This window comes from Zootoca vivipara, chromosome 10, assembly GCF_965207765.1.
Source record: "Zootoca vivipara chromosome 10, rZooViv2.hap1.1, whole genome shotgun sequence".
Lineage (NCBI taxonomy): Eukaryota > Metazoa > Chordata > Lepidosauria > Squamata > Lacertidae > Zootoca > Zootoca vivipara.
In genome coordinates this window covers 56,423,718-56,495,806 of record NC_142593.1, presented here as the reverse complement: position 1 = coordinate 56,495,806, position 72,089 = coordinate 56,423,718, and positions in this window count along the sequence as shown.

Here is a 72,089-nt window from a genome sequence, read left to right as displayed (position 1 = left end):
TCTTCTTCTTCTTCTCCTCATACCAATGACAAACGTATGACAAACTTAGTTGGTCTCTAAGGTGCTACTGGAAGGAATTTTTATTTTATTTTGTTACCTCACATAGTTGTTGCAAGGATAAAATGGGGAGGAAGAGAACCACACATGACACCTTGAGCTTCTTGTCAGGAAATGCAGAATATGAAAGCAATATTATTGAACTAGATGGAACGAATGCTCTGACTTGGTACAAATCATTTTCCTAATTAGCTAGCTGCTGATCTTTTTGTTAATTGTATAAAATTGAGCCTCCCTTTTCCTTCAGTGCCTCTCCATCTATGCCCAATGCAAACACATATGCCGCTCGCTTTCTCTCCAAATCCACATTGTCAAGCCTTCAGCAGCTTGCGTATTCAGCTTTCCCTCCACCCCCCCCCCAATACTTGGCATGTGTTCAGTTTTTTCTCTTCCACGGAACAAACAAACTTAGGCAGTCAAGGAAAAGACCCAGTGGAGTGTCAAATGCAACTTGAAAATGCTACAATGCTAGCTTTAAATTTACATGGGGCTAGCTTTGCCCGAACAAGATCAAAAGTAATCATTTATTTATATTGTTATTTTTTCCTGATTTAACCTTTATTTTACAAGGAAGCCTTCTGAAATATTAATTGCCTCCACCCCCTCCTCCTTTTCGCAGAAACCTAACAAAGGTAAGCAATTTTTTTTAATAAAAAAATCAACAACAACAACAACTCCTATCTGCAGGAAATTTTATGGGTTGCAGATAGGGGGGGTGGAGAGAAAATGAACGCTTTGCTTGGAAATGCCGAAGGATTGGATAAATCAGCAGGAAAACGCAGGGTCCCCCCCACCCCAAATATAAAACCATACATGTGTAATAAAGCCTTATAAATGTTATCTACTGACTTAGCTTGGTAGTTTATGTTCACTACTGAAAGTGTTCCCCAGGCCATGTCATATTTATTAGAGCTTCATAACTTGCTTTATTTACGTCAGGGGGAGTGAAGCTTTGTCAGCCTGAGGACCACATCCCCTACAGGACAACCAGGGGCGGAGCTACCTGCCCTGGCACCCGGAGTGGTGCGGGGGCAGGACTAGCCAGCCTGCAGGGATAGGGCTAGCTGTCTGCCCAGTGAGCGTGGGGGTGCCACTTTCTGCCCGCACAGCAAGCGTCCTGTCAGGGGTTGTTGCGACTACTCCAGAGTAACGACGCTCCACATGTTTGTCTTTCAACAATATTTTATTGGTGCACTCTATTTTCAGTGAGACAGGTGTGGAAAACATGTCTGCTCATTCCGATGCAGAATCCGGCACTGCTCCTCCGCGTGACTTCCTCCAACATAAGAGTCTCGGGACAGTGAACCTCCTTCCCCTTTTTCTCCTGCGTAATTCCGGAACCAGAGGAAAGGGCCTACACTCCATGCTTTACTTCTCCCCCCCCCTTTCCCCCTCTATCTCCTCCATCCTGTGTAGCCGGAGCTCTCCCATGCTGCCAGAGCCCTGGCCCTCTCTCTCCACTTCCTGACTGGTTTCCTCAGCATCCTCACTTCCCTCACTGCTTGGGGATGAGCTACTTCTGATGCACGGGGGAGGTTCTCTATACTGTCTCCCCCTTACACGTCCCTAGCCACCTCCCCCCCATGCAGTGTGTGTCCAGGGGCACCACCCACACAGTGAGTGTGGGGTGGGGTTGGGGTGGTGCGGCGATGTCACCCGCCCTCACGGCTGACACCCGGCACGCACTGCACCCCCCACACCCGGCTTCCTCCACCAGTGGGGACAAGCTTCTGGTTGGAATTTGGGGGAAGAGGCCAAAATGGGGGAATAAACCAATGCACTGGCAGGATCTGGGCTTGAGCCAAGTTGGGTCAGTACAGCCCTAGATCTCCCACAGTTGGGCCAGTTCACCTGGGATGATCTGGGCTTGACAACAGATGAGGCATTGGATGGGGCAAGCTGCAGCGGCTGCAGTCTGCTTTGCTGGTGTCCCCCCCCCCTCAAGGAAAGAGCTTGCAAAGCAGCACCCAGCAGGATTGAACCTCCTGCTCTTGATCAATCTGGCAGAGGGGGGAGCAATAAATTCAAAGTCTCCTCCCATTGCGTGTTTAATTAGGATTATAGGCATTAGCCCCATTTCTGAATTGATTTGGGGTCTGATCTGGTGTTCCTCTGCTCAGCTCAGGTGAGATTGAGGGCAATCTGGGGGTCCAGGTCCAGAGAGGAGGATATGCAAAGCCCTTATATTTCTATTTACAAATAAAAGGGGGCGGGGACTAGACTAGATGGCTCCCTTCTCTGGTTGATGCTATGTCATTCTATAATGTAAGTTTTAGGGAGGAAAATGGCAGGTATCAATAGTGGTTGCCATTTCTTCCATCCCATGAAACTGTGATCTACCTTCCCCAACTTGCTGCCACCCAAATGTCATTGGATTCCAACTCATTGGTTTCCTGGCCAGGTGCTCGGGTGAACATCTTCTCTAGGTCCCATCAACATTAGAGGTACAGTTGGTGGTGATACAGGAGGGAGAGAGAAAGAGAAACTGTGGCTGCTGCCAGTTTGTGGAATTCCCTCCCCAAAGAGATTAGACTGGCCTGGTTATCCTTCCACTGACAGTCTAATACCTTCCTGTCCAGACAGGCCTTTGAAAACTAAGTTGCAGATGATACTGACCAGTGAGTTTGCTGCCATGGCAAAGCGTATTTTAATTGCTGGTTTGAAATGTGTTTTGATACATTTTAATTGTTGTTTTTAAGTACAGTGGTACCTCTACTTACGAATGACTCGACTTACGAATGGAGCTCCGTCCGCCATCTTGGATGCTGCTTAGATAGGATTTTTTCTACTTACGAATTTTTAGATAGGGTTGCTTCGACTTACGAATTTTTTCTCCCAATGCATTCCTATGGGAATTGACTTACAATTTTTTCGACTTACGAATGTGTGTTCGGAACGCATTAAATTCGTAAGTAGAGGTACCACTGTAGTTTGTTTTTATTACTCTATATTTTATAATAATGTTTTCAAAATGTTGGAAGCTGCCTTGAATCCTAGTATGAGAGAAAGGTGGAATATAATTGCAGTCGGGGGGGGGGGCAGTCAACATAGACCCTATTTGCTGGATTGGTTTCCGTTTCAGACATAGGGCAAAATTATGGCTCCCGTTTCCTCTGACGTCTAGAATTCACCAACATTCCTAGCTATGGGCACCATTTGCTGACAGTAGCTGGAAAGTGTACAGTTGCAGTTTTTCAACCCTATATCTGGAACATTTCATTTCATTTCGCGTCAGCAGAATGTGAATGACACAAGCCACCCAGTGGGGTCCCCCACCCACCCACTTTTGCAATCCTCAAACTCCTGATGAGCCACTTTACATCTGCACTATTTCATTCACTCACTTCTGAAGATCTGCCTGTCTGTCTTATTACAGCAAAAACTCCTCGCTCAGCCTGGACCTAGCAGAGACTGATCCTGAGCAGGGGAGATTAAATTGATGATGATTTTCCATCTGCCTACACGGAACTGATAGACTTGTGCTGTGTCTGCATTTATAACAGTCTTTAAATATTTTAGCAGTTCTGTGGCATATGGGATGTGCATAACTGGGACCTAATAAAGCTTTCAGAATATACTCACCAAATTATACTCGTGGTGGAAAAGAAGCAAATATGTTTTGATTTATGAGTTCTTTCTTCTTCTCTTCTCCCCCTCATTGTTCAGACTTAATTTAGCAGATCAGAGAAAGAGGGGGGGAGGGGATATAAAGATGTCCTTGTCCCACCAAAATCACTGTCCAGGTACCAATTGCGCAACTCCTGCATTAAGTCTTTGGAAGCAGAGGGTGGGGGGGGGCAACATATCAAGCTGATGTTGTGGTGGGCTTGCTACATTGTCTGGCCATTGGGCTAAATGACCTCTGAGGCCAGATTTACACTTAGCAATGAAGTTCTCTGGCCACAATGAGAAAAGTGATGATGGGCATTCGTTGCCAAGCCATGCCTGGAGGGCCATGGCTTCCCTACCTCTGCTCTGGAGCCTTCTGGCCTTTCTGTTCTTTCTCCTTGCTTCCCCAGCCTGTTTGTTTGCCCTCTCAGAGCATGCAAGCAATGGCAAGATTTAGGATATGGAACAGCACCCTTCCCTTTTGCTGTTCCCCTGGATGGCTGGATGGATTGGACCCAAAGGGAAAGGGCAAAAGGAAAGTGGTGTCTTGGAGAGGTGAGAGAGGGCACAGTGAGGAAGGCCCAGGGCTTGCCCAAGACCTGGAACCAGAAGTGGCTGGGTGGGTGGGGCACGCCCCACATTTCCCATTCTCATATTATTGGGGAAAGGGGTGAGACAGGTTGTAGCTAGTGGACATGGAATCATGCAGTTTGAGGGACACCTCAACACCTGCCTTGTAGGTAGGAGCATCTGATACCGCTTCCTTCTTCAGTGTGGAAAGATGTTTTGTGACAATGTGCATCTGTTGTGCTTTATAAATGCTGTTAGCTGAAAAACAGGATAGACACCAAATAAATATCTAATACATTATGACAGATTTTAGAAAATGAACTGCTACTGAAAACAGGTAAGGTTGCCATCTTCACCAGGCCCTTCCCCCCTCTGTTGAACAGCTGCTTCATTTCCAAATACTCATCGGCAATAATTCAGATCTCCCTGCTGTCAAAAGCTTCACTGAACAGTAGTTGCAGATCAGTCTGCAATTTAAGGCATGGGAACACGGAGGATAGTAAAAAGATGGCAACCCAAAAGCAGCCCAGGCTCTTCTTTCTTGGTCATCTGGAATCCATGAGAATGAAACTATAGACAAAAAGAAATTCCTGTTAGTCTTCCTACCCCCACTTAAGTCATAAGCACATGTATCCCCTACATTGATCTGTGTTGCACACAAAACGAACTTCCGCACCAGTTTCAAGAGATAGCTGGCGTGATGGACTGTCCACAAAGATCAAATTCACCGAGCGTGATTTGCCTGAAAGATGGAGCTTCCTCAGACCTGCTTGTTAAAGCAAAGTCTCTGACCAGAACTTCTTGGGATGGAGAGGAGACAGCCGTGCACACTTCATTACACACCTAGCTAGTGGCTCTCCAGCCAGGAACCATCTCCTGGGCTGCTGGTACATCCCTCAAGGATGCCGAACAGTTTGTGGGTCAGTAAACATGCTTAGCGGTTGTCTTTGCCTCAAGCTGTAATGTTGTTGTCAGGTGTGTGAGCACAACTCATCTGGCTTTGATGTGCTCCAGTCAGTAGGATGGTATTCCCTCGATTCCCTCCTTCATTCGCCTTCCCCCCCCCCAACTGTTTTCTTTGTATATATAAAAAAATAAACCTAATATATAATGTGCCACTACGGGGTAGAGTGAAACCTGTTCAACTGATGTTTTGTTTTCTGATATACCAAAGTCCATATTTTCTTAGGTGTCCTGTGAGTATCTGTATACCAGCAAAGTGTCCATCATTAATTTATGGCAGATGATGCTTGTGGAGTGAGTGAGCAGCAGTATATGGTAGGACCACTGGGGACCGTGCCTGTAATCTGAGTCCTTTTCATTTCCTCTACTGGACCACATTAGGATGGTGATGGAAGGTAGATTTTGCTCTTCTATAAAGTCTGATATGCTGCTTTGACTTTAGAGCTCCCTATTTTCTGTCTTGTTTCAGTACAAACCCCTATACAATCATAGAATACCAGAGGGAAGAACCAGCTGCACAAAGAAAGATTCCACCTAAACATTAGGAAGAACTTCCTGACAGTAAGAGCTGTTCGACAGTGGAATTTGCTGCCATGAAGTGTGGTGGAGTCTCCTTCTTTGGAGGTCTTTAAGCAGAGGCTTGACAGCCATATGTCAAGAATGCTTTGATGGTGTTTCCTGCTTGGCAGGGGGTTGGACTGGATGGCCCTTGTGGTCTCTTCCAGCTCTCTGATTCTGTTATAAGATGGGGGACACCTAGAATGCCAGTATTACATGTGAAAAGGATCTAGGGGTCATGGTGGACCACAAGCTTAACCTGAGTCAACACTGTGTAGCAGCAGCAGAAGCAGCAGCAGCAGCAAAAAAATAAAAATAAAATGTTATTCTAGGCTGCATCAACAGAAGCCTAGTATCCTGGTCAAGGGAAGTCATAGTACTGTGCTATTCTGCCTTGGTCAGACCACACCTGGAGTCCTGTGTCCAGCTCTGATATTGACAAGCTAGAACAGGCACCCCCAAACTTTGGCCCTCCAGATGTTTTGGACTACAATTCCCATCTTCCCCGACAACTGGTCCTGTTAGCTAGGGATCTTGGGTGTTGTAGGCCAAAACATCTGGAGGGCCGCAGTTTGGGGATGCCTGAGCTACGGTAGAACATGTGCAGAGGAGGGGGACCAAGATGATCAAGGGTCTGGAAACCAAGCCTTATGAGGAATGATTTAAGGAGTTGGGTATATTTAGCCTGGAGAAGAGGAGACTGAGTGCAGATATGATGGCCATCTTCCAATATCTAAAGGGAAGATGGAGCAAGCTTGTTTTTTCCTGCTCTGGAGATCAGGACCTGAACCAATGGATTCAAATTGCAAGACATTTTAATTAGACATTCGCAACAAACAGGCAGAATAGGAACAGTGATTTAACAATGGCATCTAATAGAAAATTAGGACTATTGTGAGTCAATAGTGACAGCTGAGGAGCATAGATGGCAGCTTCTGAGTTGTCCAAGTCTTCTGCCCTGATCAACAGAACTGGACCTCACTTTTGCTGGCTTCATGTAAGGTTAAAGATTCCACCACCTCTAGCTTTTAATACAGGTAGCCAGTCTTGAGGTGGAGAACACATTTTTCCAGGTCTGGGTGTGGTTGGAGCATCCCATAGCTTGGTTTGGCTTCAGCAATCCAGGATTTTCCTTTTCAGATAAGGGAATGTTGGCTGCTTAAAAGTGCATTGATATAGGAAAACAGTTCTCATGAGCAAACCCTACCCCTAAACTACATGTGTTCATTTTACCATAACATACAGAATAAGTACTGTATGTACATATAAACAAACTAAGAATGAGCAAATCTGTCGTTTTCTCATTTGTCCAATCTTAATTTTAGTTCTCTACATTCTGGATGCAATTTGTGATTTTTAAAGAAATCATAAAAATTCACCAGCATTCATCTAAATCATTTTTTGTATGCTATTTTCACCAGTATATACATTGTTATGCACACAGTACATCGTAAATGCATCTTTGCCCACATTATTTGTACTGCACTGCAAATTCAAACGAGTGTGACTTTTGAAGGATGACTGTGTTTTGGTTTCCGTAGTGTTTCAGGAAGTGAAAATTAGGAAGACTTGCATTAAAATGCTAACAGAATTGTATCCCACCTCTTTGTAGTTGAAGCCAATTGCTGCAGATGCCGTTAAATCCCTTCTTTTAAATTCTTCAGGAGCTTCCAGCACCTAGCTAAACCTCTCTACTCACACGGGATGACCAGCGATATTTATGGGCAGCAAAAAGCCCAGCGTTCAGCAATTTCCTAGGTCAACCAGGAACAAATGCAGAAAGCAAACCCATGAAATAAGAAAGGGGAAAGGTCATCCTATGACTCAGAGGGGGCCGCCAAGACATTAGAGAGCCAATGTGGTGCTCAGGGATAAAATAGAGTTTTAATTAAATGGAACATGCACTATAGAATGACTCTGGAGTCTGAATGCTGGAATTGCCCTATTCCATTTCCACTAGCAAAGCACAATGCTGAGTGCAGGCCTGCTGAACACAGTGCTAATAGTGATATAAGTCTGCTGGAATATTACCAAACAAGTGGAGCAGCTCGGGTTCCCAAGAGAGCCTGCAGAATGATCAGCACCAAATCACCTGAACTCCAATGGGTTTTGTTTTAAGAGCCTGTGCAGAACAAAAGCAAAGGTTGGGAAAGCACCCTGAAAAGAAATCTAGGTCTGGCCACTGGCCCGTGTTTCTTAAACTTTGTCACACTGAGAGCAAAGCCGGCTCTACCATACTGCAAAGTGAGGCCACTGCCTCAGTTGGCAGATACTGAGGGGTGACATCAGCAGTCACTTGTTGGTCATTCCCTTCTGTTGGAGGACAGAACGCAAAGCTGTGTTTTGCTAGACAGTATATCCTGCTGCTTCCACCAAAACAAAACAAAACAAAAACCCTAGCTTGCTGTTTCAGGTGAAGCAGAGGACCTAATTCAAAAGTCAGCCCAGTCGACTCCTGTATTCAGAATGTGCTTCCCAAGAACATTTGGATAACCACTGTGAGACAGCTTGCCAGACCAAATGGACCACTGGCTTGATGCTGAAGGGATCTTATGAATGGGGAAAGGTTGCCTTCTGGTCTTTGGCTTGGGGTGGCAAAATGCCTTGGTCCTGATTGAGAAAGATTGCCCTTCTGATTTGATTATTCTTTAATAATGATACATTTTCTAACATTTTGGATAGCAACTTTAATTCTTCCAGTGGTTTTTGTTGTTGTTGCTGCTGCTGCTCCTTACTGTCCATATCAGTTTGTAGCCCTTCGGTGTGAGCAATGGACTATTGACAGGAGCACTCCTGAACCCCCTATCTTGAGAAGGCTTTGTTCTCGTCCTCCTACCTTAGAAGGTTTTGGTGGACGTTCATTCGTGGCATTTCATTCTACTTCACCATATCTCTTGTTGTGTTGATATGCTGCACACAAAGTTGTGGCGGACATTTGGTCCTCAAAGTAGTCTGTAAATAGATGGTGGTGGTGATGATGATGATAATGGCAATTGTCATCATCATCACTGCAGAGTGAGGGGGCAAGGCAGTGAGAAAGCAGTGATGTTGGGAGATGTCCAGTGAAGGTTGGTCAATTACAGCAAATTGGGTGCTGCCTCACCAACCTCGCTCCCCTACCTACCTACCTGCCTGCCTTCTTTCTTACATTCAATCTGTCCAGGGCCTGGCACTAACTGTTGGCTCCCCCTTCCTCTGTCTCAATTTTGCCCCTTGCAGAACTCAGCAGGGAGGAGGAAGTGAAGAAATAGAGAATTAGTGGGCTCTGTGTGATGTTGGCTTTGATACTTCCCTTTGCCTCCCTGGATGCAAGGATAGAGAGGGATGTAAAGAAGCTAGACCAATGCTTTTTTATATAAAAATATGTGTAGGGGTACTCTTATTCTGGGTGCTCCCCCTCCCCTCGCCCTCTTCCACCCTTCCCCCCTCAGATGAGGTACTTGAGGTGGCGGCGTTGACAGTACCTGGCAATGATGGTGGTGGGGTCGGCTTGAGTGAGGAGGGGCAAGCGCTCACTGGCTGGCTCTAGTCCATCGCCTCCACTGTGGCTGCTCCAGACTCTGCTCCCTGGGCACTGGCAGGGAGAATGGTGGAGGTCCAGTCAGTGCTGCTACTGCGGAGACAACTGGCATGTCAGTCCAGCCATCAGTCGGTCAGGGCAATGCAAAATGTTTAGGGGTACACATACCCCTGCATCCCACCAGAAAAAAACACTGAGTTAGACTAGTTAATGCTATGGTTTTCCCAGTAGTGATGTATGGAAGTGAGAGCTGGAAAATAAAGAAGGCTGATCGCCAAAGAATTGATGGTTTTGAATTATGGTGCTGGAGGAGACTCTTGAGAGTCTCATGGACTGCAAGAAGATCAAGCCTATCCATTCTGAAGGAAATCAGCCCTGAGTGCTCACTGGAAGGAAAGATCCTGAAGCTGAGGCTCCAATACTTTGGCCACCTCGTGAGAAGAGAAGACTCCCTGGAAAAGACCCTGATGTTGGGAAGGATTGAGGGCACAAGGAGAAAGGGACGACAGAGGACGAGATGGTTGGAGAGTGTTCTCGAAGCTACCAACATGAGTATGACCAAACTGCAGGATGCAGTGGAAGACAGGAGTGCCTGGTGTGCTATGGTCCATGGGGTCACGATGAGTCAGACACGATTAAAGGACTAAACAACAGCAACACAAAATTAAAACCCGTATTCACTGCTCCACCCATCTTTGCATCGGGCCCTGCCCACCTCTGCCATGACCCCCACCCACCCAGGAAGTTAGCCCCTTATTTCATACAGATGAATGTGGGAATAGCCCTAGGCTCCACTGTGTTTGACTTCAAAAGCTATGGTGGAGGGATAGAAATGGGAGACGTTAGCTCCTGCAAGAGACCAAACTTTCCCACAGCTTTTGCCCAAATCAGAATGGTGGAAGTTTGCTCTGCTCTCTTCTTCACATCCTCCCCCCCCCTCCACCCATTTCAAGGTACAGCTGTGTTTATCTAAAGTAACTCAGAAGGGCTGGCGAGGACATTCAAATGAGCTTGTGTCGGCATCAGTATGTAGAATATGATAGCAGTGCTCAAATTTATAGGAATTTCAAAATCAATTAACATGTTAACTTCTGAGGAGATATCATGAGCTGTCCGAAGTAATAAAATCAGCAATGCATGGCATTACTTCTCCCTATGAAGAGCTTGAATAAATAAGACGTTTGTTATATAAAAAAATGAAAAAAAATGAGGGAAGGCAGAGAGAGAGAGAGAGAGAGAGAGAGAGAGAGAGAGAGAGAGAGAGAGAGAGAGAGAGAGAGAGAGAGAGAGAGAGTCAAATATGAATATCCGGAGAACCACAAAAGGAAGAAAAAAGCTAAAGAGAAATTGAATTTTCCTTGTGAGTTTCTAAGAGAGTGTCTGCAGTTGTGGAGCCTCCCTATATATATATATATATGAAAGAAATTGGACAGTTCACTCAGGTATATACAGCATATCAACTTTGGGGAAAAGATTAAGCGAGCCGTCTTTCTTTTAATTGAAATCAAATATAGGCCTGCAAGGAAATGACTTCTGGTACTCATAGTCAAAAATGAGATTTCACAGCATGGCATGGTTTTTTGGCGTGGTTTTTCTTTTGCCATTTAGATGAAACTTCTGTGTCCAAAGTAAACTCACAGGCTTGAGATTCAGAGAGGAGACCAAAAATGCAGACCCGTCAAGCACAGCACAGAGAGTGAAGTAGGGTGACCTTGGTCACATCCACACCAAATGCTGTAAACACGTCCATAAAACTTTTAACAATCACAGAGTCTTGGAATTGTAGAGTTGGAAGGTATCCCAAGGGTCATCTAGTCCAACCCCCTGCAGTGCAGGAATCAAAGGGAAGTCATGACTTTCCCCTGCCCAAAGAATCCTGGGAGTTATAGTTTGTTGGGAGTGTTGGGAAGTGTAGCTCTGCAAAGGGCAAACTGTAGTTCTCAGGGTTCTTTTCTTTGTGCATTCCCCAACTTCTGGAAAGGATACCTCCATGCATCAGCCACAAATGGAACAGAAAACTGGGCAGGTGGGGAAAGTATTTTGGTTTAGCCCCTAGGAAGATTCGTGTGGATAGAGAAGCAATCCTTCAGTAGGCACAACTTGCAGACTTAACATATAGAATAAGAGAACAAGAAGGCCATACGTCTAAAGGAGATTGGAGACCATTTATTGAATATATGGGAAACAATTGTGTACAGCTGAAAACACTGGCAGCATTAAGATAAGTTCAACAGTATAAATAAATTTTGATGGATGCAATAATGGAAGACTGAATGGTATAGTTTTTGTAAAATATGCAGGGATTTATGATATGTAAAATGTAAAAAGAGAAGAAGGGAAGTCATTGATATTTTAAGGATGTAGAATGAGTATTTTAAATTGTAAAACAGAAAATTTAAATTTATCTGTCTATCTAGCTATCTGAAGCTATCCTTCAGAAATTCATTCACTCTCCCTTGTTCAGCTTGAATTCTATTACCAACAGGGTGAGTTTGAATTTTTGTTGGCCCATTATTAAGTGAGGCCACCATCCAATATGAAATCATGTGACCTGACCACGAGACTGGTATGGACCGCTTAAAGAGCAACCTAGCAGCTGAATGATGCAGCAGCTAAAAAAAGCCAATGCAATTCTGGGCTGCATCAACAAGAGTATAGCATCTAGATCAAGGGAAGTAATAGTACCACTGTATTCTGCTCTGGTCAGACCTCACCTGGAGTACTGTGTCCAGTTCTGGGCACCACAGTTCAAGAAGGATACTGACAAGCTGGAACGTGTCCAGAAGAGGGCAACCAAAATGGTCAAACGCCTGGAAACAATGCCTTATGAGGAACGGCTTAGGGAACTGGGTATGTTTAGCCTGGAGAAGAGAAGGTTAAGGGGTGATATGATAGCCATGTTCAAATATATAAAAGGATGTCATATCGAGGAGGGAGAAAGGTTGTTTTCTGCTGCTCCAGAGAAGCAGACACGGAGCAATGGATTTAAACTACAAGAAAGAAGATTCCACCTAAACATTAGGAAGAGCTTCCTGACAGTAAGAGCTGTTCGACAGTGGAATTTGCTGCCAAGGAGTGTGGTGGAGTCTCCTTCTTTGGAGGTCTTTAAGCGGAGGCGTGACAGCCATCTGTCAGGAATGCTTTGATGGTGTTTCCTGCTTGGCAGGGGGTTGGACTGGATGGCCCTTGTGGTCCAACTCTATGATTCTATGATGGTTATGTTCTGCCTCTACAGCTGAAGGCAGCAGCAGTGTTTCTCAGTACTAGTTTCTGGAAGCCACAGGAAGGGAGAGGACTCTTGCGATTGGATGCTGCTTGTGGGGCACCTGATTGGCCAATGTGAGGAGAGGATGCTGGGCCAGGTCCAGCAGGGCAGTCTTATGTTCAATCTTAAATGACGGTATCTGGATTTAACCCAGATAAAGGTGGGAGAGAGAGAGAGAGAGAGAGAGAGAGAGAGAGAGAGAGAGAGAGAGAGAGAGAGAGAGAGAGAGAGAGAGAGAGATCGAGCACTTTGTGGTTCAAGCAAAATTTCAGACTAGTTAGGTTTTGTGGCCAGAGTCATTCCGTAGAGTAAATATGCAAATAAGAAGGTAGAAACCATGCAGAAAAGCAGTGTGGGAGGGGGAGGCAATTAAAAAGAACAAGTGAGGAGGGGAGGGAAAGTGTCACCATAGAAGCAGAAAGAAAGATAAGTTTGAAAGTTAAAATGGGAAAATAAATCAGGACGGACAGAAAAGTAATTTTAGTCCGTTCGGTGAGTCAAGGCAAAGCAGAGCTTGGAGACTAGTGTGTTTAAGGCAAACGGCAGAAAACGAGCTAGATTAGGTGGAGAGAGTTGGCGAAAGAGGAAAATTGTCAGCAGCCTTGTGGCTTTGTTGTTTCAAGATAAGCTTCTGTATTTTAGCTTTGGGGGTGGGGAGTGGGGAGTCTGACAGAGAAGCTTAGGGGGAAGTTCTTCAGCCAGCCAAGTTTCTGTGGATCAGGCTGGGAAAATGAGGCAGATATACCGGAATGGGACCAGGGAGTGTGCAAATCTGTTGCTTATGGTTCCTTTCAGTTTCTCATTTATCTATCTATCTATCTATTTAATAGATGGATATCTTGCTCCCAAGTTGGGATTCAAGACAGCTCTTGCCATATTAGCACGGTCAATATTTACTGTCATTGTTTTTGGTCTACAGGTGATATACGAAGATACATAATAATTTATTATTTTGTTCATTTAATGTATTTATAACCCACCTTCCTCCCAAGCTGAAATTCAGGGCAGCTTCCAACATTTGAAAAAAAACAAAACAAAACACATCAATCTGAAATACAGAGTCATTCCAAACAAACTAATTAAAAACAATTAAAACACATCAAAACACATTTAAAACCAGCAATTAAAATACAGCTGCCTGGCAGCAGTGCAGTGATCAGCATATATCGGTACCTTAGTTTTCAAAAGCCTGTAATAATAATAATAATAATAATAATAATAATAATAATAATAATAATAATTTATTTATACTCCGCCCATCTGGCCGGGTCTCCCCAGCCACTCTGGGCGGCTTCCAACAGAAAAATAAAACAAAATAATCTATTAAACATTAAAAGCCTTCAGATGTCTTCTAAAAGTCTGGTAGTTGTTTTTGACATCTGTTGGGAGGGCGTTCCACAGGGCAGGCGCCACCACCGAGAAGGCCCTCTGCCTAGTTCCCTGCAACTTGGCTTCTCGCAACGAGGGAACTGCCAGAAGGCCATTGGTGCTGGACCTCAGTGTCCGGGCAGAATGATGGAGGTGGAGACGCTCCTTCAGGTATACTGGACCGAGGCCATTTAGGGCTTTAAAGGTCAGCACCAACACATCTCTTTAGAGTTAATTTTGCAATATGAGAACCACCACAGAAAGGATTTTGTCTTGTGTCACCGCAAACTGGGCTCCTGATATTGATCCTTAGCAACCAGGCAGGCTTGGACAGTGATATATATTTAAAAAAAACCCTCAGATTCAGTTCTCCACATTCTAACATTAATCTGCATTAATTTCTAAAACTCCACCCAGTTAACCACAGCTGCTCAGAGGTGCCCAGTACCTGGTGCAAGACTTTCATAGTTTAATATCTAAATAATAATAATAATAATAATAATAATAATAATAATAATAATAATAAATTATTTATACCCTGCCCATCTGGCTGGGTTTCTCCAGCCGCTCTGGGTGGCTTCCAACCGAATATTAAAAACGCAACACAGCATTAAACATTTAAAAACATTAAAAAACGTCCCTAAACAGGGCTGCCTTCATATGTCTTTTAAAAGTAATAAGATAGTTGCTTATTGCCTTGACATCTGTTGGGAGGGTGTTCCACAGGGCAGGTGCCACTACCAAGAAGGCCCTCTGCCTAGTTCCCTGTAACCTCACATCTAGCAGTGAGGGAACCGCCAGAAGGCCCTCGGAGCTGGACCTCAGTGTCTGGGCTGGACGATGGGGGTGGAGACACTCCTTCAGGTATACAGAACCAAGGCCGTTTAGGACTTTAAAGGTCAGCACCAACACTTTGAATTGTGCTTGGAAACATACTGGGAACCAATGCAGGTCTCTCAGGACCGGTGTTATATGGTCTCGGCAGCCGCTCCCAGTCACCAGTCTAGCTGCCGGATTCTGGATTAGTTGTAGTTTGCGGGTCACCTTCAAAGGGAGCCCCATGTAGAGCGCATTGCAGTAGTTCAAGTGGGAGATAACTAGAGCATGCACCACTCTGGCGAGACAGTCTGCGGGCAGGGAGGGTCTCAGCCTGCATACCATATCTTGGGACATAGTGCTACTTCAAATTCAGATTATAATTGCCAAGCAGGAGCAATACAATTGTTGACTTCAGAATAAGTAACCTTTTTTAAAAAAAATGGGGGGTTAGTTTTTTAAAAGATTTTTTGAATGGAATGGACCTAATTGTTCTTGTTTGTTTGAAAAGAGTCAGTTTCTAGCATTTACAGAACCTGAAACAAAATGTATAGGCACTGTTCTCATTCCCCTATACCTATAGGAGCGTCTCCACCCCCATCGTTCTGCCCGGACACTGAGGTCCAGCTCCGAGGGCCTTCTGGCGGTTCCCTCATCGCAAGAAGCCAAGTTGCAGGGAACCAGGCAGAGGGCCTTCTCGGTGGTGGCACCTGCCCTGTGGAACGCCCTCCCATCAGATGTCAAAAAGGAAAACAGCTACCAGATTTTTAGAAGACATCTGAAGGCAGCCCTGTTTAGGGAGGATTTTAATGTTTAAGAAATTAGTGTATTTTAATGTTTCTGTTGGAAGCCGCCCAGAGTAGCTGGGGAAACCCAGCCAGATGGGCGGGGTATAAATAATAAATTATTATTATTATTATTATTATTATTATTATTATTATTATTATTATTATTATCATCCCCACCCCTGAGAAGTTAAACCACTCTACCCCTTTCATTGCTTTACTTTAGCCTCCCCACACCCTTGAATAAATCCTGCAGACACCCTTTTTGAGTTGCATATATCAGGGGTACGTAGGGCTATTATTGGTCCATCCAGTTCTGTGTTGTCTGCGCTGACTGACAGTAGCTCTCCAAGGTTTCAGGCAGGAATTCCCTCCTAGCCTTACCTGGGGATTGAACCTCACTGAGCTATAGCCCTTCTCTGAACCCACCCACCCATCGCAATAACCATATGAGGTAGGTTAGGTTAAGAGAGTATATTGGTTGCCCAGTGAGATCCCTAAGGGGGCAAAGATTCAAACCTGCATCTTCCAGTCTGAACCCTCTACCCATTAACTTGCCTTTTCTTCAAATAAAATGCAGGCGTGTGCCCCCTGGGGGCAGCAGGGGAGGACTGCACCCGTCTCCTGGTTCTCAAAACCCTCAGCACACATGTCGGCTCAGGGAGGCACAGCAGCAGTTTTTAAAGAGCGAGATGTTTGTCTCCCCTGCAGCATTCATTACTGTGATGTTTGCACCTTTCTCAGTCGAGACCATTAGCAAAGATATTAAATAGGCACCAAACCCTGTAAAAATCCACTTCTTCTCAGCTTGATTTGTTATTACCTTTTGTTTACAGACCTCCGGGCAATTATCAGATATGAGAGTGTTCATCTCCATGTCAATTTGAATTAAATTCCTTCAGATGCTAGTTATACAACTCATTTGAAAGGAAAAGGGAAGGGGGGTAGGCAATCAAAGCTGTCTAGTAACATCGGGCTCTTTTCTTATGGCTCTGTGATGACGTCCTTGTGAGACCTGATCTGATGTTCTCCTTCTGTTACCAACAGCCCCATTTTTAGCTAAGAACCATTCAGGGCTGGGCAGACCTCAGGCTTTTGGGATCTCCTTTGTTTTTACTAGACTCCTGAAGTCCATCAAGCAGACCCACATGCATAACAGTGGGTCTGAACAAACACACAGCAAGAATAGAGGAACAGGGTGTTTCTTGGGAGATATCCAGCCTGTCAAACCAACCTCGCATGCCATTTTATCATAGCTGCCAAGTTATCCCTTTTTTAAAGGGATTTTCCCTTATGCTGAATAGGCTTCCTCGCGAGAAAAGGGAAAACTTGGCAGCTATGCATTTTATGCAAATAATAATAAATAATAATCCACCTCTGATATTCTTTACAACAACCTATTTTGGGATAGGAGGCATGCTAAACATTTTAGCTGTTACAGTATATTATTAGATAACTGTTGGCTTGTACATTGAAATGGAAAACAACACTGCAATATTTTACTTTGTAGCATAGCATGGAAATTTCCATTGAAGCTGAAGAAGAGCTGCAGAGAACCTAACAATGATTAAGTAGGGTTGTATCTCTGCGCCTCACTCACACGATGTTTAACTTAAATCCCATGAAAAGAATACAATTATAGTACAAGGCTATGCATATGTTAATCTGTCGGTTTCAATCTTGGGTGGAGTGAGTGTTTGTTCTGAAGCTGCTGAAGAGAATGGAGTGCTAATATCTCTCTCCAGGAAAACCAGCTCAGGCTAACTCAAGGCTGTTTGGAAGAGGCAGGGCTGTGATGTTTTTTAGCTCTGGGTGTAAGATATTTCATAATCTAAGAAAAGTGCCCCATGCTCAGACAAGCATAAGATATTATGCATCTATCTGAATGTAATTCTATTGTTTTTAAGTTGTTTTGGAGTAAACTGCTGCTAGTAAAGCTTTTGAACCATCTTTTTGGACTGGACAATTTTTACTTCAAGAAGAGTCCATTTTTATTCATCCAGTTTGCGTCCATATGTACAATATCAATAACCCCAATAGACCTTATTCTTGACCTCAACAGGAGACTCCAAGGATTCAACTTGTGACTCCTGCATAAGAACCAGTTGCTCTACTAATGAGCAACAGCCTTTGCTGATCTACCTTCTGCCTGTCCGTGGTATAATATTGGACTTGGTTCAAATCCATACTCAGCCACAAAGCTCCTAGGGTGACGTTGGGTCAGTTGCTGTCTCTCTACCTATTTTACAGTGGAGAGTTGAAATGGGAGGAGGGGTCTCCATGTACATCACTATGGCCAACTTGGAGAAACGTAGGGATAGATGCTGGGGACTTCTGACACCTTCTAGAACTCTTAATCTTGGGCAGTTGGAAATACTAGTACAGATATATAAATGCACATATATCTAAACAATGACATTTTGTAATTATATGTGACTGGCTTGGGGCTTTTCTCTTCCCTGAAGTAGCAGTTTTGCTACCCTCTTGGAGGGAAAGGGGATGCCTCTGGTCCACAGAAGACCTCACTCTCCATTACAGCCGAGTCCTTCAAGCACAGCTTGACTCCCATGTGAAGTCTTTGTTTTCTAAGCAGGGAGCTAGCCTCTCATTCATGTGCATGGATGCTTAGTAGCAGCAGCAACAATATTCCATGGAATAAAAAGAGGGCTTATTCCATTAACCATCCCAGCCTTGTCCAAAAAGACCCCACAAATCTCTGCAAACTCTCAAAATGCCTTCTTGTTGTGCAATAAATTGCTTCACAAAACACCACCAATACTTGAATTACTGCCTGGCTGGGTCTCTTCTTTATCTATCAGAGGGTGAAAAGAAGATAAAGTAATCAATACTTTTCATTTTTCAAGCCGAGTCTTGGCAATAGGTAGGAGAACTCCCACCGCCGCTTGATTTTCCTTAACTCCAGTGTTTCAGGCACAGAATTATTGGCTCTAAAAGTTGCCAAAATGACCATTTCTCTTTCTCTTTCTCTATTCTTCATTTTTTTAGATGCAGGGAGACCTGAACTTTTACAACGGTGCTCTGAATTTGAACTAAACTGAAATTAGCATAAATATTTGTATGTACATTTTAAGATAGGTTTCCTTGCTCATTATTTTGTCTTGATCTCAGCTGCCTTCAGAGTTGTTGTTGCTGCCTGCCTGCCTGCCTGCCTTTCACCATCAGGTCTCAAGGCTGGTTACAACCATTTAAAATCCAGTATTACAATGCAAAACAAACTGCAATCACATTAATAGGGTAGGTCCTGCAAACACATATCTCAGGTGTCAAATGCAAAGGGATGTGTCTCCAGCATTCACCCAAAATTGTATAGTGAAGGTACCTGATCCACCTCTGTGAGAGGAAATTCCAGAACATAGGGGCTTCCACAGAGAATGCCCCAAAATTTCTGAGTGCAGTGAAATGACCAAGAGGGTCCCTTCTTCTGTTCTGGAAACTGAGAGAAGAAGAAGAGTTTGGATTTGATATCCCGCTTTATCACTACCCAAAGGAGTCTCAAAGCGGCTAACATTCTCCTTTCCCTTCCTCCCCCACAACAAACACTCTGTGGGGTGAGTGGGGCTGAGGCACTTCAAAGAAGTATGACCAGCCCAAGGTCACCCAGCAGCTGCATGTGGAGGAGCGGGGAAGCAAACCTGGTTCACCAGATTACGAGTCCACCACTCTTAACCACCACACCACAGTGGTCTCACTAGTGTAAACCCCTTAAATTAAACCCCAAAACAAAATGGTGGCCAATCAAGCTGTTTAAAAATAGGGGTTATATGAGCTCTGGAGGTAAATCTCTGCCCATAACTTGGCTGCTGCATTTTGGACCAGTCCAAGTTTCTGCATCATCTTCAAAGGCAGGCTCATGTAGAGTGAATTGCAATAATCCAATCTGGAAGATACCGGAGCATGGAGTACCACAGGCAAGTCTGCTAGCCATTGAGGCCACATGGGTCTCAAGTAACATTGTTGGATCCAGGAGTGCCCCCAAGATGTGAACTCACTCTTTCCAAGGAAGTGCATTGTTTCATTTTCCTTTTTATTCACCACAAAGTGTACTGTTTTTCTCTGCTGGCTTCTTCCAGACCAGTGACTCTGATAGGGATGGGTGAATCTGTCAATTTTAGTTCCTCTCAGTTTTTTCTTCATTTTACCCAGTATTAAGTTGAATTTTCCATATGTCTATGTCTACATCTACTTGCAGTGTGTGTGTGTGTGTGTGTGTGTTTATAAAAAGCTTCACCTTGTGAAAACTGATCAGCATTTTAGTATGAATTTTGCATAATATACCCATTTATGTATGTGATATAGCAACCCCTCTTGATCTTACAACTAGAAACTTGCACACTTCTTTTAGACATGAATGGACAGCCAAATGAAGATGATATGCACCTGTCATATCTAGTTGTGTTGTGGGAAACCTTAGACCCAGGGGTCAAATATGGCCCTTGGGTCTCTTGCCTCTTGCAAGAGGAACCTAGGCAGGTGTCCTGCATACCCTTCAAGTGTCCTGATTTTCCCAGGATATCCCAGAATTGCAGAAGCCATCCCAGCTTCTGATTTGATCCTGGAATGTCCCTGCCAGCACTGAGCTCAGGAGGATGAGCCATCACTTGCAGCCATTTGCAGTGGTGCCACGCACACATGCGAACCAACTCACAGCACCAAAAGACACATGGCCTGGTTTTCAACAGAGGAATGTTGGAGGGCATGGCCCTATATAGTGAGTCAAGCCATGGTTCTGCCTATCTCTGTATTCCCCACACTGACAAGCATCACTCTCCAAACTTTCACAAGGGCATTTTTCACAAGTCGTACCTGCCGTAGCTCCATCCGAGTCTCATTGCAGGAGTCTTCGAGGCACTCTTGCCTGAGAGCAGAATTCACATATGAAGCCCAGAGGTCAGTTGATCACAGAACCAAGTAGCAAGCATCAAGACATGGGCGTACCCAGCGAGGGATAGGGGGGCAGCTGCCCCCTAGAAGCAAAAATATATATTAAATGGTTATAAAGTGATGAAACGAAACAAAATTAGGTAGGGCGATGGCGAATAATCAGTTGTTTATCACACTGAAATGGTGTAAAAACCGAGAAGTATCTAGAGCCACCTAGCGACTGGTAGAGGAATCTATGTCAGCCCGCCACTGGGATTCAAGGGAGGGAGAGGTCTCTAGCAGGCTCTAGCAGAGAGAAGAGGGAATCTTCTAGAGGGGTCTAGTGAGTTCCGCATCACTAAACTGAGCCGCCCGCTGCTAAACTGAGTCGCCCGCTATTAGTTTACCTTCTTATTTACATTTAGAAGACATCGAGGCTGCCTAAATGGATATAAGAAACTGTTTCCAAAAGGTAAGCTAAGTAATTTCTGTAGAAATTTAAATTTTAAAGGGTAAAGACCTGGCTCAGAAGTACAATGGGAGAGGACAGACCTACTGGGTTGTGTTTGATGAGCATCCATCGGAAATTCTTCACGGAAAATCAGGACTGGATCGAAATGAAAGTTTTGAACAAGTTTTCTTCGAACCCAAGAAAAATGAAATTAGTATAAGACATGCAACTAGAATAAAAAATTTAAAAAAATCAAGCAAATAACTGTAATAACTACCATAATAAAGCACTGTTATAATTATATATAATTTTCTTAAAATTTTGGTTTCATTTTCCCTTTCCATGCTGAAATGTCACAGCCTGAACGACCTTTTCTTGCCCCCCCCCCAGTTTTGATCCTGGGTACACCCCTGCACCAAGATTGACCTGGAAACCACTGGCATTGCTTCCAGCATTTGACGGCTGCTGAGACCTTTGTTTCAGAAGGCTGGAGCTGCCTGGTTCTCATCAATGCCTTCTCCTGTGGGAAGGCTGACCAGCTGCAAGTGGAGTCGCTCCCCCTTCTATGACACCACCTGGAGCTATTAGGAATTAAACCTGGAACCTTCTGCATGCAGCACAGATGCTCTAGCACCAAGATAAAATACTTCTCCTTGTCTGGATGGAGCAATGAGAGTGTGTGTTTGTTTGTAAACATATGAGACAAGAAACTGCCTTAAGCCAAGTCATACCAATGGCATAGCTGCCAAGTCTCCTGTATTCACCGGGAAATCCCCATTTGTCCAGCTGTTCCTAGCTGGAAAAAAAACAGATTTTTGTTTTTGTTTTTCCCAGTTTATTCTGGCACGGCGGCCATTTTGGAACTGGGCGGAGCATGGTCAGAAGTGACTTTTGATGCTGCTTTGCCCAGTTCCAAAATGACTGCAGTGTGACTTCTGGTGTGGCGGCCATTTTGGAACTGGGCAAAGCAGCATCAAAAGTCACTTCTGACCATGCTCCGCCCAGTTCCAAAATGGCGGCAGCGCTACTTCCAGTCTGCTACTTCTGGCCCGGTCCCTTATTTCTCCGACAGCAACTTGGCAGGTATGCAATGGTCCCTGCAACTCAATATTGTCTACAGTTACTGGTAAAAGCTCTCCAGGATTTTGGGTAGAGGTTTCGCAGCCCGACCTGGAGATGCCAGGGATTGAACCTGGGACATTTGCATGCCAAGCAGATGTTCTGCCACTGAGGTTTGTCCCTTGATCTATTTATTTTGTATGTGGATGGAATGTAACGTCCTGTACAAAGCTAAGAGTCGCAATTCTTGCTCTGTCATCTCTTGCCTATGTGTCCACCCAGTTTTGTTTCCTGCCCTGCCCACAAATGGCACATGCCTCCCCCCCTCCCAGAAGGCTTTCTATGAATGGATGTGGCCTACAGGCTGGGAAGGGTTCCCTACCCCTGGATTAAAGTGTTAGTTTTAAGCCAGGGACATTCCGGGTTGAAATCCTGACTCAGCCATGATTATTATTGAGTGACTTTTGACCACTCACACACTCTCTGTTCAATCTACCTGTAAGGGTTGTTGTGAGGATAAAATGAGGAGTAGGCACCATGTATGCCTGCCTGAGCTTTTTGGAGACAAGGGGCGATAAAAAAAAAATATAAGAGGTGCATAACTCTCTTGTTTTGCTACTTTTCTTTATGATTGATTTACATGCCCTTTTGTTCATTTTCATTATTGGATTGTCTGGCTCTTAGTTTAAGAATATTAAAACTTAGCTTCTCCTCCTTCTCCTCCTCCTCCTCCTTGGCCCAGTGCTATATTTCAGTCCGCAGAAGGGCATACAGATGCATAAATGAGTGGATGGATGGATGAATAAAGCAAATGTGCACAGCTCCTTTAAATGTTACCATCTCAGAAGTTACACAAAACAAGTCTGTCAACATAGGCTGAAGCTGCTGGAAATGCAACTTGTAGAGCAACACTAAGCTTTCAGCCCCATTAGTTTGCAAATGCACCTTGGTTCCAGGTTACCATTTGTGGTGTGTGTGTGTGTGTATCACAAACACCTGGTGAAATTTGTTTGACTAAATACACACTTAGTCCCTGCTTTGTTGATTGGGACAAAAGAGGGAGAGAGAAGGCATAAGGGGACGTAGAGCGTTAGTGAATCAAGCCCTCAGCTAGCATTTAATTGATAAGAAGTAAAGCTAATATTAGATAACAAATAAATGGTCTGTTGCACAGGCATTTAATTAAACACCAAATTAATGCAGTAATGACCTACTGGAACTAACAGCCAGAAATGCTTTACTGCAGGCTACATCCGGAAGGGTTCACCTTTTCCCCCGTTCTCTCCTTTAGAAACACATTAAGAAGACATACATTTGTTTAAATAGATGGATTAGCGCTCTTCTGCTGTTGCCCGCCTGAGCGTCCTGTGGGTGCAATCCTGCTCCTGCTGAAGTCAATCGCAAAACTCTCCTTGATTTAACTGGGACAGGGTCACAGCTTATTCCACCATGTAGATGGAATTGGGAGTTTGCTGGGGTTTTGGATTCCAGCATTGGTTAGCTGACTGGACACAGTTATACAGGATGCAGTTTTACTGATTTAACCAGTCAAACAGGTATGGGGAATCTCTGGAATTCAAGCTGGATGTGCTCTCTCTGGGTTGCCACCCAGCCATCAGGTGTTAAGTTTGAGAGTGAGGTGGAGGGCTTGGCTAGATGGCCCTAGATGGCCCTTTGGGGTCCCTTGCAAATCTCCAGTTCTATGAATTCTATGTGCAAAGTGTGCCATTGCAGATACTTCCTCTGTTAGAAATTCTGCTGCCGGGGGGGGGGGTAGTTTCATCTGATCATTGCAAACTGTACTTCATGCCTTTTGCAATCGCATGTAAAGTATACAATTTTTCAGGAAGCAATCACATTTTCAACTTTGAGACTTCATAGAAGGCAGATCTTGCACTTCATCTACACATTGGTCTGATTGGCCACCTTCTACTGGAATTACTGAAATATGTTTTGCCTTTTGCATAGTCAGGGCTGATAAAGGAAGTTGGAGTGCACACACACACACACACACACACACACACACACGTGCGAAGGTGAAATTTGAGTGGGGTTACTAAGAGTTGAATATTTACCTCTGTTTCCCTGGTGGTGGTGGTGGTGGTGGTGTGTGTGTGTGTGTGTGTGTGTGTGTGTGTGTAGAAAGTGTGATAATGTGGGGGGGGGTAGGACCTGTGAAACATTAGTGCTCAGTGACATAAGCACTCCAATTCCAGCTCCTTTTAAGTCCCCCTAAAATGTATTTTTTTAAAGTGTGAAAAATACTTTCTCCCTGCACCTTTGAAGCATGGAAGCACTCAGCTAGCTCCAAAATTCCTCCAAAAAGATAAAAATGCCAGCGAGGGCAACACTTCATTTTCCTCAGCCTTTGACACCTTTTTATTTCATCCCTTTTGCACCCCAGCAGGTATGTTTGCAAAGCAAGTGGCTTTGCCTGGCAACACAGTGATACCCTCTGGAGTATGTCATGAGTAGTGAAACAGGAGCATCCATGAGCAGGTTGGGTTCTGTGCCACAGGTTGATCTGATCCAGGTGCCACTGTCTTAAGACTAAGGGGGACCCTAAGGAATTCAAAAGTCTCTTGGGCAACTTCCAAATGCACCATTTTATGGTGAGAAGGGCAGTTCTCCTTCAGGCTAAGGCAGCTAGATTTGAGGGCTCACATTTGCTTAGTTCTGGAACGATGTCCATAAGCCTTTATCAGCAAGACCTACCAGAGCGAATAATGCAGAGTTTAAGCAATCAATGACATTGCCCTTTTCAAAGGGGCCTTGGAATGTGTAAGGCAAATGTTTGGTTGCATTAAGATCAGGGAAATTCTGTAAAGACGTCAAAGGATTGACTGCTCCTGCAGTGCGCTTCTGCCCATTATCACATTTGGCAAAACAGGTTGCGCTCATGCAGAAAACCCCTGCTGAAAGATGGAAGAGCAGGCATTAAATAGCAAGCGGAGGTGTTGCTGATGAAAGACGGTAGACACACACACACACACACACACAGGAAGACTAACAGGACACTGAGCATGTTCTCCACAGTGTGTGTGCCCTGTAAACTGTGGCACAATGACAGAGGACATGCTTTTGTAAGCAGGTTTTGTCGCCAGCATCTCCAGTTTAAAAAGTCCCAGAGCAGTGAAAGGTCCTTTGCCTGAGGCCCTAGTGAGCTGTGGTCATTTGGAGTTAGATGGACACAGCTCCAGCATCAATGGCCATTATTGACATCCTATGGCAGCTGCCAGGGGCCTCAGTGTGACAGCAGGTGTGTTGGCCCCGGGGTGCCCAGCCCAGTGGACTGGGCTGGGTGGGATGACCAGAAACTCACCCGGGGCTGAGCAGAGGTGTGGTCAACAGTCCAGGTCAGCAGCAGTAGGTCCAAGTGAGGCAACCAAGTCCAGGGGCTAGGTGAAAGCAGAGTCAGGAAACAGTCCGTGGGTCTAGCCAGGTAGTCAGAGGTCAGGAACATGCCAAGGGTTTGTCCATAAACAGGGTCAAAGTCCAGTCCTAGGTCCAGGAGTCCAGCAAGGGGTCAGTCCAGCAGGGGGCAAGGCTGGAAGCAGGGCAAAGTACAGGCACAAAGTCACAGGTGGGCTCACGGTAGCAACTATTTACAGGTAGGTAGCCGTGTTGGTCTGATGTAGTCGAAACAACAACAAGAAGAAAATCCTTCCAGTAGCACCTTAGAGACTAACTAAGTTTGTCATAGGTATGAGCTTTCGTGTGCATGCACATTTCTTCAGATACACTGAAACAGAAGTCACCAGACCCTTATGTATAGTCAGAGGGTGGGGTGGGGAGGGGTATTACTCAGAAGGATGGTGGCAATGGGTGATTGGCTGATAGGAGTGGTAAACCTGTTGATGACTGTTAACGACTGCAATTGGTCTTGCAGGAAAAATCAAGGGGTGAGATGGCTAAAGAAAGCTTTATCATGTATTTTTTTTTTTTAAATAAATTTTTATTCAATTTCCAATTTATCCAATTAAAATAATAAAAAAAAACATTCTTTTATACACAACATTATAAATTTTCATCTAACATTTTGCTCTGCCGAGCTACGACTTCCCCCCCTCCCTTCATGCGGGTTTCTTGTTTACTACATTTTTGCAGTTCCTTTTTAACTGTTTGGTCAATTCGTAGGATTTATTTCAAAAAGCTTTATCATGTATAATGAGATAAGAATCCAATGTCTTTATTCAGACCAGGTCTCTCCATTGTTGTAAGCTTGGTAATGAGTTGCAATTCAGCAACTTCTCTTTCCAGTCTGTTTCTGAAATTTTTCTGTAATAAGACAGCTACTTTGAGATCTTGTATAGAATGTCCTGGGAGATTGAAATGTTCTCCTACTGGTTTCTCTGTCTTGTGATTCCTGATGTCAGATTTATGTCCATTTATCCTTTGGCGTAGGGTTTGGCCTGTTTGTCCAATATAAAGAACTGAAGGGCACTGTTGGCATTTGATGGCATACACAATGTTAGAAGATGAGCAATTAAATAGTCCTGAAATGGTATGTTTGATGTTGTTGGGGCCAGTAATGGTGTTGTCTGGGTGTATGTGGCAGCAAAGTTGGCATCTGGGTTTATTGCAGGCTCTGGTACCAGTGTCCATGTTAAGTCTGGTGGTGGTATTATTGTGGGTGAGGAGTTGTTTAAGATTGGGTGGCTGTCTGTAGGCTGTGAAAGGTCTTCCTCCCAGAGCTTGAGAAAGAGAACTGTAGGTTGTAGATCTCTGATGATGTGCTGTACTGTTTTAACTTGGGAGCAACTATGTTGCTCACGCAACTTGGGTCTGGGTCTGGCTGGCTTTTATCTGCCCCGAGGCATGTGGCGGCCCCGATCCTCCGGTGACTCACCTCTCCTTCTGGCCTGGAGGCGAGCACTCCTCCTGCAATAACTTAGTTCCGTTTGCTTCTCTGCCCTGAGCCTCTGCAGCTCAGGAGAGGCTGGTGGGTTACTGGACAGAGGAGCAGCCTTGGCTTCCCCTGACGGGGCTGGGAGTGGAGCAGCTACAGGCAATGGGTCCTCCATCACATCAGGGCCCAGAGCAGACTCAGCTGATGACTGCACCTGAGGATCCTGCGCAGGTGAGGACCCTTCAGGCTCAGGCCCTAGACCCGGCTCAGCTGGTTCTGGAGGCAGGGAACCTTGTGCTGGCTGGGACACCTCAGGTTCAGCATCTAAGTCCGAATCCCAGGCCATCACACCAGGGTCCACTGCTGACACCTCTCTCAGGCCTCCCTTTAACATTTTCAAAGGCAGTGATGCTTCTGAATACCAGTTATAGAATCATAGAGTTGGAAGAGACCACAAGGGCCATCCAGTCCAACCCGCTGCCAAGCAGGAAACACCATCAAAGCATTCCTGACAGATGGCTGTCGAGCCTCCGCTTAAAGACCTCCAAAGAAGGAGACTCCACCAGTTGTCGGAAAGCAAAAGAGGAAAGCGTGCTCTTGTGCTCAGGTCCTGCTTGAGGTTTTCCCACAAACATCTGGATGTTGTGAGAACAGGATGCTACGCTAGATGGGCCATTGACCTGGTCCAGCAGGCTCTTCTTAAGTCTGAGAAATAAAAACATGCTTCCTCCATTTCTGCATTTGGCTCCATCCTCTTATGAGGTGCCAAAGGGTAACTTCAGCATCATGATGAAACATGATTAGAAAATTGCTGTGAGGGACTGTGCAACACCCCAGTGGACAAGCGGGACCAACTCTAAAGTTCTCCAGCTCCATTTCCTGTTTAGTTCAGGGAAGAGGAATCTGTGGCCTTCTTGATTTTGCTGGTCTAGAGCTCTCCTCATCCCTGACCATCAGCTATGGTGGCTAGGGCTGATGGGAGCTGGAGTCCAACAAACATCTGGTGGGTCACAGTTCCCCCATCATTATCAGCACCTCCAAGAGACAAACTCTTTAGACGTTGCACCAGCTCAAGAAGCTAAATGAGAATGTGGATGACTCAACCAACTTCAGTTCTTTCCTCAGACAAGGTTGGCATTCAGAGGAACATCATAAAATACATAATTTGTCTGCTGTTTAAACATAAGTAAGGAATGTTTACCACAACACTGCTATCTTTTGTACGGTCCATTAAATCCCTGGGCAGTGAGTCATTTCATAGACAAAAACACACCACCCGCAGTAGCCCTCCTTAGAGAGTACAATCTCTTTCCCACAAGAACATAATAGGCAAAGAGATGCAATTTGTTGGACTTGTTTAGATATCTGAAGACATCTGAAGGCAGCCCTGTTTAGGGAAACTTTTAATGTTAGATGGATTACTGTATTTTAATATTTTGTTGGAAGCAGCCCAGAGTGGCTGGGGAAGGCCAGCCAGATGGGTGGGGTATAAATTATTATTATTATTATTATTATTATTATTATTATTATTATTATTATTTGTTTAGAACAGGCATCCCCAAACTGTGGCCCTCCAAATGTTTTGGCCTACAGCTCCCATGATCCCTAGCTAAGAGGACCAGTGGTCAGGGATGATGGGAATTGTAGTCCAAAACATCTGGAGGGCCTGGGGATGCCTGGTTTAGAACAAGAGGGACCTGCAGCAAAATGTTGCAGCGTGAAGCTTTGCTGTTGACTGTTCCAGCCAGTCAGCTGTACTGTCTTCCAAGATCTTCCCTTTCTCCTGCCTAGTTATTTGTATGAATACTTACCAGCCATGTTTGCTTTTTACAATACATGATTAGGAAAATGTTTGTCATTATTAAAGGCAAGGTGTGAATCAAGGTAGAATTTGCATATTGAAAGGACCTGTAGGGAGTGGGTCACCTATGTTACACCAGAGCCAAATTTTCAGGTGCAAACATTTGGGGTGCAAATGAGGATTTGGGTTGTGTTAAATTTTCTCCATGAGACATTCCATAACATAACTTTTGCAACATTTTAGACTTGCTCACAGAGCCCCCCTTTGCAGCTTCTTTGACATACCCTCCCTCCTGCAAAAATATAGGTTTTTCTTCTTCTTACTGACTACATGATCTAGACAGTCAGGGATCCTGTAGCCGGTTTGATGTCATCACAGCACCATGAAGCCAATCTGTATTGGCTACATAATGACATGGTAAAACCAGTTCGGACTGAGGGCAACGAGAGAACATTCTCTCCCTGTTTCATGGTTCCCTAAATGCGATGGAATGTTTTGCAGGAATGCATGGCATTTTGCTTTCTTAAAAAAATCAAATGTGCCCCACTTTAGCACACTGCACCCCCATTCAGAATCCCTGTCCATAGGTTTGGGCCCACATTGCATAATGAGTGAAGGACAAGTGTTGGTGTGAAGTGCTGGTGTGTTGGTACCGAAAGCATTGCTCTGCTTTTCCTGAGAGAATATATGGAGAGAAACCTTTAACTCAGGGACATCACGGAGTTGGTCTCTAATGCCTTTGTCCCTGATAACCTCCAGGGAGCTCAGCCATTGAGAATCAACCCAGCTACTTTCTGCATGGATGCATTCTGCTTCGGTTTCTTGGTTATCCTAGAGAATGATAGAATGTCAAGAGCTGGCTTTTATGGAGAAATACAGACTGATACAAAGAAAGCATTCTTTCCCAAAAGTGCAATTTCCTGCATTTTAAATCCGAAAGGTAGCGTGGCCAGACTTTACTGAAATTTTCTACTCTGGTCACAGAAACCCAGTGCAGAGAGCTCCCAGGGTTGTACATGTTGTGGAGGACCCAGGAAAGACAGTAGAGTTTGCTCGTGTGTACTGCAGGCGATTCTGCTGGTTTCACAGCTTATTTAAGCTGAGAGAAGCATGGTATGAAGAATGCCAGAATCTGTGTTCTGGGGAGTTTCAGCACCATGGCCAGCTGCATTGATGGAATCATAGAACTGCAAGGACAATCCCAGGGGTCATCTATTCCAACCCCCTGTAATGCAGGAATCAAAGCTAAATAGGATCAGCTCAGGGTTTCATGACTACTGGATGATCCCAGTGTCTCATGGGTACCATGGCATGAACAAATGCAGGATTTGGTAGGTTGCTGCAAAACATGGTCCGAATCAATTCCTGCCTCCTCATGCATTTGGAATCAGATGGTGGGAGATGAGTCGACAGGCCTACAGTCGGTCAAGTTTTGCGCAACTTGGGTACCACTGATTTAGCTGTAAGACTTCTGGATCAGGTTACTGACTCATCAAGTCCAGCAGTCGGTCAAGTTTTGCGCAACTTGGGTACCACTGATTTAGCTGTAAGACTTCTGGATCAGGTTACTGACTCATCAAGTCTAGCAGTCGGTCAAGTTTTGTGCAACTTGGGTACCACTGATTTAGCTGTAAGACTTCTCGATCAGGTTACTGATTCATCAAGTCCAGCAGTCGGTCAAGTTTTGTGCAACGTGGGTACCACTGATTTAGCTGTAAGACTTCTGGATCAGGTTACTGACTCATCAAGTCCAGCATTCTGTTCTCGAAGTGGTCAGACAGATGTCTGTAAGAAGGACCTGAGCAAAAAAGTTTTCTTCCCTCCTTTGGCTTCTAGCACCTGGTATTCAGAAGCATTACTGCCTCTGAACACAGCATCCATCATGACTAGCTAAAGCCCAAGACAGTGGGATCGGAGCTGCTTACTTCAGAAACATATAAATGCTGACAACATTTGGGAGTTGTGAAGACACCAACCCCAATCTTGCAGCTGATCATAGTGCCTAAATTAATTTTCTAGGTTGCCTGGGAAATTAGTTTGCTTAGTTGTATAATAAAAGGTGGACATCAATCAGCTGTCACTTTCTTTCACCATATCTATGGTTATCTTCCAAATCCTTGCACCAGCCTTCTATTTCTCCCAGTATGGAGAACTTCAGCCAATATCCACTTAGGGATGTTAGTGCACTTTGACCCAGCACTTCCATGTGCACCACAAAATCCCTTCCACCATTACACCCCCCAATATATATATATATATATATATATATATATATATATATATATATATACACACACACACACACACACACACACACACACACACACACACACATATATATACACTATTCCCACCACCACCCTGTCCAAGTCTTGTCATCTTCCATTTTTCTCAACCACATCTTAGAACAGCCTTCCCCAGCTGAAGGTCTTCCAGATGTTGTTGGACTCTGACTCCCATCAGTGGCAAGGGATGGTAGGAGTTTACCAAACCGTTTGGAAGGCACCAGGTTAGGCCTTAGACCAGGCATCCCCAAACTTCGGCCCTCCAGATGTTTTGGACTACAATTCCCATCATCCCTGACCACTGGTCCTCTTAGCTAGGAATCATGGGAGTTGTAGGCCAAAACATCTGGAGGGCCACAGTTTGGGGATGCCTGCCTTAGACCCTGGATATGCATGTGCGCACATGGCTCAAGCCACCAACTTGAGGGATCAACCACAAGAATGTGGAACTGAACTCCTTGTGGAACTCCTTTTTGGATTAGCACAGCTGTATATCCTGCTGTGTTTCTCTCTAGGAGGGCCTCACAACCAGAATCTTCTCCCTCCTTAAAATTCCCTTTCAGTGCACACCGGAAGACATTTCTTGAGCTTGTCGGCAGCAATTTCTAATTTGTCTGATCTTCATCAGTCAGTTTAAAGGAGCATAAAATGTCATCTGCTGTGCCCATCACCGGGTGTGTATTAATGTATTTATCTGATTCACTCTTCCTCTTGCTCATCTAGGCTTGGTGCAATTCTGAATCTTTCAGATCCCCTAATTAATTTCAGTCACTCTTTGGGCTTTCTGAAGTTGAATTTCTCAGGTGGACTCATCTGAAGTGTTGCCATGCTCTAGCAAGTCCATAAGCAATTATCATCTTGATAGCCTAGAATGTTTGGCTTGTATACTGCTATTTGCCCTTGCACAAACCACACGGAACTATTTAACTTCACACACAAACATATTAAGGTTGTGGTTCGGTTCCTAGGAAAGAAGCCCCAAAGTACTCAGTGAGTCTTATGTCTGAGTAAATATGCACAGGATCCCTTTCACTAATGTGCTCCCCCACCCCCAATAAATAATAATGCATGCATGCAAGTGTATGGCTTGAACTGTTGGAGGCTGTTAGGAGACCGCTATTCCCCTTCTACAGTTAAAATTCCCAGAGTTCCCTGGGAAAAGGGATTGATGATTAAACTGCAGCCCAGTATTAAATTGTATCTCACTGAAGGGAATAGGGAAGGGACTCCCAGAATTCTTGGGGGGGATAGTCATGATTGTTTATTAGAATGTGTGGATGTGGCTCATATGAGCTGAAAGAGATCTACCACTGGCGTGCATATTTCCTGAATATTTCATATTGCAGGACAAACAGCCGTTTGTGTGGGGGACATTTTGATTGGGAACACAGCACAGGAGACAAGGCTAGTGCTACTTCAACAGCCCCATGGGCCTGATCCAAACCTTTGAGTCTATTATGAACATTTAGCATGTATCTGACTACCAGTCATGACGGCTCTATGGACTACATTGAGGCCTTTGCACTGATCCAGCTGGCATCTTCTTATGTTCTAATATAAATGTATTTACTTTATTAACTGGATTTATATCCTGCCTTTTTCTCCAAGGAGCCTCAAGATTCTCCTCCTCCCCATTTTGTCCTCACCACAACCCTGTGAGGTAGGACATGCAGAGAGTAAATGTCACCCAGTGAGCTCCATGGTTGAGTGGGGGATTTGAACCTAGGTTCCCCCCCCCAGGTCCAAGTCCAACACTCTAACCACTGCCCCACACTTCCCCTACACTTCCCCTCATGCGAAGTGTAGCTTGGTCTGAAGGTTACAACCTGTGAGGTGGGGGGAAAGGGGGCGTCAATTGACGTGCCTTGAGTGAGCTCCTTAAACATCATAGAGCTACTGATCTTACAAATGCCAGGATCCATCTCACAGCCTTATAATCCTGCCCAAAATCTGTCCATGTCAAACTTTTCTTGTCCTCATCCAATCCGTTCTCTATTTGGTCCTTTTCACGGATAACGTCGGCTGTTTGTTTTGGACGCTAACTAACCAGAAAGTTGCAGAGATTGAAACTTGCTCCCTGGCGGGCGGCTGTGATTTTTATCCATGATGACAGGATCCTTTTTGTTGCTCGCTTCTATTTTGGCGATCTTCACAGGTTTATTTACAAGTGGAGACGTGGCAGCAACCAGCCTCGGCTGCAGTCAGAGGAGCGTCCCTGCACTTTACTTCACTGACTTTCTGTCAGCTTTCATTTCAGTGGCGATTTCAGAAGCCAGGCCCTCAATGGCCCCTAGAAAGCATCTTTTATTCTGCATTGCCATAAAACGGAGGGGGGTGTTGTTGTTGTGTGTGTTCTGTATTCTGCATGATGTTCCAGTCTGAATAACAAACCCTTCAGCAGAAAGAGAAGCCCACATTTTGTCCTCACTGCATTATCCATCACAGTGTCATTAGGGTGAACTCACATACATGGGGGGACTCACATACCTGAAGGAGCATCTCCACCCCCATCATTCTGCGCGGACACTGAGGTCCAGCTCCGAGGGCCTTGTGGCGGTTCCCTCACTGCGAGAAGCCAAGCTACGGGGAACCAGGCAGAGGGCCTTCTCGGTAGTGGCACCCGCCCTGTGGAACGCCCTCCCAACAGATGTCAAAGAGAAAAACAACTACCAGACTTTTAGAAGACATCTCATCTGAAGGCAGCCCTGTTTAAGGAAGCTTTTAATGTTTAATATATTATTGTATTTTAATATTCTGTTGGAAGCCGCCCAAAGTGGCTGGGGAAACCCAGCCAGATGGGTGGGGTATAAATAAATTATGATGATGATGATGATGATGATGATGATGATGATGATGATGATGCACATTACTGAATTTTGCACCAACAATAGACTTCCATTTTAATTTTCCACCATGTTCCTGGCGGTGCTTAAGGATGGACAAATCCATCAGTTTCACATTCATCCCAATGTTAAATTCATCCTTCACATTTTCATGGCAATTTGCAATTTATTATTATTCTTTAAAATCTGCACGAAAATTCACCAACAGTTTTGTGTGATTTTTTCCTTATAAACACATTTTTTTGTAAATACTAGTTTTGATTAATATACACATTTCTTTGCAAGCAGTGATCCCTAATATAAAGCATTTTTGCATGTTATTTGCATGGATATTTGCATTTTTAACGCACACTTTCACCTGTTAACGTGTACACATCGGTTGGTTGGAAAACTGCACTGTAAGATTCTGTGAACTCAATTTTTGAAGGCTAGCCATATTCTCTTTTGTGTGCTGGTTCAAGAAGTGTGAGTTGGGAAGCTTCTCATTAAAATGCCAACCAAATTGAATTTCTCCCCTATCCCTGGTGATGGTACATCAGGGGTATTCTGAGGCATTAAAGGAAATTTTGATGGTGGGCTCAGGAAGGAGTCGGTGCTGGGTCCTGTGAGACACAGGATCAGCTGGGTCCTGTGAGACATGCTAGATGCTGATTGCCTCTGTAGGTATAGAGTTAACACAAACACACACACACACACACACACACACACAACATGAGAGAGAGAGAGAGAGAGAGAGAGAGAGAGAGAGAGAGAGAGAGAGAGAGAGAGAAATAATATTTCTAAGTAATATTTCTGGGCCCTTATCACCTTCTATAAGGTAAAATGAATCGATGTGCATGCATAGTTAATTAGCACAGGGTTTGAGAAATATATTTTGTATATCTAGTCTTATTTGCTGTATTTGCATTGTTATTGTAAGGCAGTGCCCTTCAAGCTCCTATTTTCAAGTGTGTCATCTCATCCTGTTGCTTTGGGACTAAAGTTGTCTGCTGAGGGGTGATTCTGAAGCAGCATCCACTACAGCCCCCTGGTGTATTATAGGAATGTTTCAAGCGGCCGATAGGAAGATGTTTTGCAAGCAAGAATAACCTGGTTTTTTTTCCCCTTGGAGGTGGGGGACACTCTTGCCTCATTGTCCTTGTATTAAATAGACTACTTAGGTGCACTAGCAGTACATGGGCAATTGCGGCGCTCTGAATAACTGTGATTTCTAACAAATACAAAACACTTCTGAGTGCAAATCTTAACAAGTATAATTCTGAATAAACTATGTCGGGCCCACATAGATGGAGGTTATGCCAACACTGGCTAATTGGGAAAGACATTGACTTGGGGAGTTGCTGACGGTCAGAAGAGGCAGCGCTCTTAGAATATTTGAACCCAGCACCTTCTAAATGGGAACTAAATGTTGGAAGATTCATAATAGGTGAAAGGCAGTACTTCGCAATATGCATTGTCAAGCTGTCAGGACAGGAAAGGAATCAGTGAGCTTGCTGTGCATATTATTTGGTTTATGATCTTGCCTCTTCAGCCCCACCAACAATGTTGGGAACTTTGTCTCTCATATTTCTAAACCCTGGGACCATTCAATCTGAATGTTGGAAGATTCAGGACGGACAAAAGAAAATGTTTCTTCACACGGGACCTTAACTGTGGAATTTGCTCCTGTGATAGGTAGTGATGGCCACCAACTGAAATGACTTTGAAATAGGCAGGGTCGGCCCTACGGCAAGGCTGGGTGGCGGCGGGCCACCAGGGGGGCACTGTGCTGCGCTGCTGAGCCTGTGGCAGCCATGCTACGCGCTGCATCCGCCAGACAGCCGCACTGGGAAACGGTGCGGGGGGGCGTCGGAGAGATATTCGCACCACGGCGCCAGGGTGCCAGATATGCTTAAGACGGGCCTTTTCAATTGTTTTCGGATGTTTGTATACACATAAGCCCTGTTGTTAGTTTTAGATCACCCACCCATCAAATAGGTGGTCATGCACTTGGTCTTTTTAAATTCTATGGTCTCCACACTAATGCTGCTATGTTCCATTGGCCTGAGTCATCTCTTGCCACATACCCTGCATATTTTGACCCCATAACCTTTTATCTTTGCCATATCCAATTATTAGTTTCTCTGTATTTTAATGTTATCCCTAACATTGCATGCCACATGGCATGTTGGGTTGTTCTTAAGCTGTTCATATTTATCTGTGTCCAGTTCTCCACTCCATAAGATATCATATGTCATATGCACAGATTGAAAACTTTAGTTTTCAGATCTAAGGAAATGTTTTTATTCTTAATTATTCTTAATTATGAAGCTGAGTTTCCCATCATGCTTCGACTCAGGGAAGGGTAACATCACCCCAGTTCACCTTATTATTCAGCCCCAGAGCAGAGCGGTTATTCAGCTCTAGCAACTGGTTGACTACTGTGTAAAATAACACCCTGAACTAATAGGCATTTGATCCCCACGTCTCTTCTCATGCTTCCTGTCATATAAGTGCAAGTTTGAGTTCACATTGTGGGTGAGCAAATTTCCATGACTGCTGTTTAAATACTGCATCTGTCTTCATTCTCCCTCATTTTATGAGTTTTTGCTCTGTAGTTTGCCGAGAAGCTTGCAGCCATGGCAGGAGCTGTGTCAACTCGGCAGCAAGTCCCATTGATTTCACTGGGATTTACTTCCAAGTAACTAAGGTATTTGATGGCAGCTTTCCAAACATCTTGGGCTCAGTTATCACTAGGCAAGAGTCCCAGATGTTTAAGGCATATGATTCGAAGACTGAGTAACCTCTCAAATGACACTCATGCCCTGATAATGAATTAATAGAATCGTAATGGAAGGAAATAGTCCCATCATGGAATTTAGCAGATTGGGTTTATGTCAATGGGCATGTGATTGGTCTCAAATTGGTGCCAATTAAAACCCAGTGGCAGTATTCCAGCAGAATTTGATAGAAAATCATTCCAAACAGTTGGTTGAGTCCCCCCATCCCTTTCTTTCTAAGAAAGAACAGGCTCATTAGAATCAAGTATATCATTTTTTTTATTTGACTCTAATTGCCTTTTAAAGCACATGTGAATGCAGGCTACAGATGCCAATACCATGTCTTAATATAACAAGTAGTGAAGCATTGAGGCTCTCATGTTTAATCAGAATTAAATAAATGCCAACAAAGGAATTAAACCGAGCAAGATCAAGGAGCTTTTCCCCTGCAGATGTCCTGTGCAAAGACTCGGCCGTGGTTCACCAACACATTCATTCTACTCAATTCTGCCTCACCTGAAGGAAGTTGTCTTCTATATCTTGAGTCAAAACTCAATGTGGCCAGGAATAGCTATCTGCATCTCATCCAGGACCTTTTCTCAGTCCTGCTGTTTGAGAAATATCTTACCATGTAGTGACTGGTTTTCAGCCTGGGATGTTTTTCACAAAAACTTCATGTCCAGCCATGAAAACATGCATCTTCTGTAGTATTCATCACTTGGTGTTTGCAGCAACTCCCATATATGAACTATCTCTTGTGGATGGAACACCACAGATTGAACTATCCTCTCACATTACTTCAAAAGCAAAAGCTTTGCTGTCAGGCTGCATCATATATACAGCTGCCAATCACCTTGGGCTCACCTGTGCACATTCAGACATGGTTGAAATATGCTTCGTTTGGAGTGTGTGTGTGTGTGTGTGTGTGTGTGTGTGTGTTAAAAACACATACTAGTAAGGAGAAAGTAATAGAGGAAATTGCTTTCTTATTAAGCTGGCCTTATGGAACTTACTATCTGCCAGCCTAGTCTATTCCACAGGTGTGTTTTGAAAGTAAATGAGGGGAGGGACAAAACACTCTGTGCAATGCAAGTGACTCATCTCTATCCCAATAATGAAATCACAGCTATGTGCTAGTGCACCATTAGGACACTGCCTCGTGTCACACATATACCATTGCAGTCTCAAATTAAAACTCACAGCATGTAGATTTGCTGTCCGAATCTGGTTTCTGGGAATTAAATGGCACATTGTGGAAAACCCATGCCATGGTCTCTCATCAGCTCAGGATGTACAGAAGTTGAATAATACATGTCTGCACAGTGAGTGTGAACACAATGTTATGTTCCACAGGTGACGAATGCTCCTGATGCCAACTCCAAACGTGGTGGGATGATGACAGGCTGGGAGCAAGGGCAGGGGACTGAGACCCACGAAGCATCGCCTTTGACAAATGTTCCATTGTTCCATTGTTCAGCTTGGCATTGACTTCTAGGTGGAGTAGCTGTCCAAGGTCCTGAAGGGCCTCTGTTTGAGACTTCCATCTCCTAGCAGCTGACAGCATTGTGGTTGGTGAAACCCTTTTAGCCCATCTCCCCCTTGCATGGGGCCACATAATTGCCGTGTGCTTGTTAAAGGACAATAACAGAAGCTCCACACACACACACACACACACACACACACACACACCACCCTCTTTTTTATTCCTTTTATGTCAGCCTTGATTTGCAGCAAACTTTTCATGCTTGCCCTTAGAAAAGGTGAAGGCAGCTGCAGGTTGCTTTCTACATGAAATCAGGTCACAGTGATTCTGGATATGGGAACGTAATGATCACCGCAAACAGAAAAAGGGCCCCTGCTAACATCCTCCACGCCCCCCCTCCACCTGAGTCCAATGCACGGCTCGGCATTTTCAATATATATTTAAAATAACAAAGCAAGACAAGCAGGCGCCTTTCCCCCCCAGAAACTGCCAACGTATGCTCCAAAATCTCCTGCATTTTGCATTGTGTCAGTCTGTGTCAGAGGCTTCAGGGAAGGTAATATAGGAGATGAATGAAAGTCTATCATCTCAGTGCCAAGATGAAAAAGTGACAGCTCATAATGAAAAGAAAAATAGTTTCCATTTTGGACCTCTGTAAGTAAGAAAATGACGGAGCCCTGGGAACCGCCAAGCCTGAAAAATGATCCCTTTGACAGACATGCCTATAAGTGAAAGTGCACGGGATATAATTTGAACCATAATATAGGAAATAATGATTATTTTAGGGATAGCGTGATTTTAAATAAATCCTTGACTGCTCTATGGAAAATGGGAACTGGGAACAATGTGAGGTGGCGGCGTGGGTGTGAGGGCTGTAGGTTAATTTAAGAAATAAATGACCTAGTTTAAGATGTGTGTCTCTTTGATAATGTCACATATGTGAAGATCGCCAAGGAAGGAGGACACCATAGCTTGGCTCTGAGTTTTCTTTTGTCCTACAAGCCTAGATCAGAAAAGGAATTTCACTGGCGACAGGCAAAAATCTGGTGGTATTGGACGGGCATTGGTGGCAGGGACAGAGAGGGGAGATGCTTTGCATATACAAACACACACCAACGAATGTGTGGGGAGAAAAAGTGGCTAGACCAGCTGCTTATTCACAGGAGTCCTGACCAGCAATCAATTCAGACAGGGAAAGGGACAGAGCTGATTCTACAAGCTTCCAAATCCCTCCCAATTGCTTAGAAGTCTCAGAGTGAAACATGGAAGGGAGAACGAGGGAACAGAGGTTGCCTCTTGAGAGCCAGTGTGGTGTAGTGGTTAAGAGCAGTGGACTTGTAATCTGGTGAACCGGGTTCACTTCCCCACTCCTCCACATGCAGCTGCTGGGTGACCTTGGGCTAGTCACACTTCTCTGAAGTCTCTCAGCCCCACTCACCTCACAGAGTGTTTGTTGTGGGAGAGGAAGGGAAAGGAGAATGTGAGCCACTTTGAGACTCCTTCGGGTAGTGATAAAACAGGATATCAAATCCAAACTACTCCTCCTCCTCCTCCTCCTCCTCCTTCGAGAAGCAGGCAGGTGGGGAAGGAAACCCTGAATCTGGGGAATACAGAAACTGGTGTGTGTGGGGGGGGGTGTAAACTGGGCTGTCTCCTCCCCCCACCCCTATGCTGTTGTTGGACTATTTCCATCAGGCGGTAAAGCAGCAGGACCAAACATAAGAACAGCAGAAGAGCTCTGTTAGATGAGGCCAGGATCTAGTCCAGCATCCTGTTACTGCAGATGCCTGTGGAAAGCCCACAAGCAAGACCTCATTCCCAAAACCTGGGAAGCTTCTGCCTGGTTTAGAGAGGGAGGCATGATGCTCTGATGGGTCCAAGAACCCTCCATCCATCTTCCCAAAGCCTGTCTGAGCTCTGCCGCCTCCTTTCCAAAGCCCAGGAAGCTTCTGCCCAGCTTAGGGAGGGAGGCTTGATGCTAAGATGTGCGACTTCAGGGTGTCGCAACGTCACACGTGGAACGTCACCCTCGCCTCTGGCCCTAACTGTTCCCCTATGGGGAAAAAAAATCGCTGCATGCCACTGCCAGGGTTAGTTGCCATTCCCTTCTATGAGCTTTCCAGGTTGATGGCCATCACTACCTCTTGTGGGAGCAAACTCCATAGCGCTGTGTGAATAAGTGTGTTCTTTTATCCTTCCTGAATCTTCACACATTGAATGTCCATTGAATGTCCATGAGCTCAAGCATTGTGAAAGAATGAGAAAAGCTCCTCTACATCCACTTCCTCCATGCCATGCATAATAAATACAAGTAGTCCTGCATGCCTGTTTTCTCCAACCTGCCTAGTGATGGTCTTCTCAGGAGCCAGGTGCTGTTGCTGCCTAAAGAGATTTGGGACTCCTGAGCCTAAGACGAGCCTCCTGTGTCCCAACTGGTGTCACAACTACAGCAGCATCCTGTTCTCACGGTGTCCAACCAAATGCATGTAGGAAACCTGCAAACAGGATCCTGCAGTTGTGACACTTGCTCTAAACAACACTGAGGGAACAGGGGAAGAGATTGTGGGGGGGAATAAAAAAAACAGCAATCTGTTCTGTGGACCGCAATGAACACATGCTAAAACCACAAAACACCCAGGCAAAGGGAACGATGTTATTTGTTGCTCAGAGCAAAAGGTTTGTGTTTGGACTGCCAAGCCATTCATAGCGCAACCAAAAGCCTAGCAGGTTTGCAGAGCATCAGTGTTTCTTCTGCTGCACTCATCATTTTCTTAATTTCCCTACCAATAATCAATACCGCCGGGCTGGTTGTGGTGGCAGAAGCAAATACAGTATCCTGGCTTAGAGGTTTCCGCAGGCGAACACTCCATTTTGCAAAACTTGGAATGAGCAAATAGGTTTTTGCCTCTGTGCCACCTATGGCAGCTGCGCTTACTATGGATGATTGGGCAGAATGGATAAAAACAGATTTCCCCAACCAACTATATGCAATGCAACATATTTCTCAGACGTTTAATGGAATAGAAATTTTGATCTGAGCAGGCTCTTATGGGCACTGCTAGCTCTGAGCATTAAGGCCAAGCCTGGACTTCGGTAAGCGGAAGGATGGAATGGGGAGTGTCAAAGGCAGCAGGTGTAGAAATAAAACAATTTCTTTCTCTCTCTTTCTCTCTCTTTTTTGGTCATAAAATTGGAATATCACCAGGAGTCTCTTCCTCTGCTTTGGCCCTTCAACAGCCATGAAATATGATTGTTGAGCAGATTCATCCCCTCTCTAAAGAACAGTTCTGCTCTTGCCCAACCTTTCCCTGCATCCTGGCTGACGCATTGTGCTTCAAACTTGGCTTCTCGCTAAAAGGCTGAAGCCAATGTTATAAAAAAGAGAGAGAACACTTTCATGATGATTCTTGGAAGCTTTTTCCCCGGGAACGGATTCAACCGGTGAGACTATCGATGCATTCAGCAGGTTGGTAACTTTGGCATGGAGAGGTGGAGGGATGCATCCTGGCTTTAAGGAACAATGCAGAACCCTCTTCAACCTCATTAATTTCAAATTGACTTCACCAGTTGGCCTTGACGAGTGTGTGTGTTATGGTCAGTTCTATGGATTTGGCAAGGCATCTGATATTGTGGGCTGTGACATTGTTATGTTAGAGCAGGGGGGGCATCGGGCCAGATCCTAATCTCCCCCACTCCTGTGGGCCAAGTGTCAGAGCTGGGCAGGATGCCCCTCTGTCAATTGTCTGACATTACAATGATGTCAAATGTCCATTTTATTTTGCCTTTTCAGTTTGCAAGCAAACCATGCAGGTATAAGCAATGCACAATGTGCTGACACAATGCAAATTTCAACAGCCAGCTGATATATGGGGGGGGGCTCCAAAAAGCCCCATGTTGGCTTTAATCCACAGATTGAGGTTGAATCCTGACAAGACAGAAGTACTGTTTGTGGGGGACAGGAGGCGGGCAGGTGTGAAAGACTCCCTGGTCCTGAATGGGGTAACTGTGCCCCTGAAGGACCAGGTGCGCAGCCTGGGATTAATTTTTGACTCACAGATGCCCATGGAGGCGCAGGTCAATTCTGTGTCCAGGGCAGCTGTTTATCAGCTCCATCTGGTATGCAGGCTGAGACCCTACCTGCCCGCGGACTGTCTCGCCCTAGTGGTGCACGCTCTAGTTATCTCTCGCTTAGACTACTGGAATGTGCTCTATGTGGGGCTACCTTTGAAGGTGACCTGGAAACTACAACTAATCCAGAATGCGGCAGCTAGACCGGTGACTGGGAGCGGCCGCCGAGACCAAATAACACCAGTCTTGAAAGACCTACATTGGCTCCCAGTACGTTTCTGAGCACAATTCAAAGTGTTGGTGCTGACCTTGAAAGCCCCAAATGGCCTCGGTCCAATACACCTGAAGGAGCGTCTCCACCCCCATCATTCTGCCCGGACACTGAGGTCCAATGCTGAGGGCCTTATGGCGGTTCTCTCATTGTGAGAAGCCAAGTTACAGGGAACCAGGTAGGGTGCCTTCTCGGTAGTGGCACCCGCCCTGTGGAACGCCCTTCCACCAGATGACAAAGAGGAAAACAACTACCAGACTTTTAGAACACACCTGAAGGCAGCCCTGTTTAGCGAAGCTTTTAATGTTTAATATATTTTAATGGATTTTTATATTCTGTTGGAAGCAGCCAGAGTGGCTGGGGAAACCCAGCCAGATGGGCGGGGTATGAATAATAAATTATTATTATTATTATTATTATTATTATTATTATTATTATTATTATTATTAGCAGTAGTAGTAGTAGTATATGCCACCAGTTAGCTGATTGGTGGTGCCAGCAAAGCCTTTTTGGGCCAAACCACATCTTGACCTGCCCTGTGATTGATGTCCTACAGGGCAGGTGCATGTGGCTTGACCAAAATGCTTCATCACTCAAAGTGGGGGAGCCTGGTAAGCTCAAATTACTCTGCAGGCAAAAATCCCCCACCACTGTGTTAAGGTTACCAAGTCAACCCTCTCCTCCCAGAACATTTGTGGTATAAAACATTTCTGGATTTCAAAAGGAAGTTATGGGTCATGCAAAGATTGGAGACAGAACTGTATGTCTGAAACCTTTCCAGGCACAAAAAGTATTGAAAGTGGAATTGGGTATAGGACCCCCTGGATGGTTAACTCCAGTCAAAGGCGACTATGGGGTTGCAGCACTCATCTCGCTTTCAGGCCAAGGGAGCCGGTGTTTGTCCACAGACAGTTTTCCAGGTCATGTGGCCAGCATGATTAAATTGCTACTGGCTCATGGAGGACCGTGACGAGTGCCAGAGCGCACAGAAACGCCATTTACCTTCCCGCCGCAGCAGTACCTATTTATCTACTTGCACTGGCATGCTTTCAAACTGCTAGGTTGGCAGGAGCTGGGACAGAGCAACGGGAGCTCACCCCATCATGGGGATTCGAACCGCCAACCTTCCGATAAGCAAGCCCAAGAGGCTCAGTGGTTTAGACCACAGCGCCACCTGTGTCCCTATGAAATTGGGTATATAACCAACCTGATACCATGTGTGAGCACAAATAATCATTGGTGCACAATTCAAAGGACGTCTGGAGGGACCCCAGATCCACACACCAGGGAAACCTGGAATTGATAACCCATTTTTAGCAGGTGCCTAAAATGTAATACTGATGGTACCTGCATAATAGTGGCCCATGCCAAGTATCCTTTATCTGGTTGTTACATGGTGGGTTTCATGCAAAATCATGAACTCTACAACTCAGCTATGATTCCCTCCATTCCCTGGCCAACCTTACCCAGAAACTTTTTTTAAAAAAAATCATTTTGAGGTTTGTTTGGTTGTTGTTGTTGTTTTTACAGTCAAGTGGTATATAAATTTTATGAAATAAATAATATCACCATATTTTTATGTCTGCACTAGGATCCTAGATTATGGTTAGAATTTGAACCCATGTTCCAATATAAAATCCCATGCATTGGGTTCCCATTCTAATTTTTCTAACACCCCCCCCCACCAGATGTGCAGCCCAACATTCGAGCGGGGCAGGGAGGTGGAACATTTAATAACCAACAATGAGAAGGAGTCATCAAGATCAGGAGGGGAAATTACGCCTTGCAGCAAAAGCAAGGCAGACGCGTCAGGCTAGTAAACAAGCCAGCACGGACGAGAGCAATTAAAAGCAGAAAGTTGCAGGAAGATGGATAAGTAAACAGGAGGGTTACAAGTTCACGAGCCCACCCCGAAGGCACCATTAAAAGCTTAATTTGCTACAATCAGGAATGTTCATGGCGTGTTTTGGCTTTCGGGAATGGAAGAGTAATTTCTCTGCTCCTGATGAAACACACTGGGGTTAATGCTTTGGCAAGTCTTCTGTGCTTCTCCTTAACGATGGATATATCCTGACATACAGGCAGCCCAATGCAGACTGGTCTAAACCTTGCTATTATTATTTTTAATCATTTGGGAACTCTTTGAAGCAACCTCTGTGCAATGCCTTACAGCACAATCCTAGCCAGGAGTAAATTCTATTGAAATCAATGGGTCTTACTCTCAGGTAAGTGAGGTTAGGATTGCAGAGTTAGCCATGTTGCCTAAGGAAGCAAACTGGCCAGAGAACAAATGGCAAAGGCCACTCTTTCTTTCCTTTCCCTTTTAAAACATAAGAAACAACGGTATTGCTGTTGGTTATTAAATGCTGTATAAAACCCAGATCTCCATATAGTTCTGCCTCTTATTTCTAACAGTGAGTAATCCAAAGTTTCTGAGAAGCCTACAAGCAGGACACAAAAGCACAGATCTTTTCTGTAAATTGTCCACTAGGGCAGGGATGTGGAAGTTGTGGCATTTCAGGCGTTGGGTCCCTCCAAGATGACTTGGCCACACTTCTCCATGCTCCGGTAACTTCCAGATTGGATATTGCAATGCACTTTATGCAGGACTGCCCTTGAAGACAGTTCAGAAACTTCAGTTCGTCCAAAATGCAGCTACCAGATTACTGTCTGTGTTTGCCTACTGCTGGGAATCTGAGGTGAGATGTCCACATACCAGAAGTTGCCCCCAGTTCCAGTCACCACACAGAGACAGCGTACAGTCCAAAATAGTTTACTGTTGCAGAAGATAAGGCTTCAGCAATACAGTTCCCGAGATAGATGCATACACAGAGCTTGTAGGCTTTACAGATGGAGATACATAAAAGTACAAAGAAATCCTGTTGCTCCAGAAATTCAGGACACAGATTCTGACTCAAACCAATGAACACTTCCAGTCAGACTCACTAATTTCACAAATGAGCTGACATGTCTTAATCACTTATATAGGCAGCACTGGGTCACTACCATAGTAACTGGCTTGGCTAACTTTGCATCTGTTGACTTATCTCATCCATAAGGTGATGTTTACGCTTATGCAGGAAATGTGTGTTTTCAGGGCCCACACTATTCCCGTGACTGCAATCTGTTTTAACTGTCTTAAAATCCAAATTTTAAATACTGTAGTTGTAACCTTCCCTGGAACTTCCTGCTGGTGAAGGGCGAGTAATAACTTTAATGATGATGATACTGCTGAACTACAACTTCCATCCTTCCTGCTTTCTATAACTGATGGGAGCTGTGTTCTTTCTGTGTGTTATCCATTCCTGCTCCGGTAAGAGCTTCTGAACACTGAAGTTCCATGTAATCAACATAGTCATTAGCCTTTGGCAGGCCTGTCCTTCATGAATTTGCTACATCCTGTTTCAGGAACATCTACCTGTGGCAGCGAACACTGTACATGCTTGATGCCTTGCTAAATAAGTCCTGTATTTTTTGTTTGTTTGTTTGTCTTTAGTCTGTGGCTTGCGAATTTGCATTGTGTGACCTCTGGGTTGGTTGCCAAGAGTTCTTAGTGCAAAAGTTTGACATTCTGGGATGGTTGCCAGGACTTCTGGCTTAAACACAGGACATTTCGAGTACAAGGTCGGCACCATCCTTTTCACTTATGGCCCCTCCAGACATCCTTTTAATTGTGCATTCCTGATTATTTGAGCTCATGATGGTCTTGAGGCAGTTATGCATGATTCCACTTCCAATACTGTTTGCAACTGTAAAGGTTTTGGGGCAGACGCACTGCTTTGTTTCCAGCCTGTGAGTGACCTGTAGCTTCCTGCTGAAATCCTGTAACTTTGTCTATTATTCTGGAGAAGGGATGTGTGTCCTGCTTTCATTGCCCCATAGCACAAGAGTGCCTCTCCAGACTTCACTAATGTGATTATATTAGGGAAGCATCACAGAACATCCAATAAAGTAGAATGATGTGTGGATTATCCAGTATCAACTCAGCACTAATGCACTATTATTGCATCAATGAAACAAAAATCACCATCTGGAGGAACTTTTGGTGTAATTATATAGCCCAAATATGCATCACTAAGCCATTGGCATCACCACCAGTACACAGTTGCATGAGAGGGATTGCAGGATACAGGTATGCTCCTTATCTTTGTCCAGATAAAGGTGGCAAAATCTGCCAGCCTTTGCTTCTCTCAGTTTTTTTCTCATCAGAAGTTCAGTTATCCAAACCTCCACAACAGTTTCTAATTATTATTGCTTTCAAATGTCTAGGTGGAAATTCAAATACAATGTTGTGCAGCCGTTGACTCGTTTGCTTCTCCAGATTTTGTGATGTGGTTCCTCAACCAAAGAATACTTAAAAAGGAGAAACAAAGAGAAGCAAAAAACAAAACAAAACCATCAGGACAGTAAATTGATGCCCTGCCTCTTTGAAAAGAAGAGAGAGATTGCTTGTGGAATAATAACCGCCACTTGCACAAAGCCAATCAAAATCTCTTGAGATTGTCATTGCAGCCAGTGTAAATTTGCAGCAGTTTCAACTATCCTCTACTCACAAAGCACCCCCCCAAAAAAAACCCATTGAAGTGGCACCCCCAACACAGCATGCAAAAAAAGGTGGCAAAGACAAAAGAGAAATTTCAGTTCATAAATGCCTTTTTTCTGTTTCCAACTTTGCCAGCCCAATGCCCTCCAGATGTTTTGGCCACAACTCCCACCATCTCTGACCATGCACCAAAATATTTGGAGGTCACAAGGCTGGTGAAAGGTTCCGTACCCGTCTCTGAGACAACAGTTTTGAGTTCCTTGTACTCCATTGTCCTTGAGATGAAATATTTTCCTTCTTCTGCCTTAAAAAGAAAAGAGTGAAAATCCTGCAATTTGCTACCGGCAATTCAGATTGGCTCTCCAATTTATACCGATCTGGTATCCCTACCACCTGCTATCATTAGCATTTACTGGAACCCTGTAATGCGTTGTTTTCAGTTCTGCTAAAGCTTTTTATGACATTCAGGAGGCAGCAGCGAGAACAATAAGACAAGCAAACAAAGTGATATTTACTAAATGAAGTGAACCTTTCTCGTGAAATTAACAAGTGTGCTTTTCGAAATAGATTGCCTTAAATGCCAGGCTGGGGCTTTTTAAAAAATGTCCATTTATTTATTTTAAAAATGTGCTTTGGGACTCAGAGAAGTGGGAGAAACATTTCCTGGCAGAGAAGTGAGGTTAATGAGACTTGCTCCCAGACACCCAGATAGGAACAGAGGATGCTTGACTTAGTCAGACAACGGGTTCATCTAGCCCAGTATTTCCTACACTGACTGGCAGTAGCTTTTGAGGGTTTCAAACAGGGGTCTTTCACAGCCAGGCCTGGAGGTGCAAGGGATGGATCGTAGGAACTTATTTTTTGAAAGCAGGTGCCCTAACACTGAGCTTTCCCTTTAGGCAGGAGTAGCCACCATGAGGTCTTATAGGTGCTGTGGAACTCCAACTCCCAGTGTGGCCAGTGGTCTAGCAAGATGGAAGCTGTGATTCAGCCAAATCTGGAGGGGACCACATTGGACATTCCTGGCGTACACAGATGGCGCCAGAGGTACAAGCAGGTTGAAGAGGGTTGGTGCTTGCTTCAATGTCGTCTCTTCTTCCATGTAGAATTATACACATAGGTAGCCTGAACTGCCCTAGCTTTATTTATTTTTCCCTTGAAGGAGTGATTAGCAGCCATTCATTTGCATGAGGCTTTATTATTATTATTATTATTATTATTATTATTATTATTATTATTATTATTTCAGCTTCCTATGCTTGCTTATCCTTAACTCTGTGGTTTTGATACTGCATCTTTATACTTTAATCTGCTGGTGTTCTTTTTTGGGGGGACGTTTTGTGTACATATTGGTTGATGTGAAGGCAAAAATGCAATTTTCCCAATGATAGTTGGCATCCAGACATTCTCCGCCACCACTCCTTGAGGTCATGTTCCTTAAGGTGACGTCAGAGTGCCCTATTAGGACACAGGAGCAGGACACTCAAATGCTGAAGCAGGGTGTCCTAGTCCTCCTAGCTGTGAATCCGACATCCAGGTATTGTGTGGCATTCCTGTGCATGATCAGATGTTTGCATGTACAGTAGGAGCATGACACAATTGTATGTCCCTACTGCGTGGAACTGCTTATGCGAAGGGGTACGCTTTTAGATATCAATATCCAAAGGTCAGGGACGGAGGCTGGCCATGGGTTGCGATGCAGAGGACATCGAACCCCCTCTTCAGATTCAACACATGAGGCCCCTGCATAGCTGCCAAGTCTCCCGTTTTCCCCGGGAAATCCCTGTTTTTCCAGCTGTTCCTAGCTGAAAAAACTGATTTTTTTTTGTTTTTTCCCGGTTTAGTCTGTCGCGACGGCCATTTTGGAACTGGGCGGAGCATGCTCAGAAGCGACTTTTGATGCTGCTCTGCCCAGTTCCAAAATGGCTGCAGTGTGACTTCTGGTGCGGCGGCCATTTTGGAACTGGGCAAAGCAGCATCAAAAGTCACTTCTGAGCATCCTCTGCCCAGTTCCGAAATGGCGGCAGTCTGCTATTTCCGGCCCAGTCCTTTATTTCTCTGACAGCAACTTGGCAGGTATGGGCCCCTGTGTGCAAGTGGCAAGTGTAGAGAACCAGTGTGATGGGGTTTTAAGAACCAGAGAAAGACTTAGTTCTCAGTGAGTGGGCAAATCTGTAGGTGGGCTGTGCTATTCAGGTGTCAGGTGGGAGATATACCTTTGATCTGCAGTTCCAGGAATGCGCAATATAAAATTTGACACATGAAGGGGAGAGAAAGTGAAGGAAGTTGAGGGAGTGATAAATTTCTGTCTCTCTGTGTGCATTTTCAGGAACCTTTGTAAAAAATTTGCAGCCCAGTTCTGCACATCTCTGCTCTGTCCCCAAGATGAGCCTAATTGCCCTTAAATGACAGTTTTGTGTGTCGATGGAGATGCGCTTAACAGTGATTGCTGTTTGCCTTGCATGCCAAGCCGGCCTTTTTCAGAACTCAGGATAGCTTCAAAACTGCCATGTTCATGCTATTCTATGGCTCAGAAGGGGCCTTGGATAACACTGCCACATTGTTAATAGACTGGGGTTGTTTTCTCCCCTCTTTTTACAATCTTTGTCGCCTCTGAAGCTCACGCCGCTCTGAAAAGTGGCAGAGAAGCGCCGCGTCTGCATATTCCTTTCAGCTGCTCCTCATCTGAAGCAAAATAAAACAAACAAACCCAACAGCCCTCCCCCTCCCCCTGTCCCACTTCTGGCACCTGCAACCATTGCCGGCTGCCGAACAGGTGAGCCTCGCCGAGCGCTATTCAAAGCAAACAAGCTGGCAGCTTGCTAGACAACAAAACCGCAGCTCGGCTCCAGCTGGGGAAGGAGATTACTTTGATAACAAATTAAAACTGGATCTGAAACCTTGGAAGGGGCAAGGGAACCGGAAGACGCTTGGCTTCAATATTTTCTTTTTTGTTTTGTTTTTAATGCATGCTATAAAGATGGTTCTTTATTAACAACCATTCCTTAGCTCCTAGCAACCTCCATAGGACCTGGTATGGTTACCTTCTATTCTGATTGAGGAGACCATTTAAACTAGTCTTAAGGGTCTCTGTGGGATCTTCAGGGTTCTTTATGCATCTCCCCCCCCCCTCTGCTCCTTGCATATGCAGACAATTGGGAAGTTCAATTTTAAAAATGTCCATATATTTCCTCGTGATGGGATTTTTTTTTTTAACAACAGCACTGGATATTTCTAGCATGATTGCTGTTTTTAATAACCATATAATTACTGTATTACTCAGAACTGTCCTATGTTCTCCTACACAGGGATGGAAGCATGCCCCAAAAGTGATGCAAACAGTTAACAGTTAACACAGTGTCCCAAGCTGAACTTAGCCTCTTTGTCGCTCTAATTCGACCACATCCACCAAAAGATGGGGTACAAAAGGGCTTGCACAGTAGGGATCATTTGGGCAGCCAACCCACTCACCCCCCCCCAAAGGGAGAAACTGAAGTCAGAGGTGGAAGCGGGCATCAATGCGATTGAGAATATAAGCCATGTGGGAACATGACTCAGAGGTTTGTGGCATGCAGAATTGTGAATCATCACGTCCTAAGGACTGGCCAGGACAGCATGTCATCGAATTTTAGAGTTTTAGAGGGACCCCAAGTGCCATCTAGACCAGGCATCCCCAAACTGCGGCCCTCCAGATGTTTTGGCCTACAACTCCCATGATCCCTAGCTAAGAGAACCAGTGGTCGGGGAAGATGGGAATTGCAGTCCAAAACATCTGGAGGGCCGAAGTTTGGGGATGCCTGATCTAGACCAACCCCCTGCAATGCAGGTATCTCAGCTGAAGCATCCCTGGCAGATGGACACCCAGCCTTTGCTTAAAAACGTCTAATGAAGGAGACCTACCGCCGTCCATTTCATGGTCAAACAGCTCCTACCATCAGAAAGTTCTTCCTAATGTTTAGCCAGAATCTCTTTTCTTGTCACTTGAATCCATTGGTTTGGGTCTTTAAATAGATTGGTTTGGTCTTTGAGTCAGTTACTTTTGGTGGTTAGGTGCAGGAAGAGGAGTAATTACGGTCCTGCTAGGGGGCCCTATTTAGGCATCTTTCAGGGCTGCCTTGAGACGTTCTCTCTGGAATCTGGGGTGGGATAGTAGCCACATTTGAGGCAAACCTGCCTCATCTCTCTGGAGGTGCAGGCTCCCAGGTGGGGGGCGGGGGCGTGTAGCAGACTACTGACTGAGCTTCACAGTGTGGCCTGGGAAGTAGGGTATAAACTGGATGGCCATGCCTCTATTTCCTGCAGGCAGGAGATTGGCCACTGCTGGCAGCAGAAACAGTTCTATGTTGCAGATGGTTCCTGCACGAAGAGTTCTTTCCCTCTGCATGTGTTTTTCCCCCCTGGGATTATTCTTAAATTAAGTGACTCTGGTTCAACTGAGCCCTTGTCTCTGTCTCCTTTTTCAACCACCAGGTCACAAAATCCATGACATTATTGGAAACTGTTTGCCAAAATGTCTCAGTTAGACAAAACATGCATATAGAAATATGTTTATTAGGGAATACCCTCCAACATGCCTGAAATGAAAATTGGGACATTTTCGATGTGAGGAATGTGGGAGGGTATGCTGCAATTTCAGCATCTGTCTTTCTGCCGCTGCTCCCCAAGGAGTGCTCACTCCCCCCCCCAACTGACCCTCAATGACTCCTCCCCTATTTTGGTCCTTCATCCAACCCCCCACCACCACCCTGAGAAAACCCCTTTTATTTTAGTTTATCCTTTGGTAGATAAAAGAAAAGCACACACCAACAGATAAGTTTTAGAAAGGGGCAAGATTAGACGTGGATGCACGAAGCATTATTCTAAATATTCAAGACACCTTGTGATCTGATCTGCTCCCGATTACTTCCAAGCCTTGCCCTCTACCTGCCCCTCAACGCTGGCATGTCAAACAGGGTTGGACCTCAGTGGTGGCAGCCTCCCCTCCTCCTTGCCCACTCTCCAGCCATGAGCTGTCCAGGGGAGGAGGCCAGCATTGGTGGCCAGGGAGATGCCACATGATGCTCCCTCGCAGCCATCATCGCCACTATCATTGTTGCTTGGGACAAGCGCAGGCTCACCCCCTTCCCAAATTCAGCGGTGGCAGTGCTGGCATGGGAAACTGGGACATTCCGGGATCAAATCAGAAGCCTGGATGGCTTTCGTAATTCCAGGACTGTCCCTGGAAAATAGGACACTTGGAGGGTATGTTAGTATACATCCCCAGTAAAATGTGGGAAAGATTCATGAGGACTATTTATTTTATTTTATTTTGAGGGGTGTCAGGGTTGTTAAGACTACTCCTGAGTAACGACCTTCCACATACTTGTCTTTCAAAAGTCTTTATTGGTGCACATTATTTACAGTGTAGTGAGCTGTCGGTTTCATGTCTTCTCATTCTGTATCAGAATCCGGCACTGCCGCTTTTCACGACTTTGACCAACATAAAAGCCTCGGGACAGTGAATCTCCTCCCCTTTCTCCTCCTCCTCAATACCGGTGTTGGGGGGTGGGAGGGTCTACAGTCTGCCTTCTCCCTGTCTACCCTTCCCGCCTCTCTCTCTTCCTGCCTGTGGAGCAGGGGCTCTCCAATGCTGCCAGAACCCTGGCACTCCTCCGTCTCCTGACTCACCCCTTCAGACCCTGCACTTTCATGACTGCTTGGAGACGGGCTGCTCCTGATGAGAGGGGGGGGGTTCTCCCTCTTACAAGGGGGAAGGGGAATAATAATTGCAAACTGATGTGGAAATGTTGGTGAACTGGATTTAAAATTAGAAAAGGAGAGAGAGAGAATTGAAAGAAAGTGAAGTGGACAGATTCACCCATCCCTGCATGCAGTGGCGGAGCTACCTGCTCCGGCCCTGGGAGTGGCATACATCTGGGGCCATGGCTGCCACATGTCCCAGGGGGTGTGGCCCACTGCCCATGGGGGGCATAGCGAGCGTCCCATGTCCCGGGGCATGCACAGCGAGCACCGAGAGTCCCAGGAGCACGTGGTGAGCTGCGAGAGTCCTGGGGGTGCACAGCGAGCGCCAAGCGTCCCGGGGGGTGGAGGTGGCAGCGGTGTCACCCACCCGGGATAGCACCCAGGGTGGCCCGCTCTCCCTGCCCCCACCTTCGTCCACCAGTGATGAGAGCATAGTCCCCTGTTGAAATCCTGGCATCCACTGTTAACATGTTTCAGGAAGTGCAGCTGAAGAAAGGCTTTGCAGAGCTACTGCTAGTCAAGAGGAGATCATTCTGCACTCAGCAGACCGGTGGTCTAACTCAACAGAAGGCAGTTTTCATCTGTTCATAGAATCAGGTTAGCAAAAATTACACCTATGGCTGAGTGCAGAGGCCGGCCTGCAGACAGACAGATAAGCTGAACAGGAGAGCCAGTGTTCATATCTATTCTAGCGGACGACCTCCATGGGAGCAGCTTCGGAGCAAAGCAGGTGTGCAGTCAGATTTACGAGAGGTTGTAATCATGATTCAGTAAGACAGTATCTCAGTCCAGACCAATTCCTTTCGGGTATCTAGGAACCATTTGGGATTCTTCACAGGTTCCAAAAGAAAATGAATCATTTATTCTCAGATTCAAATGTTTGATAGAGCTTCTGATACTACCTGCTGACAACTAGAAAATAAATACAGTGCAACAAACAAACTTTGCCTGACACACACCTGCCTGGATTATTATTACATTTTTTGATCCACCTCCCCCCCCCCACAAGGAGCTCAAGGTGGCAATACCCTCTTAAGGTGGCTTCCCCTCTCCATTTTATCCTCACCACAACCCTGTGAGGTAGGCTAGTCTGAGAGCCAGTGACTGCCCCAAGGCCACCTGAAGAACTTTATAATTGAGTGGGGAATAGAAACCTGGTCTCCCAGGAACTAGAGCTTAACCCTTTCTCAATTCACAGCTGAGTCTCTCTTCTTTTTACCCATACCACGTAATTATTATTATTTAAAACACACACACACACTTAAAGTGGGTTCCAAAAATAATAGAAATTATTTTCAGCAGACATTGCACATAAGTAGAGATGATTAAAATAAACTTTTTCAAATATTGATGAAGTCAACACTTTTAAAAACATATACGCATAATAAAATTAATAGTCTGCATAGGTTTTTCTTTTCTTTTCTTCCCCAAACAAGGATGTTTTCAGCATTGAAAACAGTACAATGCAGGTACAGTACCTGCTTGATTTTAATAGTTGCTATAATGTACAGTACTATGTTACTGTAAATTGTTAAGCAATTGTTAAGCAATTCTTTCAATTCACTTTGTAGATGAATTTGAGCTTGTCAAGAAAAGGTGGGGTGACAACTTTGAAATAATAATAAATAAAAAATAGAAAGCATTTAACTCTCCCACTGACTTTGACAGACTCTCTCTCCCTCTCTCTCCTTCCCTCCCTCCCTCCCTCCCTCCTTTTTCTTCTCCCCTTCCTATCCTCTTTTCTTTTCTATTTTAAAAAATTACAAATAATCTTTGTGACCCTAGGAAAGGTATCTGAGTAATGTACCAGAACTGAATTTCCCATCTCCTTGATGTGTTGCGCAGGCTTCATTTTTGATGAAGTCACTGTCACCTGCTATTAACTTAATATCAGCTCTTAATAGGGTCCTTTCCTTTCCATCTTCACGCTGTTGGGGTCTGAATTAATTAGAGGGTGGGGGGATCTTGTGCACGGATCCTTAAATGGCAGGAGAAGGGGATGAGTCCTATCACCATAGAGAAGAACCTGCTTCTTTAGTGGAGACCAAGGGTAAGAATTTACTGTGAGATTCCACCACATACAACTATTTGCTCAGACAATTTTGTTAAGGAAGGAACCTGTGAATCCGCCATGGGGGTAATGGGGTCGGAGGATTAAGAAAGTGAATGAAGACAAGCTTTGTCCAATGGTGGGGTCTATGTACAAGCCAGCCTTTGCATTGGTCAAGGTGCACATACACTGTGGAATGAAGCAGTAGAATCTACATGGGCCTCAGTGGACCTCTTTGGGTGGTAGAAGAACCATGTTTTTCTTGTTCCTTCACATGGAAAAAAAGAACAGCAGCTTCCCAGAAGTAAAATACAATACAAGGAGAAATATTACAGGCCATTCCTCTCTCTCTCTCTCTCTCTGATGTGTTAGTTTCTTTTATCTGAATGAAGTTTGATACCTACAAAAGCATTACAAATGTGTACATGTTGTCTTAATGTATTGCCCATTCCACCACCTAATGCAGGCATCCCCAAACTTCGGCCCTCCAGATGTTTTGAACTACAATTCCCATCTTCCCTGACCATTGGTCCTGCTAGCTAGGGATCATGGGAGTTGTAGGCCAAAACATCTGGAGGGCCGCAGTTTGGGGATGCCTGACCTAATGTTTCACTTATATTTGACATCGTTAGCTGAATCCACAGGACCTGGAAACCTGACATTTGATACAGGTGTAGTACTTAAAATAAAATTCAGCAAATGGGACAATCTGTCCATTCAGACAAGGAACCCAAGGGCTTATCTCCAAATGTTTGAAGCACCATGTGGCTTTTCTATTTTTTAATAGTGGAGGGATTGTGGGGCTGTGGTGTTATTTCCACACCCTAATGTGTCATATTCTCAAGCGCTAATCTGCAGGAGGAAGAGGAGGAGTCATTGCCTTGGGATTCAGCAACTTCTGCATACTTCCAGATCTGTCAGACTCCCTGGATTCTCCAGCAGCCTGCCTCATCTCTGTCTCCTGGTCCTCCTCCTCCTCTCCTGAATCAATATTGCTTTCTTCCACAGCCTGTTCCTGCTCACTAAACTCTGTTTCCTCTTCAGCAGGCATAGGCAAACACCGGACCTCCAGATGTTTGGGACTACAAATCCCATCATCCCTAGCTAAAAGGATCATTGGTCAGGGATGATGGGAAGTGTAGTCCCAAACATCTGGAGGGCTGGAGTTTGCCTATGAATCATAGAATCATAGAATTATAGAATCATAGAGTTGGAAGAGACCACAAGGGCCATCCAGTTCAACCCGCTGCCAAGCAGGAAACACCATCAAAGCATTCTTGACATATGCCTGTCAAGCCTCTGCTTAAAGACCTCCAAAGAAGGAGACTCCACCACACTCTTTGGCAGCAAATTCCACTGCTGAACAGCTCTTACTGTCAGGAAGTTCTTCCTAATGTTTAAGTGGAATTTTCTTTCTTGTAGCTTGAATCCATTGCTCCGTGTCCGCTTCTCTGGAGCAGCAGAAAACAACCTTTCTCCCTCCTCGATATGACATCCTTTGATATATTTGAACATGGCTATCATATCACCCCTTAACCTTCTCTTCTCCAGGCTAAACATACCCAGCTCCCTAAGCCGTTCCTCATAAGGCATCGTTTCCAGGCCTTTGACCATTTTGGTTGCCCTCCTCTGGACACGTTCCAGCTTGTCAGTATCCTTCTTGAACTGTGGTGCCCAGAACTGGACACAGTACTCCAGGTGAGGTCTGACCAGAGCAGAATACAGTGGTACTATTACTTCCCTAGATCTAGATGCTATACTCCTATTGATGCAGCCCTGAATTGCATTGGCTTTTTAGCTGCTGCATCACACTGCTGACTCATGTCAAATTTGTGGTCTACCAAGACTCCTAGATCCTTTTCACATATACTGCTCTCAAGCCAGATGTCTATACTTGCTCTTCAGCTTCTCACACCTTCTCCTCCCAATCGGCTCCCTCTTCTCCCTCTGACCACTCATCGCCATCCCACCACCACCACCCTGGCTCTGAGCCTTTTTCCCCTGGGGGGGGGGGGTTCCCCAGCCAGTGTCTCCCACCACTCCTCTGCATCCAGACAGTCCATCACATCTAGGCAGCCTTTCTGGCTTGGACTATCTGTTCCTGCTTATGGTCTTCCCAGAGACATCTGGTTGGCCACTGGGAGTGCAGGGTGATCTTCGGAGAAAATTGCCTCGACCCAAGGGAAACCATGGGTCACAGACTATTCAAATCTGCCTCCAACTTACCACAGGCTTCTCTGCTTCTGTTCTCCCCTCCCTGCTATTCCATTTCTCCCTCAACACCATGTGAAATGGGAGAGAGGGAAGGAGAGGGCTATACCAGGCAAAACCCAACTTGATTCTGGTCCAGTACATATAACAGTAACGGTGTCTTTCTCTGTGTGTGTGCTCAGTGGATTGTTAGGACCATTAATTGTTATGGGAGAGGACATTTGTGGGTCTATGTGTGGATGCTAAGTGTCGGCAGAATGTTGGCTGTTAGTAGTTGTTGAAACTGTGAGTGGAAGTATATTGAATGAGAGAGTGTCCTCAGGGGTTTTTTTCGAAGTAGCGGGGAATAAAAACATTGAAAGTGGGTCGTAGGCTAAATTCTTGCAAAGAAGAAAAAGAGAGAACGAGTGTAAGTTTTGTCTCATATGTTAGGTTCTAGAAATGCTGGAAACTTTCTCTTCTTTTAAAAAGGAAAGCTCAGATTATGGTTCATCTGTGGGGAATGTCCCCTCTCCCCGCAACCTCTGTGTAATCCTATTTCATGGATTTTGCTGTCCTATCAGACATATTGTTATATATGCTGTATTATTTAACTTAGTTCCCCGCTTTATAAACCACTTTAAGATTATTATTATTATTATTTTGAGAAAAGTAGTAGATGAAATAATTGAAATAATAGGTAAGGATTTCTCTAATGCACCCTTCACCCACAGATGCCAGGTGCCAAATAAAGACATGCTTTATTTATTGATTTCATTTATATCCATGGGGTTCAAGGTGGCTTACATAGTTTCCTCATTTAATCCCCACAACAACCCTGTGAGTTAGGTTATGCTGAGAGGCAGCTACTGGCCAGTAAGCCTTCCTGGCTGATTGGGGATTTGAAGTCCACGCTCTGAGCTCTACAAATCTAAACACTGCGCCACAATGTCTCTCAGTTAAGCAAGTCTACTAAAATGATTGAAATCATTCAATAGCATATCAATAGGAGTCATTGAAACCAATTTGATCCTGTTCACATAGCCTGCCCCATCTCAAGGGCTCAGGGTGGATAACTATACATTAATCGCCACCATGATTTGGATGTGAGATCTTCTGTCCTGTGTGGTGGTGAGACAGCAGAATTTCAGTCTGGAGTGCCCTCTTGGGCAGTGAAATATCCTCACAGGCTCCAGACTGCCCACTCCTCCTCTAGAAAGATAGCTATTGGGTTAGCGGCCTTTGACTATGCAGCAACCTTCTTCTTCTTGATTTGCTCATTGAGCCTGGCTTCTGCTTTGCTCCTTCAGGCCCTCCAAGCTTTTCTATGTGACCTGTGGGACTCTCCCCAGGCCACACCTCTCCCCAGCCCTGCTCCACATATGCCTCAGATGTTTTGCCTAACCACAATGAACTTTGCTTTCCTGGATGGAGGATACAGAGGACTGTACAGTGGTGCCTCGACTTATGGATTTAATCCGTTCTGAAGGCAACTTCATAGGTCTAAAAATTCGTAAGTTGAAAAGCGCCATTGGAAACACAATTTCCCATAGGAATGCATTGGAAATGGAAAAAATCGTAAGTTGAAGCAACCCCATTCATAAGTCGATAAAACCCTATCTAAAATCACCATGGTTTCCGTTTGGATGTCGAGAAATTCATAAGCGTGCGGCCATTTGCCCCATTCGTAAGTTGAAGAATTCAGTTGTTGAGTCGTCCGTAAGTCGAGGCACCACTGTATGTAAAAGGAGTGTCTCCATCCCCATCGTTCAACCCAAACACTGACGTCCAGCTCCGAGGGCTTTCTGGCAGTTCCCTCCCTGCGAGAAGCAAAATTACAGGGAACTAGGCAGAGGGCCTCCTCGGTAGTGGCGCCTGGCCTGTGGAATGCCCTCCCATCAGATGTCAAAGAGATAAACAACTACCTGATGTTTAGAAGACATCTGAAGGCAGCCCTGTTTAGGGAAGTTTTTTAATGTTTGATGTTTTATCATGTTTTTAATATTCTGTTGGGAGCCGCCCAGATAGGGAAACTCAGCCAACAATAATAAATATCCTACTGTACAAAGGTAAACCTGTTCATTCATTGCTTCACACACTTTTGCTTCTGGTCCCACGCACCACTGTGATGTGCCCCACAGAAGGTTGCCTAGAAGTTAACCTTGGTCTGAAAAACGTTCCCCGCCCCTGTCCTTGGCATTGGTTCTTGCATGGACAACTTTGTCCTCCCAACTCTGATATCCTTGCCAGCTTATATCCTGGCTCCTGTTTTCCAGCCCTGGACCCCTCTTTTCACAGCTGCCTACAGGATACAAAATACCGAGTCCAGCAGATGAAGCTACACTTTGTCCTATTCCAACACCTTCCGTTGACCACCAAAAACCCCATCTCATTTTCTTCTTCTGCTTCCTTGTGAACAGTGATATTTCTTGCTGAATCTCTGAGGGAAGATAATTCTGGCATTCATTCATTTTTTTAAAAAAGGGGGAGCTGCTGAAACTCCAGCTGCCCTTGAAGCCTTGGTCTGGCCCATGATGGCTTCCTTTTTGTTAGTTTTGCTTTGGAGTTCAGCTTGTGTGTTTCCCAGGGAAGGGGAAATTAAATAGAAGCGTGGCTTTTCGGACGCGCCAAAATGTGTTTGGAATTCTCTGCATGGAGTGGGAAGGAAAGCATCTCAGCTGAGCAGATGAACTAGAATGGGTCCAGTAAACAGCATCCAGGTGTTTTACCTGGCTTCTATTTTCTCTGTAATCGGTGCCTACTGGAACGAGGGGAAAGGGCACATGGAGCTATCCTTGTCTCTGCAGCTGATGGCGAGCATTTATCTCATGGCAGTGGGCACCAGCAAGCTGGGCTTTTGTCAACCTGTCAGAATTTTTTTCCTCTCTCCCCCTCCCCTATTCCCCCCATCCTTTTTTTTGAAACAGAAAGCAGAGTTCAGTAAATAAAGATAAATGATTGTGCTCCTTCTCTGCAGACCCCGGAGCTAAACCGAACAGGCCTCTTATGGTTTGTACCTGCTTCATTGACTGTTCAGACAGCCCAGTAATACGACAGATGTACCCAGCCGTTCCCTCTTCCCCGCTGTCCATTAGATTATGTTCATTTTGTCTGAGATGCCATTAGAAGTCTCAAGGTCAAAGGAGTCACGGGAAAGAAAATAGCAGGACTAATTTTTCCCCTGCAGCCCTAATGTGCTTAAGGAAGCTGGTAGGCACTACTTGCAAACCAGGTAGTGTTCCTCTCTTTTTTTTTGGAAAGAGAAAGAGAGAGAGCAGGGGCGGGAGCCATGTTCCATTTTGGGCACAAATGTATTGAAATCAAATGCAGGTGTGCGGCAAGCCCCGAGGCCATTTTGGCATGGGAGCTCAGGGATGAGAGCTCTGTGGCATCCCTAAATTCTTAATGAATTATTGGGCAGCAACATTTCATGGTGGCAGAGAAGTCAGAGCAGGAAGACCGACAGGAGAAGAGTTCAAGCCCCCCCCCCCAGTTTCATTCCCTCAAGAGTTTGGCGGAAGCTTGTTATCCCAGTAACTACCTAGTAACTGGAAAGCACAAAGACGGGGAATGATCCTGTGCAGCTTCTAGCAATGCCAATGCTTTTAAAAAAACAAAGTTGTTAAGAAGCAACAAAAGTAAGTCTCAATCAAAAGTCATTTTCCATCGCATGAGAGAATTAACACAGACACACACATTGAGAGAGAGAATATTGTAAGCATCCAAGTTTACCATTTGCGTAACAAATTCAACAAGGTTGCTGCATTTGTTACTTTCACCAATATCTGCAAAAGCTCTTATGGCTCCTTAAACGCTACAGGGCTGTTGCACTAAAATGTGCATTTTAAGGAAAGAAATAACATACAAAAAATAATAATTGTATCAATGGAAAGTTTGCTTTGCAAAAATGTGTCGGGGGATTTTTGCCGTTGTTGTTAAAATGCTGGTGAGTTTTCACGAAGGCTTTCTTCTTCTTCTTCTTCTTCTTCTTCTTCTTCTTCTTCTTCTTCTTCTTCTTCTTTTTAAAAAAGTTAAACTGAAGTGGAAATATGGATAACTGAATTTAAGAAGGAAAGAAGGAGAGAATCTGACAGAAAATGAAAATGACAGCTTCACCCATCCCTAGTTGTTGTGGCATGAGCTTTTCCACAGTGTGAATGTATTTGTTTTCTTCCATTCATTCTCATTATTGAAACATGAATCATGTCCATTACTTCTTTGCAGCAGAGATGCTTTGCAGCCATCTCCTAGCAGACTGCATTTGATTATCCCAGGATGTCCAACATTGTGGTATTCAAGGGCATTTGGGGTGTGTGGCTGTCTCCCCTGGTAGACAACCATTTCCTCCCAGAATGCACTGAGGCAACACAACAAATGGTACAAATGGGATAACAAGTGGTGCAGAACCTTCTGTGTCAGGGAGACGCCAGTCCAAGAACCACCCAGAGATGACACAGAGGGAGAAGAGTTAAAGCCAGGGCAGTGGTGGTGGTGGGACACAGGGGACAGAGGGAGGCAAGCTGGGAGGTGGTAGAAGTAGGACTTCATGCATATAGCAGAGGGGGGAGTTGAGAACTTGTCTGTTCCCTTGTTCATGTTGCAGATTTACATTCATTGAGCTGGCATGACTGGGGCTCCTGATTGGTTGGAAAGTTGTATATGCTTATTCTCTCCTTTTCAATGGACCAAGGAATATTCGGACCATAGCTGTCAACCCTCCCTTTTTTGCAGGAAACTCCCTTATTCCAAGCCACAGCTGTCAACCTTCCCTTTTTTTTTGCTGGAAGCTCCCTTATTCCAGTGCTGTTTCCTGCTGGTATCCTGGATTGTTAGATATACCGTAGACCAGGCAGAGGCAACCTTGGCTCTCCAGATGTTTTGGAACTACAACTCCCATGATCCCTAGCTAACAGGGTCAGGGGTCATGGGAGTTGCAGTTCCAAAACATCTGGAGAGCCAAGGTTGCCTATGCCTGCCGTAGACTGTCCCCGGGACAGGTGAGGCTGCTGATCCCTTATTTTCAAATCCGAAAGTTGACAGCTATGATTCGGACATTTGAAGGCATTGGAGGAGGGTGCGCAGAAAAAGAGAATGAGACTTGCAGGTGTAGTTCCATTTCCCCCCACCATGCATATAAAATGTGTGGGGAGGACACTCCTGTCTCAAGCGATGTCTGCACTGGCTTGGACATGTCCACAGAATGGAAGATGGCAGGATCTCCAAAGACATGCTCTATGGGGAGCTGGCTTCAGGCCCCAGGCCCATTGGCAGGCCAACTGCGCTTTCCAAAGAGGTCTGCAAACGTGACACAAAGGCCTGCAACATTAACCCCACTGTGAGGGAATCCCTTGCAGACAACCACTGGCCTGGAGACAGACAGTCAGGCCATGTATCCATAGCAATGACCAGAGAGGCCATGGCCCCGTTTTTAAATCTACCAATCAAAGCAATGAAAGTTTCCATTCCAGCGCATAAAGGAAGAAACCTACTAAGAGCTTTTGCCAACATAGCTAGATGAAACTTGAAGGCATTTGCTGCTTGCTATACTCAGAGCCGGCCCAGCCATTTGACATGGTGAGGCCACCACTTCAGGCAGCGGAGTGTCCCATGAGTGTCTTGTTTGCCTCACTTCCTCTGCTGGTGGCCAAGAAGCAGAGACAGCACCAACAACAATTCCAGGCCAAGTCTCACCCAAAAATGGCAGAGGTGGCAGGGCAGGGGGTTAAATGTCACTCCTGACTATGTTGATGGCCAGCTCAGCTTTTTAAAAAAAACCAAAATTCAACTCAATATCTCTCCCAGTAGAATGAAACCATCGAGCAGAATTGCTGAGGAGAGAAAAATATGATCCATGCCTCAATATTTCAGACAGGGGTGAACCTTGATGAATACTTGAGACGTAATAAATAAATGGTGTTTTCTTCATTAGGCTTCCAGTTTATGAAACTGAAGAGCAGCACTTACGGTGGCGTGATTTGTCTCGGAGAAGAAAAATGTCGAGTCGTTACATACTAGTTACTCTCCCAAATTTTTATTCCGCACTTGCGATGAAGACTAATATGAGAATTTGGGAAATGGTGTGCAATTTCAGCTCATTTCCAAGAAGCCGATTACCTTTATTGCAATGGCTTTTTAATTGATAATTCAATTGAATCCCCCCCCCCTTTTCCTGCCTCATGGTAGGTGCTACTAATTCTATTAATTTCCAGCAAAGCTACAAGGCATTCGGCTCAAATTTCTATTTTCTTTGTAATATGGTATCACAACAGACAGCAACCCGGGTGGCGTATGGCAGATTGTTCCTTTTCTGGCACTTTTATTGAAAATCAAGATACTGTATTTGCTTGATTATAATAATGAAGCTGATGGCTTCCAATCTGTTTAATAAAGGGCTTCTGTGTTGGGATATTTCTATTAAATAAACCAGCTGGTGTGATGGTTTCTTTGTTATATATATTTCTTCCAGTGGTGGCGGGGTAAGGGATATTAATTACTGGAAAATAAACATGCTGGTTGGAAACTTTAGCACCCCCTCCCCTTTCACAATTCAGAACTTCGACATTATATAACAGCATCACAATGAGCTCTGAACTTGGAAAGGGGCATCGCAGAACTGAGAAAGATACAGACAGTCAAGGCTGGTCCATTAGGGCAAATGAAGCACCGTCTCACCAGCCTCAGCCAGCCCCCACCTGCCTGCTTTCTTACTGACATCCACTCCAGGGGGTACCACTGCCTGACAGCATCTCCCTCCTTACTCTCAGTATTACTACTGCAGGAATCAGCAGGGAGGAGGCAGGTGGGGGTAAATTAGAATTAAGTGGGTTCTGCCTGGCTCTGACTGCAGCTATACAGCTGCAAATAAAATGTTTTAAATGTTTTGTAAAGTGGAATATAACTTTACTAGGGTTAGGGTTAGGGTCAGGGTTAAGGCTAGGGCTAGGGCTAGGAGGCTCCAATACTTTGGCCACCTCATGAGAAGAGAAGACTCCCTGGAAAAGACCCTGATGTTGGGAAAGATTGAGGGCACTAGGAGAAGGGGACGACAGAGGACGAGATGGTTGGACAGTGTTCACGAAGCTACGAACATGAGTTTGACCAAACTGCGGGAGGCAGTGCAAGACAGGAGTGCCTGGCGTGCTATGGTCCATGGGGTCACGAAGAGTCGGACACGACTAAAGGACTAAACAACAGGGTTAGGGTTGGGTGTAAGGGGGAGGAAGTACAGAGAACCGCCCCCTTGCATCAGAAGTAGCTCCTCCCCAAGCAGCGATGGAAGCAAGGGCTCTGAGGAGGCTAGTCAGGAAGTGGAGAGAGAGGGGGCCAGGGCTCCAGCAGCATGGGAGAGCCCCGGCTACACAGGAAGGAGGAAAGAGAGGGGGAGAAGGGAGAAATTGAAAGCATGGAGCGTAGACCCTTTCCTCCGGTTCCGGAATTACGCAGGAGAAAGAAAGGGAGGAGATTCACTGTCCCGAGATTCCTATGTTGGAGAAGATCGCATGATTCTGCATCAGAATGAGCAGACATGCTTTTACACACCTGTCTCACTGTAAATAGACTGCACTAATAAAAACTGTTTGAAAACCAGCATGCGGAACGTCGTTACTCTAGAGTAGTCGCAAGAACCCCTGACATTGGGGTTAGGGGACAGTGAGCTATGCCAAATTCAATGTATTTTTCAAAAGTTGTTGTTGTTAAAAACACATTTCCACAGCATTTTTATATGTGTCTAGATTCCACCTGGGTCCATAGCTGTCAAGTTCTCCCTTTTTTAAGGGAAATTCCCTTATGCTGAATAGGCTTCCTCACAAGAAAAGGGAAAACTTGACAGCTATGCCTCGGTCTCCCTTCACTCTACCCTATCAGGCCAGAGGGTCACCAGCCACAAATAGATTGACTTGTTGTGTGTGTGTGTGGGGGGGTGTTTCCCAACCAAAAGGCAGCACATAGTTAAACTAGGGGACTTGCTCCCACCTGTGGCTTCAATGGCCATCATCCTAGATGGCTTTCATATACTTATAGACTCATAGGAGAAAAGGAAAGGACACAGAGGGTCCAACCCCCTGCAGTGCAGGAATCTCAGCTAAAGCATCCGTGGCAAATGGCCATCCAACCTCTACTTGACAACCTCCAGGCCAGGATATCACTGCCTTGTTATGCTGCTGATGAAATAATTGCACTGGCAAAGGTTCTGGTTCTGGCATATAACACCTAGTAGAGCTTGGGACCAGCATACCTGAAAGTCCTATAGACCAGGGACCTTATATACTAAATCTGCCACTTGCAGAAAGCATCCCATAATGAGGTCCTCTCCATGCAATATTGTAACCAGGCCTTTAATATTAGACAGGCCTTTCAACAAGCCTTTGAGGTTGAGATCTTTCCCAGTCTGCACATATGTATTGGAATGTTTTTGGATGTGTCTATTGTTTTATCATTAGTGTTTTTGCTTCCCTGGGCTCCTTTTGGGGGAAGAGCAATATATATTAATAATAATGATAATAATGATAATGATAATAATAGCAGGATAATTCGTCTTTTGCCCCTCCCCCCAAAAATGTCTCGAAATAATGTATTAGATGTGTGAGACAGGTATCAGGATTAAGGAGAGCGCAGTTAGTAAATTTCTGGTGGTGGTGTATGTGTGTGTGCCTCTGAATATTTATGAGTTGATCTTATGACTTCTTTTTGTGTTGACATTTTCAAGTTAAAAAAACATTTGACTAAAGGAAAATGGCTGGCACTGCGTAGCTGCATTCTGAAAATTTCTTAGCCTAGGGGCAGCATCCAGAACATAGCAAGAACAAATAATATATCCTTTGATGCAATATGTAACCTGGGGGTATTGTCGACCAGCTTGGGGAGGGGAGAGAGAGAGAGATGAAAAATTAAAAAGCATCGGCAGACTGGGTCACTGCCTGTAGGACGGGGGTTTAATCACTCTTCAGCATTAATGACACAAAGCGGATTAAAAGGGGGGGAAAGAAACCTGCGTGAGAAAGAATGAATGACTCTTCATTCTGTGGGTTTAAAACGGTTTGCTTTCTGAGGTCTCCAGAAACTCAGCAAAACCACCATCACTAATGGTACAGGATATCATTCAACTTCCCAATTTTTAACAGAAAAGAAGCAGATACGAAGTTCATGGCTCGATTAAATATGCAATTAAAAATATGCTAAGGATGCCCATATGTGTCAATCTCCTTATGTTCCTTACTTTATAAACTCGAGGAAGTTTGGATCGTTATAGGATCAGATTGTTATAGAATGTGTGATCTTCGTTCTACGTTTTGTTGTTTCTACAGCTTGTAAAGTGCCTTGTGTATGGCAGTATAGGAAGGCGGTATACAAATTAAAGGCAAAAAAGTGAAATGAGATAAAGTTATTGCAGTAGAGTATGTTTTGTATAAGGCTAGGGCAAATACTCTTTCAAAGGAACTTCTGGCCTGAAATTGTAAAGTTGTCTCCAAATCCTTCTCATGAATTACCTTTTTTCGTTTGCTGGGTTTTGTTTTGTTTTTGGCTGCTGCTATTGCCCTCAGTTGTATATTAGGAGAAATGGATGTGAAATTCTGAAAAATTTCCATGAGGAATTATTTCCCTTTTTAAAAAGGCAAACTAATGTGGAAAGGTAAAGAACTGAAGATTGGAAAAACAAGAAACTGAAAAACTGAAATTGCCAGATTTACCCATCTCTTTCAACAGTGTAGATGCAAAATAGCTAAGGCTATGCAGGGGAAAAAGGTCCATGACTTTTCATCCAGTATCGACATTACAATACTTTGCAAGTTCTCTCTGTAATGTCCTCCCCTGCATTAAGGTGGGTGGAGGTGTTGATGTGGTTTTCAAAGTTCAAAGACAACTTGCATTGCAAATGTACGCACATCAAGTTTCATTGTGATCACAGTGTGAATTTTCAAGATTGGGCTTCTTTGTTGCCCTCTGGAAAATGAGTGCCTAAAGAGTGGCAATTCCTGCTAGCTTCAATGGTCTAAAAATGAAATCCAGCAAATTAATGTAGAGCATAAAGGTACATTTAAAGGGAGCCCTGAAAATTAGGTCCAGTCACGGACGAGTCTGGGTTGCGGTGCTCATCTCGCTTTACTGGTCGAGGGAGCTGGTGTACAGCTTCCGGGTCATGTGGCCAGCACGACAAAGCTGCTTCTGGTGAACCAGAGCAGCGCACGGAAACACTGTTTACCTTCCTGCTGGAGTGGTACCTATTTATCTACTTGCACTTTGACATGCTTTCAAACTGCTAGGTTGGCAGGAGCAGGGACTGAGCAATGGGAGCTCACCCCGTCACAGGGATTCGAACCGCCGACCTTCTGATCGGCAAGCCCTAGGCTCTGTGGTTTAACCCACAGCGCCACCCGCGTCCCACAATGTAGAGAGCATACCAGTGGTTAATACCCATGGTTGATAAATGATACCTCTACAGTCACAGGAATTGCACTTCTGAATTGTGATTAAGATAGGAACATAAGACCAACCTGGCTGGATCAGGTCAGTGGCCAACCAGATGTCTGTGGGAAAACCACAAGCAGGATTCGAGCACAAGTACCACCTCTCCTCCTGCGGTTTCCAGCAACTGGTATTCAGAAGCATTGCTGCCTCCAGCTGTGGAGGAAGAGCACAGCCACCCTGGCTAGTAGCCATCAATAGCCCTTTCCTTCTGTTGGTGGGTGAGCAGAAAACGGGGGCTATTGCCTTCATGCTCCGCTTGTCCACTTTGGGGAAGGACCTAGCTGGTTATTGTAGGAAACAGGATCAGGTGGGTTGTTGGTCTGACCCAACCCCCACCAAGTGATGGAAGCTGTAGTTCAAAGATTCTGAAAGAGACCAGGTTGAGGAAAGCTGTTCTTATGGCTCAAGCTGGTGTTTTTAATGGTTCAGGTAAGGTTTAAGGAAGCTTTTCTCCCACTCTTGTCATGCTAGAACCAAGTGAAGCCATCCAATTAAGCTGAATATTGGAAAATTCAGATCAGATGAAAGGAAGAACTCAAGAACATGCTCCTGCAGTATGTTATCATGATCACCAATCTGGATGTAGAAGAGGATCAGACAATTTCATGGATTAGGTCATCAATGACTACTAGAAAGGAGATTCCTGCTCTATAAGGAAGAGATGTTAAGTGGAACAGACTCCCTCGGAAATAGTGGTCTCTCCTTCCTTGGAGGTTTTTAAGCAGAAACTGGATGGTCATCTGTCATGGATGCTGTAGTTGAGATTCCTGCAATGCACGGGGTTGGACTAGATGACTCTCAGGGTCCCTTCCTACTCTATGATTCTATACAATGACTGTGCTACCAGGGACGCGGGTAGTGCTGTGGTCTAAACCACCAAGCCTCTTGGGCTTGCCGATCAGAAGGTCAGCAGTTTGATTCCCTGTGTCGGGGTGAGCTCCCATTGCTCTGTCCCAGCTCCTGCCAACCTAGCAATTTGAAAGCAGTAGAAAAATAGGTACTGCTGTGGTGGGAAGGTAAACGGCATTCCCGTGCGCTCTGGCACTCATCACAGTCCTCCATACGCCAGAAGTGGTTTAGTCCTGCTGGCCACATGACCCAGAAAGCTCTCTGTGGACAAACACCAGCTCCCTTGGCCTGAAAGTGAGATGAGCACCGCAGCCCCATAAGTCGCCTTTGACTGGACTTAACCATCCAGGGGTCCTTTACCTTTACTTTTACCTGTGTGCTACATTAACTTTGGAGGTTTTATGCTTCTGAATTCCAGTCACTGAGGACCGCAGGAGCATAGAGTTGCACTCAGGTTCTGTTTGTGGACTTCCTTTGGAATCTGTTTGGCCACTATGAGAAGAGAATGCTGTGATGCCAACAGAGCTCTTTGTTTCTTCTTCTACCTCTGAATGGTCAAATTGCATCCTGAATGCCACATTTTGTTCCAATAACACTATGTTCAAGGAAGATCTCATGTAAACTAATGAACAAGAAAGCAAACAAATGGAATGGCAAACAGCTGAGTTAAATTGATCGGAGCGTGCTGAATCTGGAAATGAAATATAACGACACTTGCAAAGAATAGTAAGAAAACCCAATATTAACACTATATAAAAAAATTAGATTGTATCTGTTCAACAAAGTGAGGACTCAATTAGTCCTGCTTAAAGAATGGGGGAGAAAATTATGGATTCCCCTTTGCCCCAAACTTTATGATTCTCTGACCTTGTCTAATATGCCCCCTTAATTAACAGACGCAGGGGCTCGTGGGGCATTGGAGAAACCCAGCCTTGGCGGTCCCATGCTGGATAGCCATAGCAGGTGACAAAGAGGCAGGAAAAAAAGATTTCCATATATCTACGTCTGCTGCTGACCCTGCTCAAATTGGATTTAAACTATCCAATTATATTTTCATTTGGTCTCTTTTGCTTCCACAGAGAGGCTAGGAGATGAGCCCTTTTGTTGAACGGAAATAGGGGCCCTCCTTTCTCAAAGGCTGCCCATTTGAGTCAGGTGACCCTCCGACGTGCAGATCAAGGCTGAGCATGCCAAGCTCCTTCCAATGTCGCCTTTGAGAAAACTTTTGCTCGTCAAAGTTTTAATTGCCTTTTTTTTTTTGGAATGCAGAGCCTTTGGAGAGCACCTGGCTTTTTTGGTTGTTTTTTTAAAACAGGAAATTCCACCAGTGACTTTACAGCTCACACTGCCTCATGGCTTTCCAAGTTGTGGTGTGACTGCAGTATGTTTGTGGTACATCTGGAATCTCACAGGCCTGGCTACGGCACCGAGCAGAGGTGGGCAAGATCAGGCCAACATGGCAAAAGCTGTTGGTCAGTTTATTCCTGAGATAAACAGCAGATGAATGTACAGGTAGCTAAATGATATTCATGGGCATTTTCCTGGAGGAAAGTGGGCTTTAGTACAGAAACTATCAACCCAATCCTATTTGCACATGGATGTTGGTAATTAAAAAGCAAGACACAGGTTGAACTAGGGCCAGATTGATTCAGATTTATTAGCAGCACCTGCAGGGCCGCCTTAAGCCCATCCAGCGCCCTGGTGCTAGGTCCCTCCAGCGCCCCCCTCCAGAGCCTCTCCAAGGGCCTGGGAGTGCCAAGCGGACCACGGCAGCAGCGGGAGGCCACCTCCAAGGATTCCGCGCTGCGCCTCCTTCTCGTTTCCCCAGCGCTGGGTTCTGCTCAGTCAAGCTTCGCCACCAGTGCGCACACCGCGGGACCAGCAAGAGCTGCTTGGGCGCTGTGCGCGCGCTGGTGGCAAAGCTCGACTGAGCGGAACCCACCGCTGGGGAAATGAGAAGGAGGTGCAGTGCGGAGTCCTGGGAGAAGGAGCACAGTCCTGGTCAGATCGCCGGAACCCTGTGCTCACTTGGCGCCCTTCCAGCGTCCTCCAGCGCCCTCCAGCGCCCGGCGCCGTGGTTCTCCATGCCACTAGCGTCTATGGCTAGGACGGGCCTGAGCACCTGCATAGGTTATAACTGTCCAGGAATCTACTGTCCAGGAATCTACATTATTTGATGCACCTGGGAGCTATTAATCCATTTTTCTTTATTTCAAACAGGGATGGGGTCTGAGTGTGGCCCTCCAGCCTCCTTAATCTGGCCCCTGGGACTCTCCACAGGGCACACACCCTCTCTCATGGCCACACCCTAAGCAGTTCTGATTCATTTAATCCTAGAGATTCACATTCTCTGGCTGGAATGTGTCCTTGAACTCTGATAACACTTCTTCTCTGCCTGGGTGGATGATGGAGAGGGGTGCACAAATATTTATAGAAGCTAATCTATTGTACAGAGGTCACATTTACATTCCTTTCTCCAACTATATTTGCCCCTGGGTCCCACCCACCACTTGCATGTGAGCTCCAGAAAGTTGCCCAGAATGAACAGTGGCCTTCAGGTAAGTCTAACCTCTTGTTCTAGGCCTTCACCTTCATATTCTCCATTATGCACTGAAAACAATTTCTCCATAGAGGCAACGGAGAAAGTGGGGAAGTGGTAGAGGGGATTGCATCACTTCAAACTGTGGTTGCTATATTCTGCTCTGGTCATACCTCACCTGGAGTACTGTGTCCAGTTCTGGGCACCACAGTTCAAGAAGGATACTGACAAGTTGGAACGTGTCCAGAAGAGGGCAACCAAAATGGTCAAAGGCCTGGAAACGATGCCTTATGAGGAACGGCTTAGGGAGCTGGGTATGTTTAGCCTGGAGAAGAGAAAGTTAAGGGGTGATATGATAGCCATGTTCAAATATATCAAAGGATGTCATATAGAGGAGAGAGAAAGGTTGTTTTCTGCTGCTCCAGAGAAGCGGACACGGAGCAATGGATTCAAACTACAAGAAAGAAGATTCCACCTAAAGATTAGGAAGAACTTCCTGACAGTAAGAGCTGTTTGGCAGTGGAATTTGCTCCCAAGGAGTGTGGTGGAGTCTCCTTCTTTGGAGGTGTTTAAGCAGAGGCTTGACAGGCATATGTCAAGAATGCTTTGGTGGTGTTTCCTGCTTGGCAGGGGGTTGGACTGGATGGCCCTTGTGGTCTCTTCCAACTCTATGATTCTATGATTCTAGGTGTTGTGCCTCAGTACACTTCATTGAATAATACACTCAAGTAGAAAACCCCTTCATGGATCAATGCCTTGTCGTGGCGAAGGGGCTTGAATAACTCAGAGAAGCTATGAGCTATGCCATGCAGGGCCACCCAAGATGGACAGGTCATAGTGGAGAGTTTTGACTAAACGTGATCCACCTGGAGAAGGAACTGGCAAGCCACTCCAGTAACCCTGCCAAGAAAACTCCATGGACAAAGACAACAGGCATATAAAAGTTATGACGCTGGAAGATGAGCTCCTCAGGTCGGAAGGCGTCCAACATGCTACTGAGGAAGAGCGGAGGACAAGTACAAGTAGATTCAGAGCTGATGAAGCGGCTGGGCCAAAGCTGAAAGGACGCTCAGTTGCGGATATGCCTGGAAGCGAAAGGAAAGTCCGATGCTGTAAAGAAAAATATTGCATAGGAACCTGGAATGTAAGAACCATGAATGGAGGTAAGCTGGATGTGGTCAAAAATGAGATGACAAGAATAAATATCGACATCCTGGGCATCAGTGAACTAAAATGGAAGGGAATGGGCGAATTCAGTTCGGATGACTATCATATCTACTACTGTGGGCAAGAATCCCGTAGTAGAAATGGAGTGGCCCTCATAGTCAACAAAAGAGTGGCAAAAGCTGTAATGGGATGCAATCTCAAAAATGACAGAATGATCTCGATACGAATCCAAGGCAGACCTTTTAACATCACAGTAATCCAAGTTTATGCACCAACTACCG